Raw genomic sequence first — 72,089 nt, 5'->3', positions numbered from 1 at the left:
TGCAGATAATTCATCCAGAAAACAAAATCAGTGTAGTCATTGCTTCCCAAATATCAAACACATCATGTACGACTTACAGTACAGGTAAGGCCCCTGGGCTTTGCTTCACTCACACACTGCTCTCCTTTCTCTCATCCTTTAGATCCCATCCTGACATTGCATTCCAGATTTGTGCTTAGTCGTGAAGAACTGAACCTCATGTGTAAACTTAATGGCTGCTTCTTCAATGAGGCTTCTTTGAGCTGGAAGGAAAATGGCACTACTTTGGTGAATTCTGAATGTGAAAACGTTACAGAATGTATCAGTGAAGCCAGTTTCACAATCACCACTACAGAGAAACGGAATTTCACATGTGAGGGCATCGTGAAAGGATTTGACAAACTGCTGACTAGTTCGATGACATCTATCTTTGCAGGTAAAAGAAAAGAGTCCATCTTTGTGAATCTCTCCGAACTGATAGTTGCAGATTAGTATGCAAAAATAATATTCTCCCCACCATCCATATCCCTTCAGCAGCTTTCTTTTTTATTCCTTTGTTTAAAAAGAACTGCAGGCGACTTTGCCACCCGAAAGTCTAATTTGACCCTTCCTCTGGTTATAGCAGAGTACAGTATGAGAGACTGAACGAGAAACTTCCAGCTCTCTGTGCAAAATGACAATGCTGCAAGAAGCCATAACTTCCCAATTTTTCTGTGGTTGAATAAAGAAATGTGTATTGACAGAAGAAAAGGTTTATCAAAATGTAAGCAAACATGTCATCTTAGATGAAAAGAATCTGCTTCTTGGTGAAACCTGAAAAGAAAATTTGACTGAGCAGTTAAAGTTAAGATGACCTTAATCCACTGCTCATCCACTCACACAGTTGTGGTCCCACCACCACATCTCTTGTTTTTCTCACTCTCCACCCATTTTAAAATATGCAGCTCTGTTTTGGCCCTGTTACCTTATGGAGTCCCGTTTAAGATCGAAAGCAAAGGGTTATGATGAGGGGAACTTTTCAGAATTAAGTGATATTAAAAATGTTGCCCCTTAGGGGTGAGTGCTGGGTCTGCTGCTCTTTTTAATATACATAAAGGATCTTAACTGGAATACTATATAATCAATAAGCTGGTTAAGTTTGTAGATGATTCCTAACCAGGTGGAAGGACAAATAATCAAGAATCAGCTGAACTGTTACAGAAGAACTTGGACAACATACAGACTTGGGCAGAGTAAAGTATTACATGTAGGAAGAAAAATGTTAGATTTTATAATGGGAGTTCTGAAACTTGGAAGTACCCCTTCTGAGAAAGACCTAGTGAACTCATCACTGTCTCCATCCAGACAGTGTACAAAAGCCATTAGGATGACAAACAGGATGCTCAATTATACATCATGAGGTATAGAGTACAAGTCAAGGTTATTTCTTCTCAAACATAATATACTGTACAGGTAGTCCCCAAGTTACGGACATTCGACATACGACTTATGAACGGTGGGCCGCAGCTGCTCCTTTATCTATCTGGGGGACGTGACGCAGGCACCTCAGTAACTGCCGCTCCATCATCTTCGGCCTGGGGACGCTGCAAGCGGTGGCTGGACGGGGGCAATTTCGCTGCTCGCGCAGTGTAGTGTCCCTCAGGCAGCTCCGGTTGATGAATGGGGCGGTGGGGGCCAGACCTCATTCATTCTCAGAGCCCGGCAAGCGATGACCCAGGGTCCATAGTCAAGAATAAGATTGATTTTATAATGCAAATTCTATTTCTGAGTAGTCATTATTATTTCACAATTGCAAAAAAGAGACAAAACCAAGTGAAAGAATCGGGGCACCAAATTAATGAACCCGTATAATTTGAAAGCATAATAATGCAATGCTGGATGGATGGATAATGCAATGCGCAATAGTTTGCAGAAGTGTTGTTCCAGAACTGAGAACAAGACGACTGGTTCCCGGTTATATAGTCACTTGGCAGGAAGGTGCAGGTCCATGAGGGAGGACAACAGAGTGACATCAGCAGAGGAATGGCTGTTTGTCTTCCATTCTGCAGAGGGAGGAAGATAGAAATCATTAGACCACGGCGCCAACCCCTGGTTCGGTGGCTAATTACTATCACCAGAGCCCTTAAGCTGTCTCCCATGTGCAGGCACAGGCATGAAACAGTTTATTCTGTCTGAAAGTGAAAGTAAAGTTTCACTTAAGTAGTTGTAACTGCACTATTTCAACCAAAATCCCCCCCTCAAAATTTCATATAGAAGATTACAGATTTATCCCATGGTGTAAATAAAGCTTTGCCAAATGGCTTACTTGCGCAATTTTTTTTAACTATTCATCTTTTCATTGCGGAAATCAGGTTAATCAGAGTGATATTCTTCAAATTTCATTCCTTCATTATTTTGAAGTCTAAGAGCTTTGGATAACTATGGTCCATCTTGGTGGCATGAGACCAGATTAGATTTGATAAACGTTATTAATCCCAAGTGGTAATTCTGACTCATACAATGGCAGAAACATAAAAAACAAGGATACAGACTCACAGAACAAATAATACAGCTAACCAAGCAATCAATCAATAAATATATATATATATATATATATATATTGTGCAGATATTTCAAAATGAACTTAATGAGTATATTGGAAGGAAGCATTAATTGCCTGATGGAAGTGGGCAGAAAACACGCCGAGAAGCGCTTATTAGAACACCGTGGTGGACTGAGCCTGTGGCTAAAAGTGCTCCAAGAGAGCATTTCCTGGAGGGGATAGATGACATTTTTCATGATGACATCCAATTTTGTCACCACCCTCTTTTCCACAGCATCTTCCAATGTGCCCAGGGTTTACCCTGTGATTGAACAGCCTGTTCTAATAAATTTGTTTAGCCATTGTGCACCTTTTGAGCTCAAGATGCTCCCCTAGAAGACAGTAGCATAGAACACCACACTTGCTACTATGGACTGATAGAACATTTCCAGCAGCTTACTGCACACATCAAAAGACCTGGTTCTCCATAGGAAGTCCAGCCTGCTCTGGGCCTTCTTGTACATCAAAACCCTGTTGTCAGACCAGTCCAGTTTGCTGTTATTTGTAGCTCTGTATAAACTTCCACATACTCCCCTTGTATGGCGACTGGTCTCAGAGGCTTCTTAGCAAGCCAGAAGTTCACCTCCAGCTCTTTTGTATTGCTGATGTTGAGTTGCAGGTTCTCACTGCATGACAAGAAGATGTCCTCCACAACCTTCCTGTACTCTGACTCGCCTATGATGGAGGAGTAAACAGAAAATTTCTGTAGATGGCAAACGCTGGTATTGTGCTCTAAGTCTGTTGTGTAAAGGGTAAATAGGAAGGGAGACATGACAGTTCCTTGAGGTGCTCCAGCATTACTCAATACCATTTCTGACACACAGTCCCTCAGCCTCACAAACTACTGTCTGTTTGGTTCAGCAGATTGTGGGAGCAGCAAGATGCATAGCTTATTTGAGGAATAATGGTGTTTATGCGGACAACGTAGATGATCTGCTGTGGCAACTCCTAACAGGAGCAGCCGAAAGAAGAAGAAGAAGAAGAAGAAGAAGAAGAAAAAGAAGAAGGCGCTGGAACAATCAAAGAACTGATTGTCATGCCAGCTTTTTCCAAGTAGGAAAAGATTCTATGGCACATGTAGGTGAACACATCCTCCACACCTCTATGTGTCTGAGGCAAACTGCAAAGGATCAAGATAGCTATTTTAGGACCAGCCACTCAAAGGTCTTCATGATGTATGAAGTAGGAGCAACTGGTCTGAAGTCCTCAGGATCACTGGAATGCCCTATCTTTGGCACTGGGACCGCACAGGTTGTTTTCCACATCTGGGGAACCTTCTGCAATTTCAGGGAAAGGGTGAACAGCTGCTGAAGTACCGTACAGACCTGGATGGCATATGTTTTTAGCACACTGGGGCTGGTTCCATCATAGTCCTGAAGCCTTGTTGATGCAGAGTTTCCCCCAGCTCTCTCCTCACTTGATTAGTAGAGACACACAATCCAGGGAGTGGAGTGGAACTGGAAACCTGAGTTGTGATGTTACCTTAGCTTGTGCAGGGTGCAGATGGCAACTGAGATTTCAAAACCTTCTTAGCTGGCATACAGCATCTTGCAATGTTGGGGAAGGGCTGGACTGACAAGAATGTTACAAACCTATTGAAGAACTTGTTTAGTTCATTAGCTCTAGAAAAGCACCATATAAATGTAACTAACTAACTAACTAGCTAGCTAGCTATTTGCAGGTATGAACTATATTTGGCCAAGTTATTATTTCCCTTGCAGAGCCCATTTACATTCATGCATTATTTGGCTACCTAAAAACTGAACAAGTATTACCGAGGAAGGGTCTGCACATGAGTGTGCCCGGCATTGGATTGACATTTAATATAGTATTCATTCCTTCCTTAGTAAAATGACTCAGTAAAGAGAATAACAGGCTTTTTCAATCCAGACAGCACTCCTTGTTTACTTTTAGATTTGACTGATTTGGGAAATTATGAAAGATCATTTCTGGAAGCCACCCATACTTAATCTAGTAATATTCCGTGTCATCAAATGGTGACACACTGTACACGGCCTTTTATGTCTATGCAGTGTGCAGAGTTTGATTATTAGTATAGTTTATCGTCTGGATTGGTGACTTATGGAATTATTGAATAAGTCCTATTATTGCATGTTGATCAGACACAAAAATAAGAATTTCACTGTATTCTATATATAATACATGACGATATTGCTACTACTACCAATACATCCATCCATCCATTATCCAACCCGCTATATCCTAACTACAGGGTCATGGAGGTCTGCAGGAGCCAATCCCAGCCAACACAGGGTGCAAGGCAGGAAACAAACCCTGGGTAGGGCGCCAGCCCACCACAGTACCAATACAATTAACTCCTCAAATAAATAAATTAAAGAAGTAGTATCTGGTATACCATGATTTTATACTTGTATGTCCTTATAGTTTTATAAGCACTAACAATAGGTCTCTGGGCCATAAAGGCATTAGGGAACACTATTTATATCATTGTTTCTCAACCACTGCCTTGTGTCCAAGTGCTGCCAGAATAACCTCTGGCCCCCATATGGAAATCAAAGGCTACAGGAAATGGATGGAAGCGTGGCCACCTTAGTCTACACCATAGGTTCCCAACCTCTTTTGGGTCGGAGCCCACTTTTTCAAAGAGTGATTTGATAGCGGCCCCCCTTGGGTGAACTATACTATACTATATATTGAAAAACAAGGACAGATTATTTAAATTATTTTATTAGAAGATATTAACAATATTGGTGTATTGCTCAAAGTATGATTACAAAAATATATCTTATTAAAAAAATGAATATAATATTATTAGTGAGAGGGCTGAGCTTGGTGTGATGACACTAATTTTTCAATGTTTGGTGCCATTTTTGTCATCAGCAATCTTAAATCGCCGCAATCCACTATTGACAATCTGTTTCCTTTCTTTGTTAATAGATTGTTGACCATGCTAAATCATCTTTTAGCTAAATGAGATGATGGGAGACTTGTAGATCGCCTAATTCATGTTGCCATCAGGGAAAAGTAGTGTTTCTTCCCAATAAAGAGTCGTATCCGCGAGAATTAAAAGATTTGTTGTCTGGTGAAAGTGAAATCCGCATACGCGAGCGGCACAGACACAAAGTGGCTGGTGTGTAGCGCAGGCGAGTGAGTGAGTGAAGCGAGCAGGGGGCGAAGCCCCCTAGTTTTTAATAATTAGGTCCACGTAAGTTTTCCTTTGAATGTGATCTGTACGTACCACACTGTAATTTTAGGTTTACACTTACTCTGAAGGAATTCTGAAACAATCTGGTATTGATAAAAAAAAAACTTCTCACGTATTTATAGTAATGTTCAATGAACCTGCATAGATTTGGTCCTCTGCACGTGTGTTAATCTCATAAGGACTTGCATGATCTGAGAATGTATGACTTGTGCAAACCTGTAAGTATAATGTACCAATACCTACTATTTAATACGGATGGGTCTTTCTTAATTGACATTTAGAATAATTGGTTGAAACATGCGTTCAATGATTTTTAGCATTAATCAAACTTTTCAGCGCATTCTTGTGAGTATTGCCCAAGGGGGCAGTGTCTGGTCCTCAACGCCACCTTAATATGTCTTGGACCAGAAATGCCCCCTTAGATATCTTTAGCACCCACCAGTGTGCGGTACCGCCCCTGTTGGGAACCTTGGATCTACAGTGTCATTTGAAAGAAGAAGCAGCTGGTGGATATCAGCTTGAGGTGCTACTGAACACGGTGGTCAGCTATTTATACTTGACTCACAGCAAGACCAATCGTTTAGTTGTTTGTTTTTAACAGAGTCAAGACTGGTAAGCAGCAGAAAAAAAGCTAAAAAGAACTAAACAGCAGTGAATGAACCCTCCTTACTTCTGAGACTTTCTGACTTTTTACAGACTTTTCAAATATGAGATTTAGTTTTTTAGCCAAACCTGATGTTTTTTTTTTTTTTAATAATGTGTTTTGTAATCTCTTTAAACAGATGAGCCCAGGTCCTGGTTTAAAGCCACCGGTATGTGGATCCTTCTGGGTCTTTTGTGTCTATTCCTCCTGGTCCTGCTTGCACTGGGGATTTTCAAAGGATGTAAGAGTAATGTGTGCCTAAATTATTTTTTATGCTCTATCTGTGATTTATTTGACTAATTCAGTACCTGTATTTGCTTAGAATTTAGATGGTTGTACAGCTTTAGGTAATAGTGTGATGTTTGTTAAAAAATATACTCAGTCCAAATATATTCATTTTAAAAGTTCAATTCAAAGCAAAATCGTTCACACAAAAAGGCAGTGAAACAATTGATATTACAAAGAAAGGAAAAATTCTTGTTTAATGAAAGTTCGGTCTAAGGCTTACTTATCTTGTTTAATTTTTCTCTATATAAGGTTATATATTCATACTTTCAATGTTCATATGTTTATGTTTGTAAAACTGTCAGAAAACTGCATGCAAATGTTCTGCCTGTAAGCTAATCAAACACTGCATGGTTCTAAGCAGAGAGATGATTTCCTAACTGTAATAACACACTGTTTTTTACAGGAATAGCTAAGACAGTCCTATTTTATGCTAGTTTACAGAGGCTAAAAGATTATACTATAATTTAACTAACTATGTGAAACCGATATTCTATTCAAATTAGCAGACATGAATGTGAATTTAACATAAACAATGTCTCTTACAAATACAAATAGAAATGCTTCTGATCTGAAGCACAAAAATGGTCCAAGGGTGGGTTGTTTCTTTACTGGGTGAAATAAATTTGCCGTTTTTGTTCATAACATAACCGTTGTGGTTCCATAGCTGTATATCAACAAAAGGAACCCATATTAGCCAACTAGCCACAATGCACAGTCAAGTGCATACTTCTGACCATTGATGAGCAGTTGGTCATTAGACCTAGTCCACACTGACACACGACAGACGTGAAAATGCAATTTTTTTTTTTATTCATTTTGGTCTTCTGCCCACAATGAAATGGCATTGTCAACCATCAAAAATAGATCATCTTGAAAACACTCTCCAAATTGTGTAAATATGAAATAGCCCAGAATCAAATGGAAGTGTGGATGGGGCTGATGTATGATTGTCATGTGATCAGCCACTGACTTCAATTTGTTCTGACTCTTCACTTTTTCATCTCACCCCTACTGTGTGGATGGTCCTTTGCTAATTTTTATGCATCAGCCGATAGGTAATGTGCCTGGAAACATTGAAACGATTTGCTGTATTTATTTTGGCAGGACCCCCAGTCTATATTTTTCAAGGCTTTGACAACCTTATATTTGCTTTTACCATTTAAAAGCAGTTGTACTTCATTACCTGTTCAGACAAATAAGTCTTTTTGATTTTTTTCCTCGTTATTTCTGCATTTCGATCTACTTCAGGTTGTCCCTGTAATCAAACAATGTGCATTACGCATTTTGGATGTTCCAGTATGGATGGCAAACAATTAGAAAAATATCTGAATATGCAAGTGCGGATGGAAAACTTTCAGCGTTTTTAAATTTATCTGTGTTCATATGTATTAGGTCAGAAGGTCTAAATAGGGGAACGAATGTTAATCATAAATTGGTAACCTAATCAAATCAAAGCAATGGATTCCAATAAGAATTAAAAGCAGAAGGGTCAGTCTTAGGGAAGCATCTTCTGAACTTATTTAAAATTATGAATACATTTTAGAGGAAGTCAAACTGGTTAAAATATGTTAAAAGACAATTTAATACTAAGGGGTTTACCACCAGCTCATTTAGCTTGCCAACCCCCATGGCCTGCGCTACGTGTCAGCCACTTCGCATCTCTGTCACTCACGTTGTGAACGGGGGGCTGAACACACACCAAGGAGATGCGGTCGCTCCTCCGAAACCCCCTCTTAAATGGTGATACAATGGGAAACAAGTACAGTTGTTTTTTTTTACCTCCTCTTTGCTCGATCTGCTGCTAGGTTGCTGCTGCTGCCATGCCGTGTGATCTGCATCTCGCATGGCGCTTCGAACATTTAAAAACCAGTTCAGCAGCTGTCATTGTAATCTACTCTTTGTCTTTTATTTCGGGCCCCGGGCGTGGTTAAATCTCTTGGCACAAAGTTTCGTCTCGTGGGATGTGAGTTCTTGATATTTTTTAGTTTATAATTTAAAAACAACATCACATTAAAGTTTGATAAATTCTGAAAAGAATGATACCAAACATATATATGTAGGTTTTAAAATAAGTCCGATTTAAAGAGTGACAAAAAACAGCACATAAAATCGTTTCACAAAATTGTTGCACTTTTAGGCTTAGGATTTTATATATAGAGAGTAGATAAGAAATTATTAGACTAAAATTTAAAAATAGGCACCTTAACTTAAGATGTAACCCATATAGATATGGTATGTAACAAATGTTTTCAATGTTTTTTATATATCTTAGGTGCCAAAAACATTATGATATTGGTGTGACTGCCATACTCTCCTGCTATTTTTGATCTCTAAATGTCCCCAGCTACTTTCTCCATCTGTTTTGGCACTGCACACCCATCTCCTCCCATTAGTCCTTCTTCTCTGACTCTCTTTCCTCGATTCCTTTCTCATCCCTTATCTGTCTCCTTTTGGACTTGTCCACTTTCTATTTCACCTCTGCACAGCAATAGTGACACCAGGATTCCATGAAAGGTTGGGTCTAAATTTTCCATGAGTGAGCTTTATGTTATTTGTATTACTATTAAATATACATTCGTAAAAAAAAATAGATGTCCAGTTATCCAACATAAAGATTTTTTAATATCTAGTTTAAATGGTTTTTGTTAAATCTAATTTAAATCCACTAACAATTGGTGAAGATAAACTGGCTGTCTATCTTTTGATGATACATAAGACATACCAGCCCACCTCAAGGCAGAAAAGGCATCTTGCCAGAGGAGGCACAGGGCGCCCACAACAAAAAATTTGGAATGTTGATTACAGCCAGAGCTGGTCAGTCCATTAGGGGAAGTGTTTATGAAAGTTAAGGGACATGTGCTCCGTACAACAAGTGGAAAACACTCCATAAATTCTTCAGAGTGTACGAGGAGGGGTTCCATTTATGTACTGTAACTTAAGGGGCATGTGTTCCAGACACCGAGGGGGAAGGTCTTTGAAGTCTAATACTGACTACCTGCAATGGACATCGAGGGCCACCATCACCGCCCCCCCACCTTGGGCTCCAAATACTGGATGGAAATGAACCATATGGGCAGAAAATATTTATTACTAAGTACAAAGGAAGACAACAGAATGTTTGTGACACGCATGACAGCTACAAGGCCATAAACAATTGTTTTGTCATTGTAGATGTAGTTTGCCTGTGCTGATTGAATAAATAGTTAAGATTTAAGTTCATATTGCTTAACTCTATTCGTTTGATCAAGTACTTTTACATTGCATCTGCTGAGTGCTTAAACAAACAATATAAACCATTTCAACCATTTTTGGATTAGGATTTGAATCTTTTCTAGTCTCAAGAGTCCACTGGTTGTGGTTTCAATACACGTTAAGCACAATTTAGGGGCTTAAGTAGCTAGAGGTGTAAGGGGCTAAAGGGGGCCTAAGTTATTACACATCCCTTCACTGGGTCACTGATTCTTTACCTCCTTAGAATTATGTTTTCCCCAGGAAAACATACAAAAAAAGTTTCATGCTTTTCTAAATATATCTATATATATATATATATATATATATATATATATATATATATATATATATATATATATATATATATATATATATATATATATGAAACTGATAAAACATAAATGGAAACTAACAATATCTCTCTAGACTCTGTACTAAATACGTTGCCTTAATATATGCAATAAAATATTTGAGTAAATAAAGATTCTCCTCTTAACTTCACGTGAAGAGGAAGCTGCACTACCACTGTGGGGGGTTAGAGTCTCCCAAATAAGCTTCTACATATACAGTACTGTATGAACAACTAAGGGTTTCTGACTATATTACATTAATTAAAATGACATGGAGTTGAACAAGTGCTCAGTGCTTACATGCCTTTAGCTGACACAGCATATTCAAACTGATAGACAACTACTTGTTATTTTTATTCCAAACCAAACAGATCTAAAGAAGACGTTCCCCATTCCTGCAATTTTATGTACTAGGGAAACCAGCACGGAAGTGCCAGGGTCTTTTGAAGTGGACTACAGGTGCTGTGAACGTCAAGAAGCAACTCCAAATGGATTTTAGGGAACACCAACTGAATTTATATCAACATTGCCTTGTAAAAGGAAACATCTCAGGATTACACCAAATCTACTTCAAAGTATTGAGTCCAAACAGCTGGATTTGATACTGGCTGTAATGAAGAGTACAATCTACATTAGGTTGATTATGTGTTTTTTTTTCTTTATTATTGACTAACTATATATCATTTTAAAATGTTTAACCAGCTTTAATATATAATTTTAAAATGTTTTAGCCTGAAAGCGACACTGAATAATCCAGTTGTTGCCCAGGGACATTTATGACACAACTAGATAAGATAAGATCTTTCGTTAAATTCCCTGGGGTATGTAATTGTGGTATGGGGGTTGAAGGCAACAAGTAGAATTTATGAGCCTCCAGAAACAATGGGTACCCATTCCCCCTCTAAAAATACAGCCTGGCAGGAACTCAAGTGGCCAAGATGAAAGGATAGGGAGTGGAATGAAGGCTGGAGGCCGAGATGAAAAAATATGAACAGTTCAGTGCTGCCTGGCTGCTGGGTCTTGGAGTTGAATGAGGCTGTGTGGTATTTTGATGGGTTTTGGCTGGGTGAGTCATGCTGAAAAGCTGAACCATTGGTAAATATTATACTACTACTAACGTGTCAAGGGTAACAAGATTAGACCTAAATTAAGGGCTGAAAGAGAGGCAAAATGTCTCTCTCTGATGGTCCATTTATACAAGCGATTCTGCCATCTCCGCCAGTGGCCATACAAAACAAGAGATCACACTGGATCAGAGACCAAATCAACATAGTAAGACAGAAAGCCACCTAGTAGTAAGAGCATTGGAAGCAAGATGAAGTGCTGCTTATCAAGGTTGCATTGATATTATTTTGTCACACTAATTTTCCTTTGCTTATATTTTGGCCACAACTGTAAATATTAAGCTTATCTATGTGAAAATAAAAAGTGTTAACTTTCTCTCTTGCCTGTTCTGGTGGTCTATGTAATTACCTGTTGTTATAGATGTAAAAGTAAGGGGGGAATACTTATCTGCAATTGCAGTCAATCCTGAAAGTAACCTGGCTGGTATGAATAAACATACAAGGTCTACAGATGGGATTTGGGGCCTTCTGTTCAAGTCTACATATTTAAGAATCTGAATGGGAGAATAGGATCATCCTAGGACCCTACCACAACAAAGCACTGGCCTTGGCTCCTTGACATAATAGTTTTTGCAACGATATATCACTGGAAGTGGCTAGAAGGCCACTTAGATTAAAGTTATGTTTTTTATTTAGTCACTGACCACAACTGACAGACTTCATCTTTTAGACACAAGTGATATTTTGTCATCATTTAACTCAGTTGAAATCCCCATTAATTTTACTGAATCGCACCACAATCTAGGAGTTATCTTTGACTCTAGCATGTCATTTAGCGCATATTACAAAGTTGTCCAAATCAGGTTTCTTCCATTTTAAAAGTGTTGGGAAATTAAGGTGCTTTCTAAATAAGCAGGATTCTGAGAAATTAATACATGCATTTATCTCTAGTAGGATTGACAACTGCAATGCGGTGTTCACTGGATGTTCAAACTGTTCTTTATACAGCCTCCAGTTAATCCAAAATGCAGCTGCAAGAATTATTACAAGAACAAGAAAATATGAACATATAACTCCACTTCTTAAATCCTTACACTGGCTCCTGGTTAAGTTTAGGGCAGATTTCAAAATCCTCCTTTTAACATATAAAGCATTAAATGGCCAAGGTCCGGCTTACTTGTCTGAACTTATCATGACTTACAAACCAGAGCGCACATTAAGATCTCAAGATGCCGGTCTACTTATGATTCCAAGGATTAATAAAATAACAATGGGAGGTCGAGCTTTTAGTTACAGGGTCCCTAAATTGTGGAGGGGTCTTCCTGCCACTATAAGAGATGTCCCTTCAGTCTCAGCTTTCAAATCCGGCTGAAGACTCACTACTTCAGTTTAGCATATCCTGACTAGAGCTGCTGATTAACTGTACAGTCTGCATCTCTGTTGTTAGTCATTTACACTAAAACATAAGTAACATGATAGTTATCATTTGTTACTAACCCTCACTCTATTTCTCTACTCGGTACTCAAATGTGGAACTTGGTGCTACGGTCCACCTGCCAAGTCGTTTTGCCCGCCTAAGGTAAAGTCATCCCTGATGGAGGATTGCAGGAATCATGGGGTAGAGGGTTCTTTCATAGCACTGTTTCAGCTGTGGGATGGCCAAATGGGGGAGGCAGCTTCATGGCTGAGGTCTCCAGGACACTAAACAAATCCAAATCATATTATGTGATATCATCTACTGTTAAATTCTGGTCTGTATTTGTAAAATTTTTATTTTTATACTGTATTGAGGATTTGTTCTGTTCTGTGTATTGTATTGTATTGACCCCCTTCTTTTCACACCCACTGCACGCCCAACCTACCTGGAAAGGGGTCTCTCTCTGAACTGCCTTTCCCAAGGTTTCTTCCATTTTTTCCCTAAAAGGGTTTTTTTGGAAGTTTTTCTTTGTCTTCTTAGAGAGTTAAGGCTGGGGGGCTGTCAAGAGGCAGGGCCTGTTAAAGCCCATTGCAGCACTTCTTGTGTGATTTTGGGCTGTACAAAAATAAATTGTATTGTATTGTATTATAAGTGGTATCTTCACTGTCTTCCTTCTTCCTTCTTCCAGGCTTCCTCTACCCAGTAGCACTGGAGCAGGTTTTTTGTATGCTCACACATTTGATTTGGATGTGTTTTCTACAAGTTTTGCCAGATCAGGGATTCCTCATTAAAATGTTTTATTCTTATAATTACTAGTAATGAAGGAACACATAGAAGTGGTCAGAATCAGGAGAACTGGCCAACTCATTATATTATTCGACTTATATTTATAGACTTAAAAAATAACCTAAATGTGGAAGCATCTATCAAATTTCCATTTTTGACAAACTAAAAACCAAATAAAAGTAATCTTCTTATCTATATTTTAAGTGGAATGTTCATCCATTTTCTCAAACAACTTAGGGTTACAAGGTCCTTAGCTTGGCCTGACATAACTGATTGCATGGTAGGAAATGTCATCTCACCCTCTCTCCTTTTGGTCCTGGTGGTGACAAGGCTGAATTGTAAACCATAAGCTTTAGTCTCAGTTCTCCTTTTTTTAAACTGCATAACAAATTTAGATTCATTTGTCTTAAAAACAATGTGGGTTTTTTTTATTTATTTATTTTTGTCGCACTTATAATGCTTCCTGCTCCTGATAACTGTGTTAGGGTCACACAATTAATGATACTGTTGTAAGTTTGAAATTCAACAATACCCTGTATTACCTTGAAGCTTCTGTGTCCTGTTAGCAAGAGCTTATCAGGACAAGGAACTACCAATGTTGCACAGGGCAGGGGAAGTCCTAGCTCCAGAAGAAAGAGATCTACACATGTGTGAAGCTGAGCTGTGCTAGACAGTCTGGGTTTAAAGAGGGCAATTGCAAGGTCTTTAAAGCTTTATCAGTGTCCCCCAAAAGGATAAGAAAGACCATGTTTCAACAGATGGGACTGACCTGAACAGCATGTTCAATTGTTATGAATTTGATGTTATTTTTGGAGAAATTAGGTGTATAATATTAGCTTTGATAGCCTGAATGACCTGTTCTCATCAACATTTTTCTAATTTTCCAATGTTCCTATGTTTTTTATTTGCATTTTCCACTAAAATTCAGTGTTTTAAATTCTTTCTAAGCTCCATCTATGAGCTCAGCCATGCATATTATGACTTGTGTAATAATAAGATGCAAGGCATTTGAAACTTTCCACTGAAGATAAGCAACTCTCCTTCCTCTCATCATAGAGTGAATTACAGTAAAGGGGCACAAAAGACTCTCTTGATATGGCTACACTACACCCAGAAATGAAACAAAGAATTATGAGTCAAAGGCACAAACCTTCCTTCTTGGTCACTTTTTTGTATGCATCATATTTATATCTGCAATTTGAAAACTAATGAACAGAATACAGTAATCCCTCGCTATATCGCGCTTCGCCTTTCGCGGCTTCACTCCATCGCGGATTTTATATGTAAGCATATTTAAATATATATCGCGGATTTTTCGCTGCTTCGTGTGTTTCTGCGGACAATGGGTCTTTTAATTTCTGGTACATGCTTCCTCAGTTGGTTTGCCCAGTTGATTTCATACAAAGGACGCTATTGGCAGATGGCTGAGAAGCTACCCGGCTTACTTTTCTGTCTCTCTTGCGCTGACTTTCTCTGATCCTGACGTATGGGGATTGAGCAGGGGGGCTGTTCGCACACCTAGACGATACGGACGCTCGTCTAAAAATGCTGAAAGATTATCTTCACGTTGCTATCTTTTGTGCAGCTGCTTCCTGAAACGACATGCTGCACGGTGCTTCGCATACTTAAAAGCTCGAAGGGCACGTATTGATTTTTCACTGTTTTGTTTTTCTCTGTCTCTCTATCTCTCTCTCTCTCTCTCTCTCTCTCTGCTCCTGACGAAGGGGGTGTGAGCTGCCGCCTTCAACAGCTTTGTGCCGCGGTGCTTCGCATACTTAAAAGCCAAACAGCCCTATTGATTTGTTTGCTTTCCTCTATCTCTGTGACATGATCTGCTCCTGACGCGCACTCCTTTGAAGAGGAAGATATGTTTGCATTCTTTTAATTGTGAGACAGAACTGTCATCTCTGTCTTGTTATGGAGCACAGTTTAAACTTTTGAAAATGAGACAAATGTTTGTTTGCAGTGTTTGAATAACGTTCCTGTCTCTCTACAACCTCCTGTGTTTCTGCGCAAATCTGTGACCCAAGCATGACAATATAAAAATAACCATATAAACATATGGTTTCTACTTCGCGGATTCTCTTATTTCGCGGGTGGCTCTGGAACACAACCCCCGCGATGGAGGAGGGATTACTGTAAACACTTCTATAGTTCCATTTCTTCTCCTATGAATTTATTTCCCCATCAGCTAATGTGACTAATACCATATTGTGTAAGATCTTACAGGATGTCATTAAACTTAAGCTGAAATCACACTAGATTTGTGAATTTCCCCTTGGGATTAATAAAGTATCTATCTATCTATCTATCTATCTATCTATCTATCTATCTATCTATCTATCTATCTATCTATCTATCTATCTATCTAGATGACTTTTCCTAAAATTTTCGATCATTTACAGAAAACTGCAGAAAATCATAGTGAGTTCTAGTCAGTCATCACCTTAACTCATTTCCAGTCAGAGTGTTCTGTATCTTGCTGCAACAAACTCAAACCAGTTTAATGCTAGGATAGTGAGTGACCACTCTTGGTTTAGGCTCTTGTGTTAAAGTGCGCTCCATGCTGATTGTGTACCAAACTGAGTCAAAACTGTGGTACTTTTACTGCATGATATAAGATTGTGAATCACTTTGAAAAGTGGTGAGGGAATCATCTTATAATCTCAGCTCCCCTGAGATTATAAGCTGTCAGAATCAACAAGATTCAGCAATTGCAGTCATTAAAGTCATCATGGTCTCCAACTAGAAGTTAAGTCAAGTCCCCTAGTGTAGATGCCCGACTTGTGGGAAAATTACAAACAGAAGGAAACCCGGCCCATAAGCTCACAATAGCAACAATGCCGCTGAGACATCATGCCATCCTTCAGGTATATGACTGCCCTAACTATCTAATGACCAAGGTGCAACCTTTTCAGAACTCTATGGCACTTTTCTGAATTATTTCAGAATTTCCTCACAAAAACATTCATATCTTTCAGGGTATTTCAGGGATTCCTCATTAAAATGTTTTATTCTTATAATTACTAGTAATGAAGGAACACATAGAAGTGGTCAGAATCAGGAGAACTGGCCAACTCATTATATTATTCGACTTATATTTATAGACTTAAAAAATAACCTAAATGTGGAAGCATCTATCAAATTTCCATTTTTGACAAACTAAAAACCAAATAAAAGTAATCTTCTTATCTATATTTTAAGTGGAATGTTCATCCATTTTCTCAAACAACTTAGGGTTACAAGGTCCTTAGCTTGGCCTGACATAACTGATTGCATGGTAGGAAATGTCATCTCACCCTCTCTCCTTTTGGTCCTGGTGGTGACAAGGCTGAATTGTAAACCATAAGCTTTAGTCTCAGTTCTCCTTTTTTTAAACTGCATAACAAATTTAGATTCATTTGTCTTAAAAACAATGTGGGTTTTTTTTATTTATTTATTTTTGTCGCACTTATAATGCTTCCTGCTCCTGATAACTGTGTTAGGGTCACACAATTAATGATACTGTTGTAAGTTTGAAATTCAACAATACCCTGTATTACCTTGAAGCTTCTGTGTCCTGTTAGCAAGCGCTTATCAGGACAAGGAACTACCAATGTTGCACAGGGCAGGGAAAGTCCTAGCTCCAGAAGAAAGAGATCTACACATGTGTGAAGCTGAGCTGTGCTAGACAGTCTGGGTTTAAAGAGGGCAATTGCAAGGTCTTTAAAGCTTTATCAGTGTCCCCCAAAAGGATAAGAAAGACCATGTTTCAACAGATGGGACTGACCTGAACAGCATGTTCAATTGTTATGAATTTGATGTTATTTTTGGAGAAATTAAGTGTATAATATTAGCTTTGATAGCCTGAATGGCCTGTTCTCATCAACATTTTTCTAATTTCCCAATGTTCCTATGTTTTTTACTTGCATTTTCCACTAAAATTCAGTGTGATAAATTCTTTCTAAGCTCCATCTATGAGCTCAGCCATGCATATTATGACTTGTGTAATAATAAGCTGCAAGGCATTTGAAACTTTCCACTGAAGATAAGCAACTCTCCTTCCTCTCATCATAGAGTGAATTACAGTAAAGGGGCACAAAAGACTCTCTTGATATGCCTACACTACACCCAGAAATGAAACAAAGAATGGAATGATCTCTAGCATGGATTGCCTGTTGCCCGGTACATTCTTTTTTGCAAAGTCAAACACTTAAGACAATTATGTCCAGAAGAGGCATGAAGTTTCAAGTTTGCCTACTCGGTGGACACAGACTGGGATTAGTCTGAGTGAGCAGATTAAATTAAGCATCAGATCAACAAAGCTCTACCCAAGTAAATCAAAAGTAGTTAAATGCTGATAACAGAGTTTCGGTTTCTTCTAAAGATACTAGAAGTTCACATGCTTCCTCCTAGTGGCATTTACATACCTCCAAAAAATTCCAGTCAACATCAGGCTAATGTGTAAATAATATACAAGAAGTGTGTAGAATTTCATTACGGGAAGTGAAATAAGCACAATTAAAACGTTCAATCTTCTTCCTAGTGATTTGCTTTCCTTTTCACCTTTTGCATTTACAGATGGCTTTCATTTTATGCCTGTTAAGAAATTGAACTATTACAATTGACAACAGAGCAAAAAATTCAATTTATCTAATTTCTTAAATTTAACAAATTTAATTAAAATAAGCTTTATTTATGTTGTTAGGTACATAGATAGATAGATAGATAGATAGATAGATAGATAGATAGATAGATAGATAGATAGATAGATAGATAGATAGATAGATAGATAGATAGATAGATAGATAGATAGATAGATAGATAGATAGATAGATGTTAATTTTAGAATAGGTGACATGATCACAAATTTACATGGATACATACTGTAGATACATTCTTGGTGATGAGTGTGTCCTTACAGTATGTCTGGTGCACTGAATAAAAGGTCAAAGACCAATTGTGGCTGTCAGTTGATATGGCAGGTGTCCTGACTTTGGAACTGACCACACAGATGCCCTTAAAACAAATCTCAGAAAAGAGAAATGGACAGTTATTTATGAATAATTGAGTAAGCCACCCAGCTGATCGGTTAAAGCAGATTATGCAATTTCTAGTCGTTGTGTATGTCTGACAACTAAAATAATTTATTTTTCATCACCGTGGGGCACATCTTCCCCGTGACCCACAGGCAGTACACAGGCCCAAAGCACACCAACGAAACAAAGTAAAGCACACTCTTCACCACCACTCCTCTCGGCAAGCGTTGTTGTCCTCCTCCTCCCTACTCAGCCTCCACAGAGGTGGCTGCTGGCTCCTTTTATAAGGCACCCAGAAGTGCTCCAGGTGCTTGATTGCCGAGTTCTGGCTGCACTTCCAGGTGTGGTGAAAACATTGCCCATAATGGCTCAGGAGTCCCAGCTGCAGCACCCCCTGGCGGTGCCTGCAAGACGCAACAGGGCTGCACCAGACTGCAATTCCCATGGAGCCCTGCGGGAGACCGAGGCACCACTCCAACCCAAGGGGGTTGCCACCTAGTGTCCAGGGGGAGGTATTGAATAGTCCATGGTTGCTTCTCCTGAACATATACTGAAGGGGCGTCCCGGTCAGGCATGGGCCTCTGCCGTCCGCCACAATAGATAGATAGATAGATAGATAGATAGATAGATAGATAGATAGATAGATAGATAGATAGATAGATAGATAGATAGATAGATAGATAGATAGATAGATAGATAGATAGATAGATAGATAGATAGAAAATTTGCCTTTTTATAGAAGCTCTTTAAATAAACATTTAAATATATAGATAGATAAATAAATATATACATACATAAAGCACAAAAATAAGATTGCAAAGGACTAGGGGCACTAAATATGATCCCATATGATTGATGGAAAAAAGACACAAGACAAACACACAGTTCTAGCAGAATATCTTTTCAGAGGTGAGTCTTGTACTGACTGTCCCCAGATGCCAGTGGAGCAGGTTATGAGGCAGAGCACGCGGAAGGGGCAGATCCAGAAGGTCAGAAACCGGAAGTGACATCAGAGGTCTTGTGGCTGTCAGTTTTTCGATCTGCAGAGGGAGGAAGAGGAGAGGTAGTTAGATATGAGTAAAGTGTAAAGAATAAAATTACCATTGGAGGAGTCCTGAAGTTCTCCCCCAAATGCACATGTGTGACGACACACACACACACTGTAGTCTGAACGCACACCAGAGTGACTAATGACTTGGCAGCCCCAGTCCCAGTGAGGCGCTATGCAAATGTTTTGCTGTTGGAGTAAAGAAGCCCCAGTCGCTAATGTGTCAGAGAGAGGATGTGCAGCATGGTTCATATGGCACTCAGTTTTTTGTTTTGTTTTTTTTAATTCTCTACTTTGCTTCTGCCTCCAGAAGGTCTAGAGTGTGTCCCATAATTGAGCCTGCCTTTGTAATTAGTATGTTGATCCAGTAGGCCTCTCCTGAAGTGATGTTACCAGCCCAGCACACCACACTGGCCATCATAGAATTGTAGAGAATGTGAAGGATGTCACCACTGACAATTAAAGAATGCAGTCTCATAAGAAATAAGAGCCTGCTCTGCCATTTCTTCTATAGTTCCTCTGTGTTCTGAGATCAGTTGAACTTGTCATTGATGTGGAGCCTCAAGTACCTGCAGGTGTTGACCACCTCTACATCCACTTCCTTGATTAGTGACCGGGCATAGAGACTCTTTGGTGCACCGAAAGTCAATAAACAGCTCCTTGGTTTTGCAATGTTAAGTTGCAGACAATTCTTTCTGCATCAAGGAACAAAGTCATAATCACAAAGATCTGCAATCAAGGAGAATCTGGTGATGTATTGATTCTGCAGAACTTTACCAGGACAAGGAAAGCTTTTATTCAGTTTTATTGTATTTTTTTAATTTGTGATTTCCTTGCATTCGGATATTGTCAGATTCTTCAATTTGAGTATTCTGTATAACGCTGATGTTCCTCACTACCTCAAGAGCACATGAATTTCTTTTATCTCTTAGTCTGTGTGGAGTGACTGCCCTGGGGGTCAACAATTTAGAAAGGAAAGGAAATAAGCAGAAGTCACAAAATAAAAATACCAACACTAGAGTCATAACTATAAAAACATGAATAAAGTTAACAAGCTTAGGGACACGAGCCAAGACTTTCAGTCAGGAAACTGTGGAAGAATCACATTCAAATAGGGACATGTAACCAGATGATCAGGAAGTGCAGAACACTGAGAGTACAGCATTGCAATAGTGATGTCACGTGTCAGACACTCCAGCTCGTTTCGTCTAGCAGTGGCACAGAAACCATCAAAAAGAATGGCAACGCTCATAACAAAATAACAATGTGCTGTGGTAAAACATTATTTGTTTTTAACCTCGTACAAAATGCGCAGAAATTGAAAATAAAAGAACCCAATACTTCCCTTGGTCTTTCAAAATCAAAAAAAAAAAAAACTAGGGAACTATCAAAAAAAAAATGACAATCAAAACGCAAACCATGGCACTGGTTTTGAGATTCTTTACAACTCACTAGCATTTAATAGAAAGCTGTGAAAAAAAAAAAACTGTGTTGTCTCAGTTTCCGTTGCTATTTATGTTGCAAACAGAATGAAAGTGTGTGAACTGTGAAATCACACAGACTGTGCACTCGTGTGTAATTACTTAAGCATATTGTTTTTTAGGAAATGAGATGTACCCACAGAAAAAGTTTTTTTGGTGGCACAGGGTAAACGTTTAGACTGTACACAGCTATTGAATGAGCCAGGGATTTTAAGGCAAGTTTGCAGGAGTTGTGAGGCAGTAGTCCAGTACACAGAGTTTCATACAGACATAGATACCTTGTGCTTTTTTGTCTTCTTTATAATCCTACAAATAAGCATTTGTTTCTTTAAAAATTCTTTCTATAGACACTATAAATCCTATTCTATGCATTTCACTATTTCTTTCTAATTAGCTTGTATATCTTTTTCTGTCTTCAGCTACACACTTCATTATATTTTCATTACTGTCATCACAAGGATAGAATTATTTACATAAAATCAAGCATTTTATTTAATTGTATCCTTTTATCCATGTTAAAAATGTACATGCATATATTATTAATTATATTGTTATAATCTGTATTATGTGCAGTGGTTAGTGCTACTTGCTCACTAACCCAATATTTTACATTCAGTTATCGTATGTGTGGCCAGTGTTTTTACTCTGGATACTTCGATTTTCCTCCTACATCCTCAAAGATCTACAGCTTAATTTAACTGCTAGTTCCACACTGGTCTCACTTCAGTGTAAATGTGGGTGCGTACATGAATGAGCCCTATGATATACTGACACCTTGTTCACAGCTATTTCCTGCTTTGTGGCCTATGTTACCATAACACGTTCCATCTTCATAGCAACTGGAATGTAAATGATGCCTGTGAAGGAAGTAGCTTTGACTGACATACAGTGCATCCAGAAAGTATTCACAGCGCATCACTTTTTCCACATTTTGTTATGTTATAGCCTTATTCCAAAATGGATTAAATTCATTTTTTCCTCAGAATTCTGCACACAACACCCCATAATGACAATGTGAAAAAAGTTTACTTGAGGTTTTTGCAAATTTATTAAAAAAAAAAAACTGAGAAATCCCATGTCCATAAGTATTCACAGCCTTTGCTCAATACTTTGTCGACGCACCTTTGGCAGCAATTACAGCCTCAAGTCTTGTTGAATATGATGCCACAAGCTTGGCACACCTATCCTTGGCCAGTTTCGCCCATTCCTCTTTGCAGCACCTCTCAAGCTCCATCAGGTTGGATGGGAAGCGTCGGTGCACAGCCATTTTAAGATCTCTCCAGAGATGTTCAATCGGATTCAAGTCTGGGCTCTGGCTGAGCCACTCAAGGACATTCACAGAGTTTTCCTGAGGCCACTCCTTTGAAATCTTGACTGTGTGCTTAGGGTCGTTGTCCTGCTGAAAGATGAACCGTCGCCCCAGTCTGAGGTCAAGAGCGCTCTGGAGCAGGTTTTCATCCAGGATGTCTCTGTACATTGCTGCAGTCATCTTTCCCTTTATCTTGACTAGTTTCCCAGTTCCTACCGCTGAAAAACATCCCCACAGCATGATGCTGCCACCACCATGCTTCACTGTAGGGATGGTGCCAGGTTTCCTCCAAACGTGATGCCTGGCATTCACACCAAAGAGTTTAATGTTTGTCTCATCAGACCAGAGAATTTTCTTTCTCATGGTTTGAGAGTCCTTCAGGTGCCTTTTGGCAAACTCCAGGTGGGCTGCCATGTGCCTTTTACTAAGGAGTGGCTTCCGTCTGGCCACTCTACCATACCGGCCTGATTGGTGGATTGCTGCAGAGATGGTTGTCCTTCTGAAAGGTTCTCCTTTCTCCACAGAGGACCTCTGGAGCTCTGACAGAGTGACCATCGGGTTCTTGGTCACCTCCCTGACTAAGGCCCGTCTCCCCCAATCGCTCAGATTAGATGGCCGGCCAGCTCTAGGAAGAGTCCTGGTGGTTTCAAACTTCCACTTACGGATGATGGAGGCCACTGTGCTCATTGGGACCTTCAAAGCAGCAGAAATTTTTCTGTAACCTTCCCCAGATTTGTGCCTCGAGACAATCCTGTGTCGGAGGTCTACAGACAATTCCTTTGACTTCATGCTTGGTTTGTGCTCTGACACGAACTGTCAACTGTGGGACCTTATATAGACAGGTGTGTGCCTTTCCAAATCATGTCCAGTCAACTGAATTTACCACAGGTGGACTCCAATTAAGCTGCAGAAACATCTCAAGGATGATCAGGGGAAACAGGATGCCCCTGAGCTCAATTTCGAGCTTCACGGCAAAGGCTGTGAATACTTATGTACATGTGACTTCTCAATTTTTTTATTATTAATAAATTTGCAAAAACCTCAAGTAAACTTTTTTCACGTTGTCATTATGGGGTGTTGTGTGTAGAATTCTGAGGAAAAAAATGAATTTAATCCATTTTGGAATAAGGCTGTAACATAACAAAATGTGCAAAAAGTGATGCGCTGTGAATACTTTCCGGATGCACTGTATTTCTTTATCTCCTCTGTAGGTTGAGCATGTTTTACTGGTGATTGAAGATGCCATCTGAGTTACAGATTAATGAGAGGATTTGCATCTACAGTATACAGTCATATGAACCCCTCTTAATTCTTTGGATTTTTGTTTATCATTGGCTGAGCTTTCAAAGTAGCAACTTCCTTTTAATATTTGACATGCTTTATGGAAAGAGTAGGATTTCAGCAGTGACATTAAGTTTACTGGATTAACAGAAAATATGCAATATGCATCATAATAAAATTAGACAGGTGCATAAATGTGGGCACCCCAACAGAGATATGACATCAATACTTAGTTAAGCCTCCTTTTGTAAATATATTAGCCTCTAGACGCTGTCCTCCTATAGCCTTTGGTGAGTGTCTGGATTCTGGATGGAGGTATTGTTGACCATTCTTCATACAAAATCTCTCCAGTTCAGTTCAATTTGATGGCTGCCGAGCCTGGACAGCCTGCTTCAAATCATCCCATTGATGATATTCAAGTCAGGGGACTGTGAAGGCCATTCCAGAACATGTACTTCTCCCTCTGCATGAATGCCTTTGTGTTTTGGGTCATTGTCTTCTTGGAATATCCAACCCCTGCGTAACTTCAACTTTGTGACTGATGCTTGAACATTATCCTGAAGAATTTGTTGATATTGGGTTGAATTCATCCGACCCTCGACTTTAGAAAGGGCCCCAGTCCCTGAACTAGCCACACAGCTCCACAGCATAATGGAACCTCCACCAAATTTGACAGTAGGTAGCAGGTGTTTTTCTTGGAATGCGGTGTTCTTCTTCTGCCATGCAAAGCGCTTTTTGTTCTGACCAAATAACTCAACGTTAGTCTCATCAGTCCAAAACACTTTGTTCCAAAATGAATCTGGCTTGTCTAAATGAGCATTGGCATACAACAAGCGACTCTGTTTGTGGCGTGAGTGCAGAAAGGGCTTCTTTCTCATCACCCTGCCATACAGATGTTCTTTATGCAAAATTACACTAAATTGTAGAACAATGTACAGATACACCATCTGCAGCGAGATGTTCTTGCAGGTCTTTGGAGGTGATCTGTGCGTTATCTGTCACCATTCTCACAATCTTGCCCCTGCATATGTCGCTCCTGTATTTTTCTTGGCCTGCCAGACCTGCTGGGTTTAACCGCAACTGTGCCTGTGGCCTTCCATTTCCTGATTCCATTCCTTACAGTTGAAACTAACAGTTTAAACCTCTGAGATCGCTTTTTGTAGCCTTCCCCTAAACCATGAGACTAAACAATCTTTGTTTTCAGATCTTTGGAGAGTTGCTTTGAGGATCCCATGCTGTCACTCTTCAGGGGAGAGTCAAAGGGAAGGAAGCACAACTTGTAATTGACCACCTTAAATACCTTTATATCTCAGGATTGGACACACCTGTCTATGAAGTTCAAGGCTTAACGAGCTCATCCAACCAAGTAATCAGCATTGAGCAGTGACAGGCATTCAAATCAGCAAAATTACAAGGGGACCCACATTTGTGCACAGCCAGTTTTTCACATTTGATTTAATTTCGTACAACTAAATACTGCGTCACTAAAAATCTTTGTTCGGAAAACACCCCAGTACTCAGATGTTCCTAGGAAATGAAAGACATACCACTGTTATCTGTTTTGTTGAAAGGAGAGTCAATTATTATGCAGGCTGAGAGGGGGTTCAAAACTTTTTCATATGACTGTATATATGGAGAAATCTGTGAGGTCCTCTGCTCTTTTCTAACCGCTCAGGTCTGCTAACAGTCTTTCATGTGTAATTTCTAGCTGGTGAAATGAGCTCTCCATTTCCTGCTGACTCACTCAGTGTGCTTGTGGAAGTAACCCCTGAAGAAGACAGAAATAGTTTAATCAATCAGTCTTTATTCAGTCACAGATGAGTACGTGGATTTATGCTTTGCAAAACAGAAGAGCAAGTTTTCTGGTTTCAGTCACCTTTTTATATTCATTTTCCTCCCTCCCCCTTACTTATGAAACAGCATCTAAGCATTTCATCAATTTGGCCAACCATTTGGGTGGGTCCCCAAAAAAGGAAAGATCTTCTTTCCTGTGTCTAACAGACGCGTTCCTAAAGAAGGAAGTTGTCTTATGTCAGCTTACTGCAGCTTGTCTTATGACAGACGCCTGCATGAATAACCTACTGTTATAGCAAAACAACTTTTAACACTTAATAGCTTGCAAGCAGTTAGGTTTTTCTTTCACATGCTTAACAAGCTTTTGAAGGCTATGGTTGGGTAAATTTCTGTCTGATATTAGCAGTAAGGTTTTGTAATCTAGAACTTGTAACCAGCTTTTATTTTGCTCTGAGCTCTTCACTTGTGATGTACCCTTGTCCTGCAACGCTTGTTTCCAAACAGACTGATGTTTACTCAATTATGTTGACCGCTTTTGTAAGTCACTTTGGGTAAAAGCATGTGCTAAGCAAATAGAAGTAAATGTCAATGTAAATCTGGCATAACTCTCCTGTAGTTATATACGTGTCATCATAATAAGCTCCTTCTTCTCATGATCTTGAAATAAACTAATGGGTTTGCTAATGTTATAGTATATTATGTTATCCTAAAAGCATGCATGTTAGATTAACTAGTGAACTTAAATTGGCCCTTTGTGCTTGATTGGGCCCTGGAGATGCCAGGTTAGGCCCTGAACATTTCCCCCAGTGTCCTGAAATGGGTAATCATTCCATTTTGGAGCTTTTTTTCTGCCATTTGTGTATTCTGCTCATGCCAAATCTTTAAACAGTGGTTAATTTTATGAGTGCAAACTTAAAAATGAATACCCTCATTATCAAAATGTTTTGCAGCATTTTTTATTGTAGCACAATTTTTTGCCATGGATCATGGAATTGTGTATTGCTCATTGTTAGGGAGAAGCAGAGCTCTGGCAAACTCTGTAGGGCGAATCACTTGCCTTACTTCAAAAGAAAGTTCAGTTGTGGGAAATCAAGCTTGTTGGGTGGAGTGTAGTCAAACAGCAGCCCTGGCAGCTAACATTGAGGATATACTACAAATAAATCTAGGCAACACATAAAATGAATCATGTTTCATGTTCCGCCCAAAAGTTGTTAAGCGTAGATAGTGGGATGGTTTGTTTCATTCATACTTTCGAAAACATCATTAATTCCCTGCCTCCATTTTGGCAATCTTAACATATATTTAGAAATTCTTGCTAGTCATCAAACAGGCATGATGATTAAAAATTCTATTTTTGGAACACAAAATGAGCTGATAGAAACAAACGCCTACTAGAAAACCATGCTTGCTGAGTATCACTACATGCGGCAATCCCTGAAGAAAAGCTTTTGACTTGTTTGGTCAACAGGGATCAAAAGTTTAAGAGCTCCCTTTAAGAAGTCTCCTGTCTGTCTTTAGGTGACACCACTGAAAGGCACCTTCATGGCTCAAATTCTGTATTAAAATGAACTGAATAAAAAGTAGAGTTAGGTCACCTTTCTGTATATAAAAATATCATCAAATTAATTGCAGATGATTTATTTTTTGCATTTATGGATTTTAGAATTTTCTTTTAGAATTGAGTAGTTTTTAGTAATATAAAAATTATTTTTTCAGCTAATATGTCCTTGGGCAGCACTCTCTGCCAATTTGAAATTCACGATAATTCTGAAAAATCAAAAGAAGACTTAGAAGTTGATTTACCACATTAACAAAGGTAACTGTAAGGGCTCCTTTATACTTCACGCTCAGAACGCGTACGCACCTGCATCATGGCTGCCATGCATTTCCAGTGTTCATTTGATGCGTCCTCTGAGCAGGTCCTCAAAAATTAATGTGACGCGTACGCGAGTTGCAATACCAGCAAAACGTCAGAGAGAACAGTGTGCTAAAATTCGGAACGTGACGTCAGAATCTTATTACTAAGATTTACTATCTAGATCGGTGTGCGCGCTTCGATGTTTGATGAATGGTTCGAAGTGGTGAAGCAAAATGCCGACATACAGATGCATTCGTGGTGCTTTTATATTCAAGCGTTGCATATTCCCAATCGTAATGACACGATACATTTTAAAAGTCTCACATACCGTCTTCTGTGCCGTCTTTTTTTCTAGGGCTTCCTCTGGTACTGACAGCAGCAGCAAACAGCCACTGTGGCAATAGATCACCACACAGAACACATTAAATGTATGATATTCCAACTCTCTGCACATTTAGAATTCTTAGATTTATAATTGATATCACTTTCATGATGAAATGCTTTGAAGTATGTATGTTACATTTTACAGATAAATCCGTAATTTCATTTAAATAATGAATACTGTTAATAATTACACACACAGGGGTGACATGGGGGTGACACGGTCACAGAGCATTAGCTTTGCTGTCTCTCAGGGAGTCATGTCACTGATATTCCCTGCCTGGAGTTTGCATGTTTTCCTGCTGGGTTTCCACAGTGTGCTCCAGTTTTCTTTCAAAAATATGCAGATTTGGTGACACTAAAATGACGCAAGCGTGTATGTGTGTGCTTGTATTCACCTTGCGATGAGCTGATGCCTCGCACTGATGGATATAATCATTAAACATCCTTTTCAGAGATATTGCAGTAAGGTGTCATCAGAATTTAATGGGTGTTCCAGGCAATTCACAACACAGCGAAGCCGAACCTGTTCTCCCCGTGATAATATCTCGCACTACCACCTGGTGGATTCTTCCAGATTTACATAAAGTACGCGGGCAAGTATAAACAGTACAACACTTGCATAGCAGGATCGTCCACTGCAGCATGTGTCGCGTCGTGTGAAATATAAATCTGGCCTAATAAGAAGATCTTAAGTGTCCCCGTGACCCCTTGAACCCTCAGATCAGACATCAGACACCAGATAAAAGTCCAAATAATGGTTTATTATAATAATACAGTACACAAAGCACCCTCCTCTCCACAATACTTATACAAAAAAACATTAATCAATAATCAAATAATCCTCCACTTTCCCAGACGCTTAGCCACCCTGCCTCCTAACTCAGCTCAATCCGTCTTGGATTTCCCACAGTCCTTTATAGTCCTCGACCCGGAAGTGCTTCTGAGCCCTCAGTCCATGTGATTATCCAACACTTCTGGGTCAGGTAAAAACTTCTCATTTTTCTTCAGCCCGGAAGTATATCATTTCTTCCGTTCCCGTGACTTGGAAATACTTCTGGGCTATACGGAAAATATAAATCCCTGGGCCTCCCTGCAGCGACTCCTGGCGGCCCCCATGGTATCCAGCAGGGCTATGCATTAAAACTCCACTGTCCATGAGGCCCTGCTGGAATTCGGGGCACCTCCATGTTGCAGGGAGGGCTCCATCTGGCGGCCTGGGGGTATCCCACAAGACATAATGATCTCCTCATTTATAAATGGTCATCCATTACAGAAAGTGTATTGGCAAGGCCCACTGGGATGAAATACCAGGTTATCTTCTACTATCACGTCTTGTAACCATAATAGAAATGTTTGAAGATTTTCTAGAATAGGTTGAAATTGTTCTTCGAGAAAGGCACATTTGATTTATCTTTCACACTGTGTTCACCACTGGGAAAACCCAGCATTTCAAAATTTAATGTGTCTGCATGTGCGAGAGGTGTAAGATGTTTCTGCCTGGAAGGTATGAAACAAGAAAATGCAAGGAGAATGATGACATCAGTGTGTAATGGCTGGCAGATTTTCAATTTTCAATTAGCAAGTGGGTTAGTGTTGTCAAGTTTAAGATATTTATGCTGACTATGAAACGAATTAGACATGCCCATCTTGATAAATCCTGCCATGTGATTGGACTATGACTGTTTTGTTCTTTTTGAGGTGCGGTTTTAGTTTCGGTTTGGTATTTTATAAAATACCAAACTGTTAGGGTTTCACAGCTAACAGTTTGTTGAAAGGACTGTGAATCACAGAAGGTACAAAACTGTGCTGGAGGATGAAGAAGCTGATTGTTTTGCTTTATTTATTGCCAGGTAGGACTGCTGTGATTTCTTTGTTTTCCTCTTTCCTAGTTTACTTTTATTTATACAGAGAACTTTGTAACAAATTTATAATAGTCTCACTGAATTTGACAGTAAATGTAAGATATTTCTAATGCAAAGTAGTCAAATCTAAAATAATACTGTGATCCCAACAGAAAAATCTCTTTATGCATTGAAATGATCTACACCGTGTGATGAGGATGGACAGGATTAGAAATGACGACATTAGAGGGTCAGCTCAGGTAGGACGGTTAGGAGACAAAGTCAGAGAGGCGAGATTGCATTGGTTTGGAGAGATGCTGGGTATATTGGGAGAAGGAGGCTAAGGATAGAGGAAAAGACGAAGGTCTAAGAGGAGGTTTATGGATGTGGTGAGGGAGGACATGCAGGTGATGGGGGTAACAGAACAAGATGAGGATGACAGGAAGAGATGGAACAAGATGATCCTCTGTGGCAACCACTAACAAGAGCAGCTGAAAAAAGAGGAAGAAGAAGTTATCCATATACCAAGAATAAAAACCTCCCTGAAAGATGCAGGAAGGCAAATTACTAATTATAATAAATGATGATAAATCCTAAGATGTGCCAAATTATCAGGAGATAGTATTAGTGTTTCTTAATTTACAATACACTGTGTACCAGACCATAATAATAATAATAATAATACATTTTATTTATATAGCGCCTTTCCCATGCTCAAGGCACTTACAGAATATAATAAAGAACGGCAGAATATACAGTATATAGCATTGTACAAACCAGATAATAAATAAAGAAGATTAAGACAGTAAATTCTGAAAAAAAAAAACCAGACAACATAACTGATGGTCTCGCACACACACAGGTTACATGAGCATCTTGACAGAGAAGTAAACTGAGAGAAAGGTAATAAAGTCAAGTTGAGCTAAAAGCCTTCCTGAACAGATGAGTTTTGAGTTGTTTTTTAAAAGAATTCATGGAGTCAGCTGACCTGATTAATTTTGGTAGGTCATTCCAGAGTCTGGGCGCTATACAGCTGAAGGCCCTGCTGTCACCCATGGAGTGTAGATTAGTCAGGGGCACAACAAGATTACCAGAATCAGAGGACCTTAGTGGGCGGGCAGACACATAGTGATGGAGAAGGTCAGTTATGTAGTTTGGCGCGAGGTTATTTAAAGCTTTGTAGGTTATTAGTAGGATTTTATATTTGATTCTGTAAGACACAGGGAGCCAGTGAAGACGGAGCAGGATGGGTGTGATGTGCTTGCTGCTGCTGGCTCGAGTAAGGACTCTTGCAGCTGAGTTTTGAATAAGCTGGAGCTGTGAAATAAGATTAGAAGGAGCACCTGCCAGTAGGGAATTACAATAATCGATACGGGATGTGATAAAAGCATGGACAAGTTTCTCAGCATTAGAGAAGGAGAGGAAGGAGCGAACACGGGATATGTTGCTGAGGTGAAAGTAAGAAAGTTTCTTAATGTGATTTATGTGGGCGGAATAAGTGAGGGAGGAATCAAAAATGACACCAAGATTTTTTACAGTAGAGGCAGGTCTGATGAGATCACCGCCAAGATGGACTGGGAAGGAGCTCATTTTATTAAGTTGCATTTTAGTCCCAATTTGCAGGAGTTCAGTTTTATTACAATTTAATTTTAAAGAGTTCTTCTCCATCCAGGTTTTAATTTCACTAAGGCAGGTTGTGAGCTGAGAAAGCTCTGATGAAGTTCCACTTTTAACATTGAAGTAGAGCTGAGTATCATCTGCACAAAAATGATAACCCAATCCATAACTATGGATAATATGGCCAAGGGGAAGCATGTAAATACAGAAAAGCAGAGGACCGAGGACAGAGCCCTGAGGGACTTCTTGTGTGACTGGCGCTGAGCTGGATCTGCTGTTGCCAAGACTAACAAACTCTTGCCTATCAGTCAGATAGGACTTGAACCACTGAAGGGCAGTGCCAGAGATACCCAGCATGTTCTCCATTCTGGACAGTAGGATGTCATGTCTGACCTGAGTGTCAAATGCTGCACTGAGGTCTAACAGAATTAATATGCTAGTTTGTCCAGAGTCTGCTGCCATAAGCAAATCATTGGTTACCCGTAGCAGAGCAGTTTCACAGCTGTGCCGCGCCCTGAAACCAGACTGTAACGGTTCCATCAAATTATTAGAGGTTAGGTAATTGGTGAGTTGGGAAGCTACAACACGCTCAAGAACTTTTGATAGGAAAGGTAAGTGGGAAATAGGCCGGAAATTGTTAAGATTGTCAGCATCAAGACCAGACTTTTTTAACATTGGGGTTACAGAAGCAATTTTAAAAGTGAGCGGCACGGAGCCAGTGTCAAGGGATGAGTTTATTATTGTTGTAACAGTCGGGATTATGGCATGAAGGCAGGATTTAAGTAGTGTGGTGGGGATGGGGTCCAGTACACAAGTAGTCGGCCTCATCTTACCATGTACAAAAATAAACTTTATGTCAGTCTAAACCTATGTGATAGTTCAAACTGTACATGAAACAATACATGCCAGGCTTAGATATAATAATTCATTCATTCATTACATTTATATAGCGCTTTCTTCGATAAGATTTACTTTTTTTCTGGATTTATTAATATTTATTATAAATGTCATTGCTTTGTTAAGACGTTTGGGTCTGTTGTGTTTCTGTGCCTATGCTATATTGTTTCTGCATATTTCTACAACAAGGGGGTCTAGTACTAAATTGTATTTGTACTGTAACAGAAATGTTTTGAATGCTAGCAGGAGTATCCACAGCTACTGTACCTGGGCTGGAAAAATACTGCCCCAAACCAAAATTTCACTGACTGAAATGACTGTGGGGAGCGGCTTTATATATCTGTTCGTAAAATGCCTCCTAGGAGAACCACCCTAGTAAAGCACAGATTCAGTCACTAAATAAATCAGAAATGAAAATTAGCCTATGGTCTTCCCTTGTGTAAATGTGGAATCCATGCAAACTTTTAGACAGTTTCAATGATTGGGATTTACACATCTGACAAACAAACACACATTCAGCTTTTTATATCAGATGAGGCAGAGACTTCTAATCAGATTTCAATCTTACCACTGAAGGACATTTAAAAGACAAAAAGTGTGATCATGGCACAATGAGAAGGCTATGTTCTTTCACAGGGATAAGCAAAACAGAAATATTTCGATTTGCATTCAATTTTCCAAAACTGACACGATAATTTGTTTTGCAATCAATCGCAGTGGTAGTGCTGTTGCCTCATAGTAAGAGACCCGGGTTCACTTCCCGGGTTCTCCCTGCGTGGAGTTTGCATTTTCTCCCCATGTCTGTGTGGGTTTCCTCCCACAGTCCAAAGACATGCAGGTTAGGTGCATTGGTGATCCTAAATTGTGTGTGTGTGTGCTTGGTCTGCGTGTGTGCCCTGTGGTGGGCTGGCGCCCTATCCGGGGTTAGATTCCTGTCTTGCGCCCTGTGCTGGCTGGGATTGGCTCCAGCAGACCCCGTGACCCTGTGTTAGGATATAGCGGGTTATTTGAAAAACACAAAACTCACTGAAAATCATTTTTTTAAGAGTGTTAAAGGCTTGTTGTGGTGGAAGACAGAGGAATATTTCTCCATAAAGCTTTGTTCACCCGTATATGGTTTTTCTGGGCTGATTTCTGCAGCTGTGTAAATCCGTTGCAGGAAAAATAAATTTTGTTTATGCCTCTCATTCTCATCACTGCTTTAGGAGAGCACTGTGCTTTTTAAAAAAGTGACATGCCACATATTCGCCACACAAAGACAAACCAAAATGAACCATTGTGCACAGTGCTGTGTTTTTTTAAAGTAGGAAAACTCACTACATGGAAATCCAAACTGTCTCCCCCTCACAAATTATGTATCAACACTTTGTGTGCCATTGAGTGCTCAGTTTTCTTTTCTGTTTCTGATGCATCTTTAGGATTGCAGTTATCATGAGTGTCATCATAACTGGCAAAGTGGGTATTCATTGTAGGAAATACAACCAGAACAAGAAAGCGACGGCTTAACAAAATACCTTCATATGACAAAAAATGAGTGTTCTGTTGTAGCCAAGGGTTATTCTCAGGCTTATTTTTATTTTCTGTTTTATTGTTGTTTTTGTCAGTTTTGGATTATTGTTTTTCATATTTTTGTGTTATTTCAATTCATTTTGCTTATCATTTGCTACTTCCAGACTATTTCTTTAAATTCCCTATATTTGTGGGTCCTCCCTCTGACTTTGTATGTTTGCCATAAAAAGAGATCTAGCAGCAGTTCAGTGAGTGTGGTTAGATGTGTTTTTGTGTAACTGTTGCTTTTGATTTGGAGTTGTTGGTTTGTCTGAATTTTTCTACTCTCTCTTTAATTTTTGCTAATGGATGTGTATTAGGATGTGTTTGCTTCGGATTGCTTTTAGGCAAATTAATTTTTGCTCTGTTGATAATTGGTTCTTACTGTAACAGATATTTTAATTTAAAAAGACTAGGAGGCTTTGCCCTCTGCTCGCTTCACTCACCAACCCCCGTATTTGGTTTTCCTTATACACACTTTTAAGATGTTTTTCTCTTTGAATTGTTGCTATTTCATTAGTTTCACTTTCATTTCAGAACTTCTGTAAATACAATATTTGTAATCTTGCGTGTCCCAATATGCTGAATCTTTTTAATGAGGTCAGGATAGGTTTCTCTGTTTGGAATTTCAGCAGAGACGAAATGATCTATATCATCAGCAGTTAATAATTTTTTTTTACAAAGTAAAAAGTAAGTAGAGTTCTGCATTGGACTCCTGTCTGTAAAGTCGTGTTATTTTCCTCTCACAGTTCCAAAAGTACATGAGGTTACCAAAGTGATACCCCAGCTTTTGTCTAGGTTTTTGTACAAGGGCTAGACAGAACGTTTTTGACTCCTGGGGTAAATTTTGGTTTTTAAATAAGCAGATAAATATATATACATGAACAAAGTAACCAATAAATGCATGTGCGGTAAACTTCGTTTTTGAAATTCTCAAGATTCTTTATTTGTCACATGCATAGTTATACAGGATAGCATACAGTGAAATGCATCCTGATCCGCTTATCAAAAACTGTGCAAAAGTTAGAAGAATATCAGTTAGATTAACAAAAAGTCATAGATTGAAAGATAACAGTATAGTAGAACATAATAAATAAGTAAAATTATGTGAATAAAGTAGAATTAAGTGTTAAGGTGCAATAGTGTAGTAATTATTGTGCAAAACCAAAGTTAGACTGGTGCGTAGTTAAATGAGGCAGTTTGTTTGTTTGCGCTACTGCGAGCTTTAGTTTTTTCCATCCATCCATCCATTTTCCAACCCACTGAATCCGAACACAGGGTCCTGCTGGAGCCAATCCCAGCCAACACAGGGCACAAGGCAGGAACCAATCCCAGGCAGGGTGCCAACCCACCGCAGGACACACATAAACACATCCACACACCAAGCACACCCTAGGGCCAATTTAGAATCACCAATGCACCTTACCTGCATGTCTTTGGACTGTGGGAGGAAACCGGAGCGCCCGGAGGAAACCCACGCAGACACGGGGAAAACATGCAAACTCCACGCAGGGAGGACCCGGGAAGCGAACCCAGGTCTCCTAACTGCAAGGCAGCAGCGCCACCGTGCTGCCCTCTTTAGTTTTTTATATTTTCTAATTTTCCTACTTTCATATCCTTTAACTTTCTCCACATGTGTATAGCGCCAACGGTTTTTTTTTTTTTTTTTTGAGCCTTTCTAAATTCCCTAGTTTCATAGTCTCTAACCTGCTCTGCATGTGCTTAGCGCCAACGTTTGTAAACGTCTTTATGAAGTTCTACTTTCTTTTATTCATTGTTATTTAATTCTGAGCCGGACTGGACTTGCTTTTTTTTTTCGATTCCACTTGTTCCGGGCTGATAATTACTTTCCTTATTTTTTGAATTTGCACCTCGATTATTCTTTTTTGCTCTTTTTTCTGTCCAACGCATTTGAGTCTCTTTTCTCTGCACTGCTTTCTTCTTCGCTTATATGTCAACATTTCATTTATAACGTATTGTCCTTATACGCTTTATATGCGCTGAGAGCCCTGGATCTGTGTGTGCTCAAATCCTTCACAAGACTGAATGTTTTGCTGCCTATTGTCCTATTTGATAGATTGTAAGTAGGGCGTATCTTTGGTCTCGCGGGTCTTTAAAATGTCTCCCGAGAAGATCACGTATCGTAGACTTGCTTTTTGCTTTCCAGGACAGGATTTCTTTTTATAATAGATAGATTACTTGTTCAGGTCATCTTTACAAACCAGAGTGTTTATGGTTGTTCTTCCTTGCAAGATATTTTTGAAGAATCTTGGAGTCTTTTGCTATACTTTGAATGTTTGAATCCAAAACCTGCTTTCAGGTTTTTGGAAACAGTCCGTTAAAGTTTGAAGTCATGCTGCCTGAGGTGAGACCTATTTCTGGGCAGGCAAGGGAGGGCTCCTGGCTTGTTCTGTGGGTCTTTTAGAGGTCTCACACCATTCTGCCCTACTAGGAGTACTCAAATCTCAAATCATATGAATACGTCTGGTGATTTTTTTCATCCTTCAGGATATTTATTTAAATACTAAATGAAAGTCAGATGCATGTAAAATCTTATATATAAACATCTACACGTGGAAGTGTGTGTGTGTCTGTCTGGCCCAGAAGTGAGAGGTAGAGTCAAGGTAAGGGCTCCACCTCCGAGGAAACAAACTCACGATTAGCTGCTAATACACAAGTGAGGTGAGCACATTGGCAAAAAGAAGCCTCCGAAGAAAGATTCACTCTCTTAGCCACTAATACAGAAGCGATACGAGCGATTCGGCAAAACGGTATCCCTTTTACTTTTCCTTCTGCTGCTAATACACAAGCGAGGCAAGCACGTCGGCAAAACGAAATCTCCGAAGGAGAGATATGCCCAGAGTAGTTACTTTCAGTTACCTGACATCTCTACATTTCAATTGTTTTTCTGACGATTTCAATAGTTTCTAGGACCCCGGGCTTTTTACAGCACGGGCTTGTACAGCTATTAAAGCATAAAATATTGCTTCCAAACAAGAAAACAAAAACACCTTTTGTTTTTTGTCAATTGTGTGTATGTCAAACATATTTTTTTTTATTTTGCTAATTTCTTTGTTAAAGAAAACACAGAGTTTTGCATGCAAATTCAATTTCACATGACTTGTTTCACTCATAACTACTCACTACTCACTACTTTCCCCAGTGATTTACATTCATGCTTAACGCCGTATCCCATCTCCACACTTTTTGTACACATTGCAATAATGACCCCATAAAATATAAACTTGTCAGCATAACTCCACTTTACAGTTTCCCTGTTTATTTTGTTAAAGATATTTATGTTTTTCAAAAGATGTTTTTGTTATGTATTTATTTTAAACACATTTAGCATGGGTTCAGACGGTCGTGTTTTACCAACATGCTGCAATTCTATGAGGAAGCAACAAAAGGATACGACCAGAGTGGAGCTTATGATATTATTTATCTGGACTTTCAGAAAGCATTTGATAAGGTGCCACATGAGAGGTTGGGCATCAGCTTAAATGAAGTGGGAGTACAGGGTGTAGTGTGCAGATGGGTGCAGAATTGGCTCAGACACAGGAAGCAGAGGGTGATGATGCGAGGAACCCTACCAGAATTGGCTGATATTAAGAGTGGTGTTCCACAAGCGACACAGTTGGAAACTTGTTCAGGGTAAATTTCACACAGTTTTTCTTTACACAGAGAACCACAGACACATGGAATAAGTGACCAAGTAGTAGACAGTGGGACTTTATGGGCCTTCAAAACTTGACTTGTTGTTATTTTAGAAGAATTTAGTGGATAGGATTGGTGAGCTTTGTTGGGGTGAATGGCCTGTTCTCATCTAAATTGTCCTAATGTGAAAAACTACTAACATTCAAATCTAATATTGACAGATTTGCATTTCAAAGTCCCAGATTTTAGTTAAAATAACCCATCAGCCATGAAGATACTATAGCAGTGAGCAGTCTAACAGTTCTGATACAGCAGAAACATTGAGTGGCACGGGTCACATGGAATCAAAGGATTGCCTTAGTGGTTGATGGGTTGTCCAGGATGACACAATTGCAAATTTAAGACAAACTGGTACAGTAACCAAGACTAGTTAGACTGGAGATAGAACAGTTACTTGAATAACAAGCAAACAAGAATTTCATAAAAGAGGAATTAAACCTCGTTACCATCCTCAAGAATGTGCTTCATAGTGGTAGCTTTAAACCCGTTCCTCATGCTTCACTTCATTTACAACAACAACAACAACATTTATTTATATAGCACATTTTCATACAAAAAATAGCTCAAAGTGCTTTACATAATGAAGAAAAGAAAAATAAAAGACAAAATAAGAAATTAAAATAAGACAACATTAGTGAACATAGAAAAGGAGTAAGGTCCGATGGCCAGGGTGGACAGAAAAAACAAAAAAACCTCCACAAAGCTGGAGAAAAAAAATAAAATCTGTAGGAGTTCCAGGCCACGAGACCACCCAGTCCCCTCTGGGCATTCTACCTAACATAAATGAAATAGTCCTCTTTGTAGTTAGGGTTCTCACAGAGTCACTTGATGCTGATGGTCATGCAGACTTCTGGCTTTTAATCCATCCATCATTGTTGGAACATCATGGTGCTTTGAGTAGATTGCGCCACCACCAAAAGGACACCGGAAAAGGAAACAGAAGAGAGAGTAGGGGTTAGTACAGATTTTGAATGAATAGTTATTATAATGAATTGGATATACAGAGTATCAGGATTTAAATTACAGTGAAGTTATGAGAAGGCCATGTTAAAATAATGTGTTTTCAGCAGTTTTTTAAAGTGCTCCACTGTATTAGCCTGGCGAATTCCTACTGGCAGGCTATTCCAGATTTTAGGTGCATAACAGCAAAAGGTCACCCGCCCGCCTCACCACTTCTTTTAAGTTTTGCTCTTGGAATTCTAAGGAGACACTCAGTTGAGGATCTGAGATTGCGATTTGAAATATAAGACGTCAGACATTCCGATATATAAGATGGGGCGAGATTATTTAAGGCTTTATAAACCATAAGCAGAATTTTAAAGTCAATCCTGAATGACACAGGTAACCAGTGTAGCAACATCAAAACTGGAGAAATGTGCTCGGATTTTTTTTTCCTGGTAAGGATTCTAGCAGCTGCATTCTGCTCTAGTTGCAAACGATTGATGTCTTTTTTGGGTAGTGCTGAGAGGAGTGCGTTACAGTAATCTAGTCGATTTCTCAGAATCTTTCAATGATATATTTAGTAGCACAGATGTCGGGCAACAGCCTATAAATAAGGAAGTGAAAGTAAATTTTCATATTTGAGCAAATGAAAGCCATTTTGATCTCATGTCAGTAGTATCATTTTGTGAACCACTTGACTCACGCTTTGACCACAGTTTGTTCTGGGAAATAAACCAAGTATCTCTAATTTAACATTCTTTAAAAGCTCATGATTTACCACACCTTTTACAGCTCTTGACACTTCTTTTGTTCTCCCAACTTCATGACTTTAATGTTGTTTCAACCAGTCTAATTAAATCTGAATTATTTAACTTACTGATCTACAATTACAGTATGTTTCAGAGCTCCCTGTTTTAATTTATAAAAATCCACATATAGTAGCAGACAAGGATTTGTTTACTGGGTGAAATTTCTTGAATTTCTTGCTTTTTAAAAAATAATGCTTGTGGAGTTTTTGATAACCTGAATTTTTATTTAGTTTCCTCGTCGTCCAATTTTAATCTTATTTAACTTATTTCAGCGGTCACAGAGTCTTTTCATGCCTATACTCCCCAAGATGAGGTGGTTGCACATCTCTATACAGATGTTCAGTTGTCTTGTTTCTTCAGTCTGTCTAAAGAAGATCCCACTCTGAAACATGTCATTGTATTCTGGAAACACAATGGTGTTGAGATAGCAAGATTTATAGATAAGAAAGTGACCAACAGTCACATGGGATTACTAAAAGAAAATGATCTGCGCAACGGAAACGCATCGCTGCACCTCAGAAATATCACAGTGGAATATGAAGGGGAATACGAATGGCTAGTGTATGAAACTCCATTACAACATCAAGGCAAAGTGCAGCTTAAAGTATTAGGTAAGTACGCAATGCAACTTTGATTGTTCTTTTCATCAGGATTTAGGATCTCCTGGAAGCGAGAGCTTATCCCAGCAACATCAGCTACAACTCCTCAGCCAACCCTGGACAGCATATAAGTTCATTACAGAGCACACTCATGCATTATTTTACACTGTTTAATATACAGAATGTTCAATTGTTTATTTTTCTTTAGGTTGGAGTTTTTAAAATGTGGGGAATATCCGACATCAGTTTTCACTGTTAATTTTTTTTGGAGGGCATTGTTTTAATTACCGTTATGTTTCCTTTAATTTACTTGATGCCATTTTGTTAGAACATAAGAAATTTGACAAACGATAGGAGACCATTCAGTCCATCAAGTCCTTGTTGTTTAGCTAATAGCTACGCTGTCCCAATATCTCACACAGATTCTTCTTAAAGATTCTCAATGTTTCTGCTTCAGATACTCATATCTGTTCTTATATCGGCATGATCCCATTAACATTATTGTGAGAGGCAGAATTAATGATGTCACATGTATAAATATGGTGGCATGTGGCAGTTTCAGTACCCCATATGAAATAATATAAACTTCCAAAAATATTAGCAGTAGTTAGCTTTATCACAAGTAGGCCCTAGCATTAGGTTTCTTGTGTGATCTCAACATCAGGTCTATCTTTGACTTCACATTTGTCTTCGCCCCAATGTATTGGCTATGTAGTTCTGATTGTCTTTCTGATAACAAATCTTTACCTTGTCTCCAACCACATCCTTTAGCTTTTGTTGGCCTTCTTGCCGGCTTACAATAAACCTTTGGACATGATATTAGCGTCCTTGACAGACTGGGAAATTATGGAGTCAGATGTTTTTGGGATGGTAAACTTGTGGAATAAAAAGACATAGGATAGATGAGATCAAATGACAGCATAATGTTTCAAGAAAAAAACACCATATATTGCATTGTTTTTATTTTTGTTTATTCTTGCTGTTCATAGTTGTGCGCCGGTTGCTATGACACTGCTTACTGCTAGTCACATGAACCTCACCCAGCAAGGCATGAGATTATTTAGGATAATGCTGCATGCTAAAGGTGGTCTGAGTTTTATTTTTTTTAAAAAAAGAAGTACATAAGAAATTTGACAAATGAGAGGAGACCTTTCAGTCCATCAAGCCTTTTTGTTTAGTTAATAGCTAAGCTGTCCCATTGTCTCCTCTAGATCCTTCTCAAAGGTTCTCAAGGTTTCTGCTTCAACTCCCTGTCTCAGTAGTTTCTTCCAGATTCACACAACTCTTTACATAAAGAATTTACTCCTGACTTCAGTCCAAAATGCACTTTCTCTTAATGTTCACTTGTGTCCTCAAGCATGCGATCCACCCTTAAGGTGAAAGAATTCTGATGGATCTGCTTTATCATTTTGGAGACCTGGATTAGGTCTACAGTTGAAATGATCTATCTATCTATCTATCTATCTATCTATCTATCTATCTATCTATCTATCTATCTATCTATCTATCTATCTATCTATCTATCTATCTATCTATCTATCTATCTATCCTGCCAAGTAGTCACTGTAATAATTTCCATTTTTCTTAGGTTCCCCAACTGTCTCCCTAATGCCTCCTCTCTTGGTGATGAACTATTCAGGCACACTGGAGTGCCGAGCTGAAGGCTTCTATCCTAGAAACATCTCTATTGAGTGGCTGAGAAACTCTGAGCCTATTGATTTGCAGGAGCCCCTGGATTACCACAACAATCCCGATGGCACCTTCAGTACCAAGAGGCGCTACAACTACACATCAACTGATGAGGACATTGGAACAAATGTCTCATGTAAAGTGACCCATGAGTCCTTGAAAAAAGACCTTGTGGAGCATCTTCATACCTGTAGTAAGTCAGGCCTCATATTTCAAATTAACACACGGGTTCTCCATATGTAGAAAGGAGGAAAGAAATAAGAGGCCCAATTATGCAATGAATCCGATTAGAAGGTGGTAAAGGTATTTCATTAAGTAGAATGGTGCTCTATATATTTTCATTTTGTTATCAATGAGATAGATAGAAGGTGTTATATAATAGATATAGTCAGTTGATATAGCAGGTGTCCTGACTTTGGAACTGACCACACAGAAGCCCTTAAAATAAATCTCACAAAAGCTTCTCTTGACTGGGACTCAGTCTCACTGACAGCATAAAAGCTATCCAGGGATTTGTTGAGAAAATGGTTGAGAAATGAACAGTTATTTATGAATAATTGAGTAAGCCACCCAGCTGATCAGTTAAAGCAGATTACGCAATTTATAGTCATTGTGTATGTCAGACTTACTGGTCACAGTTGCTGATTTTGTCACCACACTATGTCTGTTTATATGACTTGTAAGTGAAAAAGCAGGACAAGGTCAAAGTTTGGGGCACCTTGTTGTCAACCTGGCATAATTATAATTAAAGGTTTGAAAAGAAACACGTGTAAACTGCAAAGAAATGAGTCATCTGGATGGTTGTCTTACGTAGACTGCCCAAGATGGCGGTTTCTCCAGATTTCAGGCATTCTGGGAGGAAGAAGTGGGTCCAAATGGACATACCCCAGACGTGACATCAGATGGAACAGTGTCTATTGTTCTTTTTGCAGAAGGGGAAGAAGAGAGGTCACTAGTACACAGTGCCACCTCCTGTCTGGGCAGGGAATTACTATCACCTAAGCTTTAACGCTGTTTCCCATGCACACACACGTGACAGACTTCAAATCACTGGACATTTGCCCCATTCAGTGATTGTATGCTGATTTTCCAGCACAACCATGCTCATCTCTTTTTCTGGCACCCAATACTGTGTTGCCTGACAGAACTGGTGCAGTAGAAAAGGTTAACAGGTACAGCAAATTTAGACATAATACTGTATCTGCCTTTTTTATTTTTTCCCTTCTGTCATGGTACATAAAACATGAAACATCAGACAGACAAGCTTCTCTTCCAAAACACCTGCACTCCTTGTTCCTCATTGTTGCTTTCTATGTAGTGTACTTCTGATTGAGCATTCATTCATTGTCAGCTCTCGGGCACACTGTGCCCACCTCTAAGACAAAATTAAAACTATTTTGAATTTGGAGTGAGTCGCTGGCCATGTCACATTATGTGACTGGCTTCATGGGAGTGCCTCTGACTCACTAACATTATGTGAATAAACACTACAGTTGAATATCGCTTGAGAAGCCATCAAATGTGACATGTCCCTATCTATCTATCTATCTATCTATCTATCTATCTATCTATCTATCTATCTATCTATCTATCTATCTATCTATCTATCTATCTATCTATCTATCTATCTATCTATCTATCTATCTATCTATCTATCTAAGGTAGATATGGCAATGTACTGGTCAGTACAGTCATCTCATGGATCACATCCTGGTTTCAAACTCTATGCCTGGTTATTTTTAATGTGGAGTTAGCTGTTTATCGCCATGTCTGAATTTTTCCAGGTATGCTGTTTTTTCTCCAATATTCACAAAATGTGGGTGTTAATTTAATCTATTATTACAGATTGCCCCCTTTTGGTTGGGTGTGTGTGAGTAGGGTCTGTGATGAACTGGCACCTTGTCCAGAGTTGGTTCTTGCCTTGTTTCCAATGTTTCAGGAATTGTCTCTGACCCCTGGCAACACTGAATTTAATCACATTGGTTTGACAATAGTATGCTGTGTTTGCTCCCTTTACTTATCCTTTTTTTTCTGTTTTATTTATTTACACTTTCATTTTTAAAATATATTGGGATCCTTCTGGTGTTTTATCTGCTTCAGGTTGTTCTTTAGAAACCATTCTGTTACATTTTAGTTGTCTATTAGTGTATTTCACTTCACTCACACATTTCTCTGCTGTCCAATCTATCACATCGAGAGCTGAAAGTGTCACCCACGACTCTGCTAAGTGCTGAGGACCAGACCATCATCTGCAAGCTGAATGACTGTCTCAAGAGAAGGGTCGACATGAGGTGGAGGAAAAATGACTGGGCTTTGAGGGAACTGGAGTGCGAGGGAGTAAAAGAATGTTTGTGCGAAGCAACCTTCATAGCGAAAAATACAGATGGGAAGGGGCAGGAAGAAGAACAGAAGAACAAGATTTTGTGTGAAGCAGAGATAGAAGGGCTTGAAAGACTGCTAACTGAATGTGTCCCTATTACAATTCAAGGTAAGAAATTGATTTGGTTTAAAAGAGGGTGAGTGATTGTGAATCTGTCTAGATCCGTTGTTCCACACAGCTAATCTCCATAAAGAAAAAATATCACTGGCTTTCGTAGACCAAGGCTTGTTTAAAATTTGTCAGCACACAGGAGATTGTGGAAAACCTACAGAATGTATAGTGTCCACTGCTTGACTTCTAGTCAAATGGGATGCCCAACTCAGCAACTGCAATGGCTGATCTCATCGCCTGATTACACAACTAGAAAGCGCATTGCACATCAAATTACATGACAGTAGAAAACTTTCTGGCACAATTTCATGCTTTCAGAGTATTATGATCTTCCCCTTTTATCTGACCTCCAATAGTGCTGCCTGGTTCTACTTTCTAGGTAAATTACATTGAAAGAGCTGTCTAAATATTTTCTGTATACAATATATCGCAATATATATCATTTTCATAAGGGTTCACTTTTCCAATTCCTATTTTTAAAACAGATGGATCTAAGCGTCTACACTGGGCTGTTACATGTGCCTTTACCCTGACTTCCCCACTTGTACTGACTACACTGCTTCTAGTGTTGTGTCGCTGTCTACGTTAAAATTGAAGTTACTTGCAAGGTACGCTCTTATCATTTTACTTTTTGTTGTAATGGAGTGGATGAGTCTTGTTATTGAAGAGGAGACTTTTAATTATTGACTGTACAAAGTTTGATAGCTGTTAGGATGAAGAATGACTGACAAGAATCTTTCAAACAGCCTACAGCCTGTTGAACACTTTGAACTTGTAGCACTGGATACATTATGTGATATATGGCATGTAACAGTGTATGCTGCACAGTGTCAGATAGTAAAGACATTTGCATCTTTTTAAAAGGTTGCAAAGCAGCACAGCAGATACAACAGCTTCCTGATCATTTCTGTTCTAGAACTTGGGGGAGAAAGTCATCCTTTAATATCATTTATGGCATTTAACATGTGGTGGTAAGATATTATTATTGAATGTTAGAATATTGTTCTCCTTACATATAGTATTATAATACTGTACAAGGAGTTCATATATTAAAATGTTGCCTGTATTTCTGTCTACCTTAACAATAACATCCTGCCTCTTTGGGAGAATTAAGTGGATAGACCTGGTGAGCTCTGATGGGCTGCATGTTCTCATACAAATGTACTAATATTTTTCAAGGCCTTTACCCCCAGCTTAAAGCCAACATGTTTAATTGCATCTATAATATATAAAAATAAGAGAATGTTTTTTTTACAAAAAAATTGAACAGCACCTCAAACTAAAGTTTTTCTTGACAATAAATAAATCTGTGTGGGCGGCACAGTGGTGCAGTGAATAGCGCTGCTGCCTCGCAGTTAGGAGACCTGAGGTTCGCTTCCTAGGTCCTCCCAGCGTGGAGTTTGCATCTTCTCCCCGTGTCTGTGTGGGTTTCCTCCCACAGTCCAAAGACATGCAGGTTAGGTGCATTGGTGATCCTAAATTGTCCCGTGTGTGTGCCCTGTGGTGGGCTGGTGCCCTGTCCAGGATTTGTTCACTGCCTTGTGCCCTATGCTGGCTGCGATTGGCTCCAGCATGACCCTGTGTTAGGATATAGCGGGTTGGATGATGACTGACTGATAAATCTGTGTATAACTAACTTTTTAGAACAATTTCCAACCAATGTATTGTGATTAATGACTCTCCATTCCAGGTAATAAAGCTTGATAATTCAGCCTTCCAAGCAGATTATGGAGTTTGATTTCTCCAGATTCCAAATAAAATGTTATATTGGTGAAAATGTATAAAAGTGAAAAATTGCAATAATCCTAAATTGTTGAAATTCTTATATCATAGAAAAGGTTGTACAATCAGCACTTGGGAATTAACAGCTTCTCCTAGTGCATCAGAAATGCTCCAGCCATCTCTGTTAAAAGCCACATTATGCATTGGTCATGAATAGCAAAAAAGTGCTGTTCTCAATGCAGTGAGGTGTCTTTGTATCCCTGAACATCAGCTTTGAGATTACATGATTTATGTGATTTGTGATGAAGACGGCGTAACAACGTGAAAAGAACTTGTAGTGAAGACAACTAAAACATGTCAATTATCTTTACATTCTTTGTGACACTGCAGTTTAACCACCAGGTCACAGTGTACAGCATAGACTCAGCCAGCACTTTATAAGTTGCCCCCTTCCCTTTGTCATAGTCATTCTTAAAATCACTTAGCCCATTTGAGGGTCACAGGAAACAGCAATGAACAGCGCCTAATCGGTCACCCACACTGGGGCCAATTTGGAGTTGCCAATCGGGGAGGAAACTTTGTGTAGACACACGGAGAACTCTACAGGGACAGCATCCAGTTGTGCAGTTTGAACCCACAATGGTGGATTCATCTGGCAGTTAGCATTTTTATTTAAAGTAGATATCATTTCTTTTTTAATAGTTTAAATTTAGCAAAAACAAAATACAGAATTGTGCTATTTCTAAAGGCAAATTATAGCAATGAATGCCAATAGTTCAGCAGCACATCGGCCTTGTCAGGCCAGATTAGCTGAATATTCTGACACATTATACTTTTCAGCTTGCTCCTTAAATCAATGCACATATATCATTTCATCTTCTTTTTCATCTCTTCCAACTTCTATGTGCGAGCGATGTGCTTGATTAACAGCTCAGTCCTGCACCTCCTCACCGATCAGACCTTTTTCCTTCAGATCTTCTTTTACTTTATCCTTGGACAGTAGAAGCGTTGCTCCACCTCTTGAACCCTCAGGTTATTGTACTACGGTACAGTGCACAAAGCACCCTCCTCTCCACACTACTCATATAACAAACACTCTAACAATAATACTCTTTCCTCCTCGCCCAGACACTTTGCCACCCTACCTCCCAGCTCAGCTCCGTGTCTGGGCTTTCCCACAGTCCTTTTATACACCCTGACCCGGAGGTATTCCTGCCCAACAGCCCACAGTTCCTTATTCCTTCCAGGTCAGGGTAAAAGTCCTTTTCTTCAACCCGGGAGCACGTCGTTTCTTCCCGTCATGTGACCATGATGTACTCCCGGGTTATAGGGCACATACGAGCCCACGAGCCCCCCTACAGCGACTCCCGGTGGCCTCCAAGGTATCCAGCAGGGCTGTGTATAAAAACTATATAGTCCATGAGGCCCTGCTGGAACTCGGGGCACGTCCACGCTGTTGGGAGAGCTCTTCCTGGCGGCCTAGGGGTGAGGGCCGGAATAGGAAGCCGGCAATCCACCACAATCCATTGATCTCCGCTTTGGCCTCCCTCGTTCTCTCTTCCCTTGTACTTCCATGGCCATTGTTCTTTCGTCCACGTACTCATTGTCTCTCCCCTCATCACATGTCCATACCACTTCAACCTACTTTCCTTTACTATCTTAGATTTCTCTCCCACTTCTGTTGTACCTCTGATTTTCTCATTTCTTATTCTGTCCTTTTTTGTAATTTCAAACATCCATCTCAACGTTCTAATTTCTGCCACATCCAACTTCTCCTGCACCCTCTTTATTGTCCATGTCTCAGCTCCATACAACATTGTTGGTCTTACCACTATCTTATAAACCTTATATTGCCTTAATTCATTGATCACACGATACTCTGTGACACCTTCTTCCAATTGTTCCATCCACCCTGCACTCTGTGGCTTATCTAGTTTTCCATCATGGGCTACCACTGATCCTAAATATTTAAACTAATCCACTCTTTTCAAGAAATCTCCCTGCGGGCTAGCTTCTGAACCCTGCTCCTCATAAAACCTCATACATTCTGGCTTCTTCCTTTTTTTTCTTTAGTTCTCGTTCTTAAAATAAACCGCCATTCTTCCAGCTTCCTTTTTTCTAGTGCCATACAACACAATGTCACCAAGAAAAAGCCTAATTATGTACCAGGGGGGTTGGTCTTTTATCCTGCGACTCAACACGTCGATAACCAGATCACAGAGGGAAGGACTTAAAGAAGATCTCTGGTACAGACCTCCTCTAACTGGGATCTTGTCTGTTACCCCAAAACTGCTTCTAATCACAGTAAAAATCATTTACTGCATGGTGGCACGGTGTTTAAAGTTGCTGTTGCAGCATTGATCCAGAGATCTATGTGAAGCCTGCTCCCATTTCTTGTCTGCTTTGTATTTTTCATATTCTTCTCTGTTCTCCATTGTCTTTATGGGTTTTCTTCTAGGGACTCTATTTTTCCTTTCACATTCTCAATGACTTGACATGGAGGGGTGTTAAGTGAATTTACAATTCCAAACTGGCCCTCTATTGAGTGTATGTACAGTATGTGTGAGTTGGTACTATGATGGGTTCCTGCTTCATCGAGGGTTGGGTGCTAGTTTTCACTTGATGACAATTGTCAAACTGCCTATTTCTGGATTTAGAATCATGGAAGCTGGATCCTTTCCTAGTAGTATGAGGAAGTAAATGTTAATGGGATGCCAGTGCACTGGAGAGTACACTCCTGTGCACTCTGGGCCAATTTAGAGCCATCAGTTGTCCTAGAAAGTTTGTCATTGACAAAAGGAAGAAAAATCTGAGTAATGGAAGGAAATTCTACAGAGTCAAAGAGAGAATGTGAAAACGTCATGTGGATAGTGTCTGAGGTGCTATTCAAACCAGTCACTGAAGCTGTGAAGCAACCATGATTGCCAATATACCATCTGCTTTTCTGTGAGACTGCACAGTGAATGCTGATTCATACTGTATTTTTATGCTCTATAGTCACAATAGTTTGTACTTCAGAGCATCACTGACATTTCCATTGCTATTCTTATTTGTCGGTATTGTCATATTTGTATTATATGTTGAAAAATGAGTCAAGATGTCAGTTGAATATTTTGAATAAAACAGCAAAATCTTCTAAATACATTTTGGTTTGGCATTGAGCAGCCACTACTAATTCATTCAATTCTTTTTCTCTGTCATTGTCCTGCTGCAGACCTTTGGTGTGTCAATACATCCACTGAGCAATCTCTTGGAATGGGAGCTCAGAATAAACACAACAAGAGACAACAAGACCCCAGCGCCAGACTCTCTCAAGACCCTGCTTCAGTCAGGAAAATGTATCCCCAGTGTAGAGTGCCCATGGAGGCGTTGGATGGCCAGGTGGTCTTTATCCACCACATTTATAGTTTTAGAAAGAACCTGAAGGGGTCAAGATGTTTATTTTCTTCATATTGTACATTAATTGTATTTTTTCTTTTTACGTTTTCCTCTCCTCTGTTGCCTCCTGGCCTAAGAAGTGTTAATCATTCTGTAAAATGTCACCTTACATGTAATATTCATTATTTGGAAGCATGTTGTTACTTAAATTTTCAGTTAGTATTTTGTTGAGATTATTTTCAAAAGCAATTTTATATATTTTACAGATGTTTTGCTATACTGCATGAAGTTTTATTTTCAAGTTTTGCTTTTTGGATTTGTTTCCATCATATCACCACAAGTTTACTTTTATAAGTTTCTTTCATTAAAGTGTATGTTTGTGATATCTTTGGACAGAACATTGTGACCTTAATGGGACTAGTAAAACCAGACTTTAACACAACTGTTAAACCCTCACAGAAAAGCACAAACCAATATAGATGTACAGTTAGCAGAGCAGATAAAAAAGAATTACTGGTACCCAATTCTGTCTCGCATGCGTGACTTTTTCTGCTGTTTTTAGTTACAGACTTCATTTACATAATCTTAGAGAGTTGAAGGCAGTTTTGCATGTGACTCATTCCGACAAAACCAAACCAGATCTGACAAAAAACACACACACGTTTATTTACACTATTTACATTAGTCCTCAACACAGTCCCGCACAGCACACAGTGCCCCTGCACCAAACACCCTTAAAATCCGGGCCTTCCAATGGACCTTCCTTTCTTCACCACCTCTCTTCCTCTCTCCCAAGCTTTGTCCTCTTCCTCCCGACTCCGGCTCATGACTGGAGGAAGGCGGCCTCTTTTATACCCACCCAGACATGCTCCAGGTGCCCTCTGACGATCTTCCTGCGGTACATCCTGGTGTGGCGGAAGTGCTGACGGTCAGAGATCCTTAAGGGTGGCCACGGGCCCCTACAGGGTTGAGCTTCCATGCTTAGTTCCTGTGGCCCCCATACAAATCAGAGAGGTATAGTCCCTCTCCCGGTGCTTCTAGACATCCCGGCTGGGCACAACCCTCAGCCGACCGCCACATTTATTATATGCAAGGTGGGACCCAAAAATTCACAAAATCTGTCAATAGTACAAGAGCAGGTTGTAGCATCAACTATGCTGCTAGGTATCTTATGCCATGATTTATCAGATCATTGAGAAGCATTATGCAGGTAACTGTAGCAATTGTTTTCTCCAAGTCGCTGTTGCAGATTTTCAAGAGACAAAGATGATTGCATTTTTCAACATTGATCTATGACATTACGCTCCACTGCTTAGCCGTCTGTCAATCTATTTTCTAATCTGCTTATGCAGTTCAGGGTCATGAGGATCTGGTGGATATCTAGACAGCATCAAGTGTGAGAACCAACAGTGGATAGGGCATCAGAATGTTGCAGGACACACACACACACACACACACAGACTAACACTCATAGGAAAATGGGACTGTCAAAAGTAAAAACTCCAAAAACACACAGAGAAAACATACAAATTATACACAGGTGAGCAAGCCCCCAAAATTAAACTGGCATCAAAATTGTAATTTCTAAAATAGATTAACCAGTGATCTTACAGGGAGAGGATAAGCATAAACCTCTGTCTGTAAAAAGTAAACGGCAGACAATGAATCTTTATAAAACAAAAGTGATCAAAGCACATAGAAACTCTCCCTGGTTTAATGAAAACACTCGAGCTCTTAAATTAGAGTGTCGAAAACTGGAACGCAGATGGAGAACAACAAAGCTACATGTCTTTCAAATTGCATGGACTGAGAGTGTTAATAAATATAAAAAAGCCCTCTTTAAAGCTCGCTCAGAATACTATTCTACATTAATAGATAGCAATAATAAAAATCCTCGGGTACCGTTTAGAACAGTGGCTAAATTAACAAATGGAAATTCAGATCAACAGTGCAAAATACCAACAGATATTAGCAGTACAGACTTTATGAACTTCTTCAATGAGAAAATTAAAAATATAAGATCCCAGATCTCTGCATCACAGTACAAACCAAATACTAGCTTAACAGACCCTGCCTCACATTGCATTCAGCACTTTAGTAATTTTAATCCTGTAACTGAGCAGGAAGTCTTAACTTTAATTTCTAAAATGAAGCCCACTACTTGTTCCCTAGATCCAGTGCCAACAAAACTAGTAAAAAGTGCAATGGATGTTCTTGCAGCGCCTATTCTAAACATTATCAATAGTTCATTATTGCATGGCACAGTACCTGATGCACTAAAAGTGTCCGTCATTAAACCATTACTTAAAAAGTCAGACCTAGACCCACACATACTAAATAATTATAGGCCTATTTCAAATCTACCGTTTCTCTCTAAAATACTAGAAAAAGTAGTTGCCAGTCAGCTTCAGTCACACCTTACACATTACAATTTATTTGAGAAATTCCAGTCTGGTTTTCGCACTGGTCATAGTACAGAAACGGCACTAACGCGGGTTGTAAACGACATTCTGATATCCTCTGATGAAGGAAATGCCACTGTAATTATGTTGTTGGACTTAAGTACAGCATTTGACACCATCAACCATTCTATTTTACTACACAGGCTAGAAAATGATGTTGGGCTTACAGGCACTGTGCTTGCTTGGTTTAGTTCTTACTTATCAAATTGATTCCAATATGTACAGAAATGTGCTGACAGGACTTCATCATTATACACAGAAGTTCAATATGGTGTCCCGCAGGGCTCAGTACTGGGATCTGTACTGTTTTCACTTTACATGCTTCTACTGGGATCTCTCATTAGGAAACATAATGTTAATTTTCACTCGTATGCAGATGACACTCAGTTATACCTTTCATTTAAATCAAATGAAATTTCTCTGATGTTGTCTTTAATTAATTGTGTTAGCGAATTAAAGGAGTGGATGAATGAGAACTACTTGTCTTTAAACACAGATAAAACAGAGATGTTAATTGTTGGAGGGAATGATGCTGATCATAACAATATTTTCTCATCATTTAACTCAGTTGGAATCCCAATTAATTTTACTGAATCAACCCGCAATCTAGGAGTTATCTTTGACTCTAGCATGTCATTTAAAGCGCATATTACAAAGTTGTCCAAAACATGTTTCTTCCATCTAAAAAATGCTAGGAAATTAAGGCGCTTTCTAAATAAACAGGATTCTGAGAAATTAATTCATGCATTTATTTCTAGTAGGATTGACTACTGCAATACGGTTTTCACTGGATGTTCAAACTGTTCTTTATACAGCCTCCAGTTAATCCAAAATGCACCTGCAAGAATTATTACAAAAACAAGAAAATATGAACACATAACTCCATTTCTTCCTTACACTGGCTCCCGGTTAAGTTTAGGGAAGATTTCAAAATCCTCCTTTTAACATATAAAGCATTAAATGGCCGAGGTCCGGCTTACTTGTCTGAACTTATCATGACTTACAAACCAGAGCGCACATTAAGATCTCAAGATGCTGGTCTGCTTATGATTTCAAGGATTAATAAAATAACAATGGGAAGTTGAGCTTTTAGTTACAGGGCCTCTAAACTGTGGAGTGGTCTGCCTGCTACTATAAGGAATGCCCCTTCGGTCTCAGCTTTTAAATCCCGGCTGAAGACTCACTACTTCAGTTTAGCACACCCTGACTAGAGCTGCTGATTAACTGTACAGACTGCATCTCTGTTGTTAGTCATTAGCACTAAAACATAAGTAACATGATATTAGAATTGGATACTAACCCTCACATTTTCTGTTTCTCTTCTCGGTACTCAAATGTGTCACTTGTTGCCACGGCCCACCTGCCAAGTTGTTTTGCCTGCCTAAGGTAAAGTCATCCCTGATGGAGGATCGCAGGAATCGCGGGAAAGAGGGGTCCTTTCATCGGATTGGCTGGCCCAGCACTGTTTCAGCCATGGAATGGCCAAATGGGGGAGGCAGCTTGATGGATGAGGTCTCCAGGACTCTAAAAATATCCAAATCTTATTATGTGACATCATCTACTGTTAAATTCTGCTCCGTACTTCTACATTTTTTTTTTTTTTTACTTCTAAAAAAAAAAACTTTTTATTTTATACTGTATTCTTCTTTTGACACCCACTGCACGCCCAACCTACCTGGAAAGGGGTCTCTCTTTGAACTGCCTTTCCCAAGGTTTCTTCCATTTTTTCCTACAAGGTTTTTTTTTTGGGGGGGGTTTCCTTGTCTTCTTAGAGAGTCAAGACTGGGGGGCTGTCAAGATGCACGGCTTGTTAAAGCCCATTGCGGCACTTCCTGTGTGATTTTGGGCTGTACAAAAATAAACTGTATTGTATTGTATTGTATTATAAAAATTAAAGCGTATTTTCAAAATGCTCTGAAACTCCAAAATACTCAAAGAGCACAAACAGGGAAAAAGGATATGCTCAAAAGTAATCCAATAGTAAATGAAGTCCCAATACAGAATCCTCCTGTATTTTTGATTTGTCAGATCAATAGCAATGTTGATTGTTTTTGTGAGAATTATGGTTAAACTAGGAAAGCTAATAGTGAGTCCATCCTATATTTTCGGACATAGTCATCATAATAATATAAATTAATGAAGTGGCCACTTTATTCAGTAATCTAGTGATGTCATATCCCATGTGCCACCAGACCAGCATGGAATCGATAAAGTGTCAGAGATGGCAAAGGAACACTCAGTGGTGTTGACTTGTAATCATTTCACCACAGGTGATTAACTGGTTACTGCTTTAACTGAAATTTAATTACACCAATTAATCACAAGATTCAAGCCATTGAAAGGTGAAGTGAATAACTTTGATGATCTCTTTACAATGGCACCTATCACAGGTAAACGTAAGGACAGAAGTGACTTTGACGAAAGCCAAATTGTGAAGGCTAGGTGACTGGGATAGAGCATCTACAAAATGGGAGGTCTGAGAGACTTAAATAACCAAAAACAAAAACAAGAGTAATTAAAACACTTAGCCACAGGGAAAGGATGAAGAAAGAGAAGAATATGAAAGAATCCAACATGCAGAAATCAACACCAAGACCTGACTCATGATTGTTTCTCATTTTTTAATCTTTACAGATTAAGAGTACATTTTATACTTAGTAATTTTCTAGATTCCTCATACATATAAATATTGTCAGACACATGTGGGTAGGTGACAACTACATGACTGTGATATGGGCAGAATGTCTCCCAAGTGTGACAGGACACTGTCAGTAGCACCTTCTCCTCTTTAACCTCCAGGACAGATCCATCCACAGAGTGATGTAACTCAGCCTCTCACCAACCAGAAGCCCCACCTGATCCATCTTGGACCAAATTAAAAGGAAATCTGCACAGGGAGTCAGCATTCATTCACGGAAACCGCATCTGAGTTTAAAGACAAAAGCAACAGGAGAGACTAATATCTATAAAGATCCCTTGCAACATTTCTTTTTGGACCCATGTCGTCATTTTAAGCACCTTGAGTATGAGAAGAGTTCTATTTAAATAAAATGTATTATTTTTATTTATTTATTTATTTGCTGTTTATTTTTTTCTTTTTGCTTATTACACAGGGCATACCTTTGTGGTACCCCAACCCTGTTCTTGTATACTTTCTATCTATCTATCTATCTATCTATCTATCTATCTATCTATCTATCTATCTATCTATCTATCTATCTATCTATCTATCTATCTATCTATCAGTTAAAAACTGGCGTGAACCTCTGGACATGAAGTGTCAAGTTAATTATGTGCAGCAAGTCTAGTTGGAATGAATTAGCCATAATATGAAAATGTCTTTATACACTGGCCATTCATTTCACATTTTTATTATCAATGATAAGACTTTTCATTTTAAAATTAAATGTAAGAGTGAGATGGACCAACAACCTGTGTTGTGAATATTAATAAGTAAGTGGATGAATAGTAAAAGAGGAACAAGTAGACGGAGAGACAGAAATGTTTTAAGAGTCGCCAAGAGATGGCGCTGCTACACCTCTTTGGAGAACTAGAGGCTGTAAAACACATTGAAACTTCAGTTATTTAATTTTTGACAGCCATGTCTGCTTAGTGAGAAATTTAGGGTAATGTGGCTGTGGCCATGTTGGACTTGAGCTACGTTGTCTTTTTTTTTTTTTTCTTGATTTCCACTATTAAATGGGGTCTCAGCAAAGAACTCCCTACCTCTTTATATATGCCCTGTTTGTTATATCTACAATGGTTATTTGTGAAACCAGTTATGGATCTAAATAACTAAAGGTTGTTTCTGGGACCTTCATGTGAATAGTTCTTTTGGGTGTTTCTTTGAAAAACCACTTTGGCATCTTTATTTTTAAGAGTCTATGTGGCATTTTGAGAAGTTCATTAATGGGAAAGATGGTGAGGTCACTCCAACCAAACTGTCATGGAATAAACTCCGGAGGGCTTTGTATTTTCTAGTTTGTTTTCATTCTCTTCTCTTGTCTTCGATTTGAAATCTAAACCTATAAATATATATTGCTGTAACAAACATTTTCTGGGATATTTCAGACAAGGATGATAGAACTTTAGATGTAATTAAGTGGTGCCGTGTTGCTCTTGATTAGCACATACAAGTAAGAATATTACTGTAAATGTACATATGACCCTGTATAAACCTATAATCACGCATACTGGTGTGTTATTTAGTATTCCATTTATCATTTTAATATCTTAGTACTTATCCACCTTTCCTTGCTTTTCAGACTGTTCTTGATATCATCATCCTACCTTAGTCAGAATTTCTCTTAGGTTTATTTCTTTAAAAAGCCTGAATGTTCCTTGTACCCTTACATTCTACGTTCGTTTGACTGGTGACACTAAATGTTCTGGATATAACTGACTGTGGTTATACATGAGTGGGCTCCACCTTTTAATGGAGTGTGTTGCAATCTGTGAGGGATGACCCAGTGCCCAGCAGATTTGGACCCCACTCCCTTACCTGGTCAGGAGGTCTTGATAACGGAAGGTCAATAACAGTATCTCAGCACCCGGGTGTAGCAGGATGGTACAGCGGCTATGGCATGACTGGCATTCTAACAACCACTGAGCAACACATAGGATGGACTTGGGAACGAGGAAGGACAGCACAGTGGGCTACTGCCTGCTAACGGCAGAGGGTCCCCCCTTAACCTGGGTGGCAGCATCCCATCTGGGATTATGGACACCTGCAAGGAAGCATTAGAGATATGGCCCCATGGGCCTACCCTGTCAGGTTTTGTGGGGGCCGCCAGGGGGAGCTGTCAGATAGTAATGTTACAAGGACCACTGTAGCCCTGCCACACCTGGAAGAGCTTCCTGGAGGCTATTGATTGATATTGATGTATCTGGAAATAAAAGAGAGTCCTCTACTCGGCTTGGGGAGTCAGAGTCGGGAGCGGAGCTAAACAACACTCCCCTGAGAGAACTGGAGGAAAACAGAAGGAGCAAAGAGAGGGACTGTTGGTATTGTCAGTCTGTTCTGTATTGTGTGAGAGCTGCAATGACATTGAAGGAAGGAAGCCTGTAAAAGGTATACATTACTGTTAATAAAAGTACTGGATTAGAATCGAGGACTCTGTGTATGTAGTTGTGTCTGGTTGTTGGGATGCTGGAATAATCCCTAGTGGTCACAAGATAAGAATAATAATAAGAAAAAAAGAAACTTACATGTCCTGTAAATGGCCTGAAACAGAAGATAAAGCATCAGCAATGAAAAGACACCTGGAAGTATCCATGGAACTCAATCAACACTCTTGGTCTCATCTGTTGAACGAATGAAAATCACAATGTGAATCTCTTCCATCCAAGTCTCTTTTGCTAATTGTACTTTCTTTGAGCAATTGTGTAGTCTGGCCATTAATCCTTACCACTGCAAAACCCAGAGGAGGAAGATAAGAAATTCACTTTGAACAGTAAACAGTCAGTGGTCTGTCATGACCTTCAATTTTAACTCCACAAGAGAACTTTTCCTTCTCCCCCACTGCACTTCACTGGCACACACTTTTGCATGGTCACACTCTGCTTTTCTAAGAACTATATTGTTTTGTTTCCAGCTCAGAGCAGCTTGGCTGAAGAGACAGCCATCCAAGGTGCAAGTGACGTTTACCTTCTCGTTTCTGAGCAAAGTTCTTGTAGACACTCTGAGAGTTGGTTCTGTGTGAAGAAAAAGAGAACAAGTGTTTGGAGGTTAAGCCGGTGGCACAAACTCTAGTCAAAGGGGACTTCAGACTTGATAACTGTGGCTGCTGAGGATGTCAGGTCATGCAACTAGAAATGCTGTAGGAGGGCATGACAAATTATACATAACTCTGTGACGACTTTCCAGCACAGTTTCACCTTTCTAAAATATTGTAAGCTTGCCCCTTTTTCTGACAACCAATAATGTGCTGCCTGGCAGAGCTGGTGCTGTATGAATTCTTTATAGGCATGCCAAGTTTAGCTGTAAGTTTAGCTCGGCGCTAATTTTGCTTTTTGTTTTTTTTCATTTTTTGATTCTGTTGTGGTTCGTAAAACACGGGACAACAGGACAACAGAAAGACAAGTCACTCTTCTTTTTGTCATGTCCAAAACACCCATGATTCCTACTCTTTGCAGCAGCATTGTACTTCCAGATGAGCATTCAGTGTTTGTCAGCTCTCGTGCACACAGAGCCCACCACTACAAATTAAGACAAAGTCAAAACCTATTTGATGTTGTTGGGGTGAATGGCAGACGGGTTGAAATAAGTCACTGGGTATGTCAAGCTACATGAATGGTGGTCACCATGACCGCCCTGACTTGCAAAGATTATGTAAAGAAAGTCTGCTGCTGAAAATCAATGGTAATGCAACATGGCCTTTAATTGTCAAAGTTTTGGGTGTAAAACTCTTTAAAAATAACAAAAAATGTAGCAAGGCCTTTACTGATGTTCTGCTCTTGTTTTTGAATCTTTGGTTCTTACCTTTGTTTTATACTTTTGGATTTTGAAAATGGATTTTGGACTGGTTTAACTTGGGCCTACTGTTAAGGCTTATATTTATTTAAATTGTTTTTTTTTTCTTGATTATCTTTTTTAATATTCTTCTAAATACAATCTTAATATACACAATTTAAATAAATAAAATGTATAACATATATAAAACATATAGTTTGATTTATTATCCTCTTTTCTGTTTGTTGTTTTTTAAATCTGGTCCTTTTTGGCACATGCCACCCATGAAGCCTGATCTTATGGTATGGCCATGGTTACTGCACTAGCTCAAACTTAGCTTTTTGTTTATTTATTATTTTTGATATCATTTCAGTATTTTTCATATGCCACCTTAATAAAAGGATAAGTGCCTGTGTGTCTGTCTGTGTGTTCATCTAGTTGGTATGTCTCTGTCATTTCAAAAGAGGGCGCATCACAAACATTTGTAGTAGTAAAATGTATTGCATTTTTTATTTCAACAGAGGGCGCATCACAAACATTGGCACTGCTTTTACAAATGCCGTACTAAATGGCACATAACAGAGACAAATGCATTACATGGTGCACTGAAAACATTAATGCTTACATCTACATTGATTACTTAGGTTTCAACCTGCATTAAATGTTTATAACAATTAGTACGTTATAAATGCAGTTTTTAGTTTCTTGTATGTATTAATTGTTGTTAGTTTTACTGTGAAGTCTAGTATTGCTTTTTGTTGTCTGTCCAGACTCCTAAATGTGGAGCTAATGAGCTCAGGCCATTTGTGTAATGACTTCAGTGAGAGGTCAGAAAAAAATGGGAGAAAAGACAAGGTCAGAAAACAAAGCAAATGATTGAAATGAGAGAGAAACTACAAAATTAGAAACGCTAACCAAAAAAATCAAAGTCTAAGTTCAGAGCCAAAGTCGATCCCAGATAATTCACAAAATAGAGCATGTAGTTTGCAAACAATGAATCTAATCTCAAATAAATGTGAGGCTGCATGAAATGATGTTAAAGTGATTGTGCCAATTATGTCAACGTTGTGCAAACCAGTGAACTGTGGGAAGGATCGCCATGACAACAGTCAATGTGATAACCTCAACATAGCAATGCGCGGAAGAAAAACAAAATGGTGTCAAAAACCACAGGGAAAATGTCTTTTAAAATTCAAAATAAAGACTGCATAAAAAACTTACACCAGAAAATGAATCTCTGCGTCACAAAATCCCAGAACACACACATGCATTATTTTCATCACTTCAGGTAGACAAGCATGAGAAGAATTTAATGCAAACAACAATTATGACAATCTGATTAGATAACTGGTGTGCTGGTCCCAGCTAGGCTTGTATTTTGAATTGGATTCCTGATTTTTGGGATTTCCTTGTTTTCATTCGATTTACTGTCTTTTCACCAGTGCATCACTTTAAAGATTCTAGTTTCTGTGTTGTGCTCACTGGATTTCTTTGTTTAAGGCTTTGTTCTTTCATGTAAAATCTATTTTATGCCGGTCTTTCTATTCTTATTTAATCTTTTCATTGTTTCTGAATAAATATTTAGATCCATCCATCCATCCATTTTCCAACCCGCTGAATCCGAACACAGGGTCACGGGGGTCCGCTGGAGCCAATCCCAGCCAACACAGGGCACAAGGCAGGGAACCAATCCAGGGCAGGGTGCCAACCCACCGCAGATATTTAGATCTAAAGGATCATTGCTTGGTCTTATGCATTTGGGGTCAGACTGCCAGGGGTGAGACCTGATTCTGGAGCCTAGACCTATTAGAGCATCAGTCTAACTTTTCTTAATTTTGTAAACTGTAATATCCAGCAGACCCCCGTGACCCTGTAGTTAGGATATAGCAGGTTGGATAATGGATGGATGGATGGATCTTTTTGACTTGCTAAATCATAATACCTGCTTCTTGAGTTTGGGCCTGGCTGATTGTATGCTGTTGGAATCTAGGTCTAGGTGTGGGAGTACAGCTCTAAATGTCTGTTTGAGGCCGACCTCTTTTAAAGTTTCTGTGAGTCAACAAATCCTAACATGGTGATCTTATTTGAAAATCACTTACTGCAGATTTGTAAGGGAATCTTGATGCAACCTCCTATCATAGACACATGCTTCAGCTGGCAGGAGAGGTTTTTACCAATATCCTCAATAGATGGTGTGAAGTTGTAGAGGCTCATTGCACTGAGAGTGCCATGGGAGGTGATGTGCCAGTACAGAGGCTCCTTGACATTAAGAGTTTCTTAACCATGCAATGGAGATGTTTCTAGGGTAGAATCCCTCAGCATGGCACTCAAGTAAGTTGGTCTGACCCATCAACACCAAACGGGGCTTCACAAAGACTTTAGGAACAGCTTAAAAAAAAACAAACAAACAAACATGAGGTTACCTTTAGTCGATACTTACCATATTAAATGCCCAAACATCCTGATAGTCAGCATTTTCACAGTTAGATGTTGTGATTCAAATCCGCCATACTTACCACCACACCATTGTGTCAGCTCTTGAAAACATTTGTGCATAGACATCAACACATATAGACAGCTGATATTACCTGTCACTTGAAGCCACAGCGTGCATTTTTGTCATGTTTAGGGCATCATGCACTTCATACTCTTAGCCTCCTTCATCTCCAATGGCAAAATCTCTGACTAACACTGAGGAGCTTCCTTTCTGAAGCTCATTTTTCAACAACTCCACATTGCTGGTGCTTTTCGTTTTCCCATTCTTGTAGGGTGCCAGCTCCTCACCGTTGTGTTTCCAGGTTATGCTGACACATTTCAGGTCATTTTTATTGTCATTGATAGTGAAGTTGGAAAGCAGCAGTACATCTGAGTAGATGGGAGCAGTCAGCTCAGGGTGCGGGACAGAAAACGGAAATGCAACTAAAATAGAGGAATAGTGTGAATGTAATAAAAGCATCAGCACTGCCATTTAATTGATGTTTATTTTACAAAGCATCTCCTGTAGGATTTACAATTACAATGTGCAGTTAACTTTGTAAACTAAGGCACATGAAACATCATATTCAGTGTTCAGAGCACTTGGCAGATGGAGAAATGGGGCCAAACGACAAGAAGACATCAACAGATTGAGCTTAAATGACACCACCTTTTACTTCCATAGAGATGAATGCGCGGTCATGAAGAGTCAGTGAGGCTTTGGGGATCACAAAAGGCCTGTATCTGCGGATCTCAAGAGGCCGATTCTTGAAAAATTACATATTTAAATAAGTGTGACAGACAAGATGCTTATTTGTAGCGTCTCAGTTGTGGACTACAGGGTGAGCTTATGCTTCATCCAAGAACCCAAATAATGACCAAAAGGGACCAGGAGTGACAAAACAAAATGGTTTATTACCTAAAGCAGGTGAACATTCAAAAAGGTGCCCTATTAACACATAGGGACTTAAGGATAAAAAACATTTAAGTCTTCTGGCTGTTCTGTTGATCTTTCAGCCTCCTTTCCTTACTTAGCCACTCAGCATCGGCTTCCTCCCAACTTCAAGGCCCCCTGTATACTTATGCCCAGGTCTGGAAACCCATCCGAGTAAGGCCTCAACCTGTTTCTGGGTTACGCAGCCAGTGCTCAAAGGTCTGCAGGTACCCTTAAGAATCTCCCCCTAGTGGCAGTAGGTTTCCCTGCAAACTTCTCCCACCACAGAGTGTAATTGGAGAGAATCAGTCTGTCTGTCCTCCATAGTACTTCTGTGATTTTTAACCCTCAGTGTGCTCCAGTGGCCTGAAGGATATTAACAAGCGTAACAATTTGATTGTTCCCTGTCCCACTTTGACAATACATATCAAGAATTATGCCAAGGAAGCTACATTGTACAATAAAACTCATAAGGATGTAATTGAAGGAGGAAGATACAAATAAATAGAGGCAAACCAAATTCCCTTCCATACCACTGGGCCTGTAAATACAAAGTGTTGGACCTTTGTCTACCCAGTGAGGTGCCTGAACTCTTAAATTTAATAAAACACTCATCTTCTCACCACCTCTCTCTCTTTTTCACAATACTGACATTTTCCTCTCACCCATCAGCCTTAGCCCTAACGCTTGCAAATTTCTTATTCCACTACTTAATGGTGTAGAAATTGATAATTCTTTAACTTCAGTTCATTTCAATTCCATTCCTCTGTATTCCTCCTGGGCGGAATGGTGGCGCAGTGGTAACGCTGCTACCTCGCATTTAGGAGACCTGGGTCCTCCCTGTGTGGATTGGCGATTCTAAATTGTCCCGTGTGTGTGCGCCCTGCGGTGGGCTGGTTCCCTGCCAAGGGTTTGTTTCCTGCCTTGCACCCTGTGTTGGCTGGGATTGGCTCCAGCAGAAACCCCGTGACCCTGTAGTTAGGATATAGTGGGTTGGACAATGGATGGATGTATTCTTCCTCCTTTCTTTTCTTTTATTATTTCCATCTGGAGTCACACTGTGCAGAGACTGACAAGAATTAATTGCCCCCACACTCCTACTTTCTCTCTCTTTGCTTTTGCAAAACATTTGAAAAATAGCTGTCATCAGGAAATACAAATGGACATGACTGTAAATAAACTGTCTGTATATAAATCTGTAACCTAACACTGTCTGCCCAGCTCCTGACTGAAGGAAGGAAGGAAGCCTTTATTGTCATTGAGGTTATTCACGGTCATGTCCATTAGTAATTTCCGGATGACAATTATTTTTCAAATGTTTTGGAATGCTAAGAAAGAGAGAGTAGGAGTGTGGCGGCAAAGTGTTAGTGATCTTCAAGCAGGTTGTAAACTTGGCCTGTGGTTACTTCCAGCAAGGAGGTAATCAATTACAATGTGATGAATGACCCAATTTTGTTACAGGAAGATCCACTGAAAATTCTCTTTAGTGAGTTCCTGTGTGCCCCTCACTCTCCCATAGACCTTTAAAGGACCAGATCCAAAGGCAGCTTCCAAGGTGCTTATTCCATAAAATGAGCAACACAATCCCTCCCTTCTAAGTCAGGGTTTCCCCTGATGACCTCTCAAGGTTAGAGTTTAATCCGTAGTTCTTAGGAAAGAAAAAAGCAAATCTATTCAGGCCTGGAAATGGAAGAATAAGCAGAAATCTTAAAGCAGAATTTACTGGTTAGCAGTACCGTCAGTGTCCTCCATTTCTTCATTCTGAACACTGCATTCTGTTTCAACAGACGAGAAAAAAAAACATGCAAAGCACTGGGATTCCCAATGCTGAAGGTGCAAGAAAAATATAAAAACAGAACATCTGATGAAAAAGAAGGATATAAAATAAGCATTGCAGACAAAATAAAGGAATCTGTGCCTCTCCAGGGAGCTTGTGGAAACTTCTTGCCCTGACAACACGCCCAGCGCTTATCACTTTCTCGTGTAAAAGTGTTTAAAGTTCATTGGCCATTAACTCCAACTCCTCTTGAAGTTTACAGTTGTTTATATGGCATTTGAATCACAAACTTAAACTTAAATCAGTTTAATGGTAATTAATAAACTAATTACCGGTACATTCATTTTCTGACTTTCTTTTTACTTTGAGTAGTTGAACAATTATTACAAAAATCAAAATTGAATAAGCAAAAATGCCCTGCCCGCGGTTTGTTTCCTGCCTTGTGCCCTGTGTTGGCTGTGATTGGCTCCAGCAGACCCCAGTGACCCTGTAGTTAAGATATAGCGGGTTGGATTATGGCTGGATGGATGGTTGGATGGATAATGACTAACTGACCATTGTGAATGCCATTGTGTTTGGGGCTTGGGGGCTTGGTAGCTCCCCCTTAGGCCACAGAGCTCTGGTTGTATTTTGTAACCCCAACACTGAAAAAAATCCAATCTTCAAGATGAAAATTTGAATAACTTTTGTACAGTCATTCATTTTTTCTTTTTATTGAAGGTTTTTGAGCATGTTGTGCTTCCCAAATACACTACAAGTCCAAAGTCTGGACACACCCAGTCATTTGAAACAACTTTCACGAGGAAACATGTCAGTCTATTGTTTCTAGAAGTTTTCTCCAATTGACCGGCTCCATAAGAAGCTGAAGATTTCATATAAAGATGTCTATTACTTTGATACTACAATAGTTTTGCTCCATTTTGAGATGGAAAATGTAAAACTAAAGCTAAAGAATTATACATGTCATGTGACTAAAGGTGTACAACTGTCCTCAGAGTTCGGACAGGTAGGTGGATGTTCCTTGGTCTGATCCATTTTGGTAATGATTGGTGGTCTTTGCTTTGCAGATTTCTTTAATAAAATCTTTGAGTTGGTTTCACATTTTTTTTTTGGACAAATGTGTTGCTTCATTGGCTTCTTTGTAGTTTTGATGTACAGTATTCTTTTTGCTATTTTTTCTCTTTGGTTAACAACTACCTGTACTGGTCTACAACGATTCAGCCTGTCCCTGTTAATGTAATCCTTTCCCGCTGTAACAAAAAGAGATGGAGATAGCTGGGGTCTTGAATTTTTAATGGCACAGTTCTGAAAATGAGGTCTTGACTGAATGTAAAGGTGAAGGAGCACTGCATCAAAATATCCACTGAATGTCCTCCATGAGGTGATTTCTACATAAAATTATATTTTAAAAATGAAACATAAAACATTCATAGTTGAGCAGTGGGACAATACAGATGGACCTGCTCTGTTGTTCAGTCCTCTTTGACACAGCAGGAACACGTATTATGTCACCTCGCTAGTGTCTCTCGCCACCACCTTGATCTGAGCCTCTTTTTTCTTGGTCAATGTTCTCCCTGTGATAGTTGAGACCACTGTAACTTGACACTGGAAAGTCAGACATTCATTAGCCTCACTGGGCTTAAAGGTGATAGAGCTTGTCTCCTGATCGCTCAGCAGGGTGCCTGTCTGCTCTTCTTCAGAGTTCCTTCTTCCTTGGATGGACTCTATGCTCCGTGCAGAGCGCATACTGTCATCATACTGGATTTGTTGCCACTGCTTTCCTTCTGCTTTACACCTCCAAACTGCCTTTTCAAACTTCCAACGTTTACCAGAGAAGTTGCATGTCATAGTCACTTCCTTGTTCACTACGATTACTTGGGGGACATCAATATCTGACATGATGAAGCTCTTGTTGTGATAATGGAAGCCTGGGAAAGAGAAAAGAAACATGTCTACTGTCTGCAGGTATTAACTCTAAGATATCAGAAGATATAGCACCTAAAGTAGGTGCAAAGGAGGTGCATGGGGCAATCATAATGAATATGGTAAATAGCATTTTTTTGCAATGTTAACTACATGCAGTTTTATTTTTGGTTAGAACTATCGGGCTGTACAAATGCAGGCAACAACTCCAGACTATGTGTGGAGTGTTTATGTTCTTGTTGTATCTGTGTGTTTTTTCTTGAGATATTCTGCTGTTTTTCCTACATCCCAAACAAGGAATTTGTCAATTCTAAATTGGCTCCGTTTGTGTGTGTGTTTGTATGAATGTGTCATACTGGATGGTCCTGGATAATGCCTGGCGCTGTACGGATAGACTCCAACAAAATTAAAATAGACTTGGTGGGGTTTGGAGTCAGAAAATGAATGAATGCATTAACAATTTGCTTTAATTTAAGTATGTATTGCTTGGAGTCCAGCTCTGCAACTGGTTAGGGTGAGCCAATAGGAAAAGTTATGGAGTGATGGAATATGTACAGAAGAAATGACCAAAAAGAGCATGGTAGAATGAAAACGTGAAGATTATTGTTAATGGCAGTGCTGCAAAAATATTTTGAAATAAAATAATGTTGGAGAGGTAAAATGTTTTACATTTTTTTAGTCACCAATGCTTCAGGCTTTTGTGCATACTGTAAGCCCATCTTTTAAATAAAATCAGCATATGTCTTGAGAAACTGACCCTCTGTCATTAGGTACTCTGTACTACCTGTTATCCAAGGTGCCACCCTTTTAATAATATCATTATAGTTCTTATCTAAACTTAAAATTGACTTCACAATGTTTTTTTCAGGGTGGCGCAGTGGGTAGTGCTGCTGCCTCGCAGTTGGGACACCTGGGGACCTGGGTTCGCTTCCCGGCTCCTCCCTGCGTGGAGTTTGCATGTTCTCCCCGTGTCTGCGTGGGTTTCCTCCGGGCACTCCGGTTTCCTCCCAGAGTCCAAAGACATGCATGTTAGGTGGATTGGCGATTCTTATTGTCCCTAGTGTGTGCTTGGTGTTTGTGTGTGTCCTGCAGTGGGTTGGCATCCTGCCCGGGATTGGTTCCTGCCTTGTGCCCTGTGTTGGCTGGGATTGGCTCCAGCAGACCCCCGTGACCCTGTGTTCGGATTCAGTGGGTTGGAAAATGAATGGATGGATGTTTTTTTCAGATTGCTGTGAGGTGCAATTGTAAGGGTGGTACCAACCATAGATAGGATACCAGCTGAACGAAAACCACACTTATCTACAGTCCTTGAGTATGTCCACATTAGAGACCCATTTAGAACAGATCTGCCTTTAGATGTCACTTTTTCATAAATATTTGTGGTGGTTTGTGAAGCAGTGATGAAGTAAAAGTAACCAATGCACTACTTTATTCTATCTATCCTATATAATGCCTTTCTTGTTAATTTATCTTAATTTTTAATCTTGCCTACTACACTATCTATCTATCTATCTATCTATCTATCTATCTATCTATCTATCTATCTATCTATCTATCTATCTATCTATCTATCTATCTATCTATCTATCTATCTATCTATCTATCTATCTTATATAATGCCTTTCTTGTTAATTTATCTTAATTTTTAATCTTGCCTACTACACTATCTATCTATCTATCTATCTATCTATCTATCTATCTATCTATCTATCTATCTATCTATCTATCTATCTATCTATCTATCTATCTATCTATCTATCTTATATAATGCCTTTCTTGTTAATTTATCTTAATTTTTAATCTTGCCTACTACACTATCTATCTATCTATCTATCTATCTATCTATCTATCTATCTATCTATCTATCTATCTATCTATCTATCTATCTATCTATCTATCTATCTATCTATCTATCTATCTATCTAACCAAATTCAAGGTGAAGTGAATTGAACAGGGTTTGCTCATCACTAGTTGACAGTTTATTATGTTCAGGTCCAGCGGAAGAGAGGTGAAAAAGAGAGTGCAGGCAGGGTGGAATGGGTGGTGAAGAGTGAAGAGTGTCAGGAGTAGTTTGTGACAGACAGGTATCAGCAAGAGTGAAAGGGAAGGTCTACAGGATGGTAATGAGACCAGCTATGTTATATGGGTTGGAGACGGTGGCACTGACCAGAAAGCAGGAGACAGAGCTGGAGGTGGCAGAGTTAAAGATGTTAAGATTTGCATTGGATGTGACGAGGATGGATAGGATTAGAAATGAGGACATTAGAGAGTCAGATCAAGTTGGACGGTTTGGAGACAAAGTCAGAGAGGCGAGATTGTGTTGGGTTTGGAGAGATGCAGGGTATATTGGGAGAAAGATGCTAAGGATAGAGCTGCCAGGGAAGAGATAAAGAGGAAGGCCTAAGAGAAGGTTTATGGATGTGGTGAGAGAGGTCATTCAGGTGATGGGTGTGACAGAGCAAAATGCAGAGGACAGAAAGATATCGAAGAAGATGATCCGTTGTGGCAACCCCTAACGGGAGCAACTGAAAGAAGAAGAAGAAGTCCAGAGCCACAGACGAGCAAAAGCAGGCACCACTCCTTCCATATCTCATATGCCTTTCCAGAAATTTTTAAAACAGCTTCTTGTCTATTTTCAGGTATCTTTAATTCCTTTCAAGATACCTCAAAATAACTTGCCTTGCTTTTCAAGAAACCTGAAATTCATTTTGAGATATCTTTTTATAGGTTGGAAGTTTCATTGAAAGAATAGGACATTTTACAGGAAGTGACTCTGAACAACCTTAAAAAGCATGCAAGGTCCATTTGATATTTCAAAATCTATTGGAGATGTCTTGAAATGCACACACAATTATTTTGAGATATTTCTAAATATATTGTAGATATTTTAAAATCCAAAGGAACAAATTTTCAGGTATCTTGAAATGAGTTTCAGATATCTCAAATGGCAAACTGCATTTTAGGATTTCCAAAATTCATTTTGAGATAGCTGTGTATGTTAATTTGTCTTGCCATATATACAGTAGCTATTATGTGACGTGTGACGTGTTGCAATGTAGAAATTCTGTAAAGGTAGGCAGTGAACAGAAAAAACTGGCAACTCATTGTACAGTATTAACATTCATAACTAGCTTATAGTACTTTTCATATCTATTTATCGATCTTTCTCTATGTAACATATAATGCCTTCCACAACTATCAATCTGTTCTCTACCTATAATTAACGGTGCCATTTGTGATTTGAACAGAGGAAGTTTCCTTATTTTAATGCTAAGCTTTCTTGTTCAGCTGCCAGAATTGTTGGCCATCTTTTTAAAGCAGTGGCTCTGCAGTATGATGCCCGCTTTCATTATTCAAATCTTGAACCACCACTATTCAAACAGATTGATTTTTCCTTAAACTCTTCCTTTTTATCACATCATCCTAGACATCACTATACCATTTTTGAGTCTTCATTTTAGCATCTTTCCTTTAAATGCACGGAATGATCAGTGATTCCTATACACTGGAGTTTGTCGAGTTCAAGTTTATTTTCATGCAGTAAAGGCAACAGATGCTGAAATGGTGCACAGGCAAAGACCAATGGGAGTTCATGTAGAGTAACCAGTATGTACAGTAGAGTACTAAATATTTATGATGGCAACATGAATTTTTTCAGCAAAATCATTTTGTGTTTAAAATTTTTCTTCTGTGTTTGCAAGAAAATTATATAAAGTATTGGAAGAAATTCAACAGGAAACATTTGCACAGTGGCGTAATGGTAGCACTGCTACCTCACAGTTAGGAGACCTGGGTTTGCTTCCCAGTTATCCCTGTGTCTGCGTGGGTTTCCTCCCACAGTCCAAAGACATGCATGTTAGGTGCATTGGCGATCCTAAATTGTCCCTAGTGTGTGATTGGTGTGTGTGTGTGTGTGTGAACCCCTGCCCGGGGTTTGTTGTTGCCTTGCACCCTGTGCTGGCTGGAATTGGCTCCCATGACCCTGTGTTAGGATATAGCAGGTTGGAAGATGACTGACTGACTGATATTTGTTATGTAGCAACTTTTGAAAACTTGGGAGGGATCTGAATATTTTTTTTTCAGAGGAAGGTAGAGTAAATCCCCGCTCTCTACTGATTCTGTTTCTATGCTTATTCGCTGTTATAAAAATGTAATTTATTTCTTGGTCTAATCACGCCTATTCGTGGCCATACACAGTAGAAAAAAAAGTTATGATAGGCCCATCACACAGCAGTGACATGTAATATTGAGCAATAACAGGTCTGTGATCCCTTAAATGTCTGGGGCTACATAGGCACTGCTCTGAATGGATCAAAGGTGTGGGAAAGCCATTGAACCCTATGTGTGATGGGGACTCGGACTTACAATTGTTCCCCATGAACAAGGAATTCCCAGTTACTGCAGGTTATAAGCTTACACCCCTGCCCTTTCTACATAACACCTGTTGCTGTTACCGATTGGATGGTTTGCTGAGGTCCATGGATCAACTCTGCTGCAGTCACTCATGGTCTGTGGTGGAGCATCAAGAAAACGTTTAAACTTGACTACAAAAAAGTATCATAACTGAGCCTCAAGGGGAAGTTTTCCCCCCACCAGTCCTCCCTCAAAGCCAAAGTCCCAACAAAACCGAACCCTATTTTTTCCATAGGATCAATGCTTCAGTATCTGCGGTTTCTGAGAAATGTAACCCCAAGGGATAACGAGAATTAACTGTAAATGGACTTTTATGCACCTTTCTGTTTAAATTCTGCTACAATACCGTACTAATTGGTTCCTAAAAAGCGCAATGCATGGGGAGTGGATGTTGTTAGTATTCAAATCTACATCATCATTTTTCAATAGCAGAATTTTCTTCCTTAAAAAGCAGAAAAATTACAGAAGGCATTAAATGATTTACTTACCTGCCATTAAAACTGCCAGACCCAGAAAGAGTATCAGTGTGATGGCTGAAAGTATCCATGTTATTATAATGAGTGGCTTATTTTCACCTGACAGAAAGATAAGAATTATAAAGTGAGATATTTCAGCACAAGACTAGCACCGGTGTTTTGTGGCATGAGATGAGTATTCAGAGAAGCACTTTCTCCAAGTGTCTCTGCTGTCCACCGGTTACTGTATATAATCTGGTCAAGGACCTCTAACCCTTGATCCTAAGTCTACTCAAACTCTCCCTCCTAAAATTCTAAATCTCCAGTACTGAATTTTTCCATCACTATTATCAGTCTTTTCATAATATGTTATCTAGCAAGAAGACTGATCCATATTTATAATATTAAAGCCAAAAAATAGGCAGAGTTTTAAGCATCTGGATAATTAATTTAATGCACTAAACTTTTCACTTTAGGTCTCGAATGCCGTGAGCAAAGCTGTCCTGCCAGACTTTAATTGTCAAATGTGATAGGTGGGACAGATCACAAGTCAATGGGCCTCTGGACCTAACAAGACATTGGGGGCTTCGTTCTTCCAGCTCCTGCAGCTAGCCAAAGGCAAACTGAAGATATGTTGAATAAAAATGTGGTTTATATCAAAATGCCAATACTTATTTGTTTGACTAAGACAGGGGTCCTCAATCACAGTCCTGGAGGGCCGCAGTGGCTGCAGGTTTTTGTTTTAACTCAGTTGTTTAATTAGAAAGCAATTCTTGCCAATAATTTAATTTCATGGCTTGTTGGTGCTTTAACTCTGCCGTGTCAGGCCATTCTCATTTCCTTGATTTTCTTCCCCTTTTTAAGGATATCATCCAAATGATTTGAAGGCTAAAATGGAGGAGTAATTCTCAGTCCTTCACTTTTTTCTCTTCATTTTCCATCCAAGTATTTAATTAAAGCCAATAGTGCATGATAAATACACACAGGTGTAAATGGTGAAATGCTGGTTTCTTGTCTTTTGCATGTTATTGCTAATTAGGAGCAATTAAAAACCAAGACTACAGCTGTTTAAGACTAAAATAAGCAATAAGGGTTCAAAATCTTAACACAGCGAGACAACTAAAGTGAAGCTGAAGTGTTACTTGAGCAATAAGCGCTGCTTATTAAGAAATTGGGTTGGAACAAAAACCTGCAGCCACTGCGGCCCTCCTGGACCGTTATTGAGGACCCCTGGACTAAGACATCAGACATCAGTACTGGCTGAGCAGACACGAAATAATTTAACAATAGGTGGGCACTCAGGGTTGCAAAAATATTTGCATCCACTAGAGGGGGCTGTATGTTGGTATACAAGTAATCCATCCTCCATCGCGGGGGTTGCGTTCCAGAGCCACCCGCGAAATAAGAAAATCCGCGAAGTAGAAACCATATGTTTATATGGTTATTTTTATATTGTCATGCTTGGGTCACAGATTTGCGCAGAAACACAGGAGGTTGTAGAGAGACAGGAACGTTATTCAAACACTGCAAACAAACATTTGTCTCTTTTTCAAAAGTTTAAACTGTGCTCCATGACAAGACAGAGATGACAGTTCTGTCTCACAATTAAAAGAATGCAAACATATCTTCCTCTTCAAAGGAGTGCGCGTCAGGAGCAGTGACTGTCACAGAGATAGAGAGAAAAGCAAACAGATCAATAGGTCTGTTTTTCTTTTAAGTATGTGAAGCACCGCGGCACAAGGCTGTTGAAGGCGGCAGCTCACACCCCCTCCGTCAGGAGCAGACAAAGTGAGACAGAGTTTGTTTTTCAATCAAAAATCAATACGTGCCAATCAAAAATCAATACGTGCCCTTCGAGCTTTTAAGTATGCAAAGCTCCGTGCAGCATGTCGTTTCAGGAAGCAGCTGCACACAAGATCACAACGTGAAGATAATCTTTCAGCATTTTTAGACGAGCGTCCCTATCGTCTAGGTGTACGAACAGCCCCCCTGCTCAATCCCCCTACGTCAGGATCAGAGAAAGTCAGCGCAAAAGAAAGAGAAAAGTAAGCTGGGTAGCTTTTCAGCCATCTGCCAATAGCGTCCTTGTATGAAATCAACTGGGCAAACCAACTGAGGAAGCATGTACCAGAAATTAAAAGACCCATTGTCCACAGAAACCCGCGAAGCAGCAAAAAATCCGCGATATATATTTAAATATGCTTACATATAAAATCCGCGATGGAGTGAAGCCGCAAAAGGCGACGCGC

The 72,089-nt window shown here is 39.4% G+C and overlaps 2 protein-coding genes and 1 long non-coding RNA gene across 4 annotated transcripts in view; 2 read left to right on the top strand and 1 right to left on the bottom strand.

Annotated features, from left to right (window-relative positions):
* Positions 1-29,490: 29,490 nt before the first annotated feature.
* LOC114661809 (cell adhesion molecule 3-like) lies at positions 29,491-43,326 on the top strand. The gene is made up of 4 exons (XM_051934894.1): positions 29,491-29,549; positions 39,343-39,681; positions 41,258-41,551; positions 43,298-43,326. The coding sequence occupies exons 1-4, from the start codon at positions 29,513-29,515 to the stop codon at positions 43,324-43,326; spliced, it is 699 nt and encodes a 232-aa protein (XP_051790854.1). The 5' UTR covers positions 29,491-29,512.
* Positions 43,327-43,561: 235 nt separating this feature from the next.
* Positions 43,562-49,226, top strand: LOC127529822 (uncharacterized). Its single transcript, XR_007936443.1, has 3 exons — positions 43,562-43,846; positions 44,335-44,457; positions 48,786-49,226. It is a non-coding gene; the product is annotated as an uncharacterized LOC127529822 (long non-coding RNA).
* Positions 49,227-64,205: 14,979 nt separating this feature from the next.
* Positions 64,206-72,089, bottom strand: part of LOC114661806 (uncharacterized) — a 16,645-nt gene continuing 8,761 nt past the window's right edge. Inside the window, exons 5-6 of one of the 2 annotated variants that reach the window (XM_028815005.2) lie at positions 69,874-69,960; positions 64,206-64,976 (exon numbers count right to left, since the gene is read on the bottom strand). In XM_028815005.2, the coding sequence (XP_028670838.1) occupies positions 64,552-64,976; positions 69,874-69,960 (512 nt within the window). In that variant the 3' untranslated portion in view covers positions 64,206-64,551. The remainder of the gene's footprint in view (positions 64,977-69,873; positions 69,961-72,089) is intronic. The other variant, XM_028815007.2, reaches the window with a different exon arrangement.

Source organism: Erpetoichthys calabaricus, chromosome 12 (assembly GCF_900747795.2).
Source record: "Erpetoichthys calabaricus chromosome 12, fErpCal1.3, whole genome shotgun sequence".
In the NCBI taxonomy this organism is placed as follows: domain Eukaryota; kingdom Metazoa; phylum Chordata; class Cladistia; order Polypteriformes; family Polypteridae; genus Erpetoichthys; species Erpetoichthys calabaricus.
The sequence above is the reverse complement of the archived record's forward strand: the minus strand, read 5'-3'. Positions and strand labels throughout refer to the sequence as shown.

Coding starts and splice junctions, on each gene's coding strand:
- LOC114661809 (XM_051934894.1), top strand. CDS start 29,513: ATGAAGAAGCTGATTGTTTTGCTTTATTTATTGCCAG. Junction 29,550..39,342: donor TTTGCTTTATTTATTGCCAG/GTAGGACTGCTG, acceptor AACTTATTTCAG/CGGTCACAGAGTCTTTTCAT. Junction 41,552..43,297: donor GGAGCATCTTCATACCTGTA/GTAAGTCAGGCC, acceptor CCAATGTTTCAG/GAATTGTCTCTGACCCCTGG.